Below are 72,089 nucleotides of genomic sequence, written 5' to 3' on the forward strand. Positions count from 1 at the left end.
GAGAGGCGGAGTGGCGGGTGGTTGAGAGGGGGCAAGGAGGACAGCAGTGGTTGACGTGGCTGAAGATGCTGGACCAGGAGGAGGATAGTGGCTTTGAGCTTGTGTGCTGCTTCTACTCGTCATCATGTGTTCATCTCATAGGCGTTTGTGATGTGCCTTCGCAAAGCAATTGTACCTAGGTGGGTGTTGGATTTCCCACGACTCAGTTTCTTGTGCCACAGGTTGCAAATGGCATAACTGTTGTCAGAGGCAGACACACAAAAAAAATGCCACACTGCTGAGCTTTGCAATGACGGCATTTTGGTGGTGGCAACAGCATGCGTTGATTGGCGTGCTGTCTGGCTGACCCCGGGTGCTGATACATGCTGTCTGACTGTGCCACTAGCTCCTTGCGACGACCTCCCCCTGCTTCCAACTCGTCTCCTCCTTCTCTCTGTCTCCACTTCTGAACTTTCCCCCTCTTCTTCTTCTCTTCGAGCAGGCACCCACGTGGCATCCACGGACACATCGTCATCATCAACCGCTTCACTTGTATCTGACACCTCAGCAAAGGAAGCAGCAGCGGGTACAACATCATCATCATCATCACACTGTACGTCCATGTGTGTAATGCTGCCTGACTGACACATATCCCTGTTATCTACATCCCCTGGCAATAATGGTTGTGCATCACTAATTTCATCTAACTGATGTGTAAATAACTCCTCTGAGGAATCAAGTGAAGTGGCTGTGGTGGCTATGGTGGTAGTGGTGGTGGTGGCGGCGGGCGGGAGAGTGGTGACGAAAGCTGAGCTGGAGGAGGATGGTGCGTCAAGGTTCTTAGCGGAAGCTGTTGAAGATTGGGTGTCCTGTGTAAGCCAGTCAACTATTTTCTCCGAATTTTTAGGTTCAGGGTACGTGGCCTCTGAACACTGGGCATTATTCCAGGGCCAGTGGAAATCACAGCACCACGAACACGACGGTCCCTGCAGCGTGGCCTGCCTATGCCTGTCATTTTTTATTAGATAAGTGTTACTATGCGTGCAAGGTACTGTGCCACTCTATATAAGTGGTGGGCAGTGGGCACAGTACAGTCTGTGTGGGCCTGGCTGAAACACACAGGCTTGCAAATGTGATTAGATCACAGCTATTTTTAAAATAGATTATTTTTTTAAAGAAAGGTATTTGGGTGAATGACACCCTGTAACGGTATAAGTGCAGGCCTAGCCACTAGCCAGTGGACAATATACAGTATGTGTGGGGGTCTGACACACACGGGCTTGCTAATGTGATTAGATCACAGTAAAATTTTAAATATAATTTTTTTTTCTGAAAGGTATTTGGGCGAATGACACCCTGTAACGATATGAGTGCAGGCCGAACCAGCCACTAGCCAGTGGACACAATTACAGTATGTGTGGGGGCCTGACACACACGGGCTTGCAAATGTGATTAGATCACAGTTAAATTTTAAATATAATTTTTTTCCTGGAAGGTATTTGGGCGACTGACACCCTGTAATGGTATGAGAGCAGGCCGAACCAGCCACTAGCCAGTGGACACAATATAGTATGTGTGGGGGCCTGACACACACGGGCTTGTTAATATGAATAGATCAAAGTTAAATTTTAAATAGATTTTTTTTTTCTGAAAAGGTATTTAGGCGAATGACACCCTATAACAGTATGAGTGCAGGCCGAACCAGCCACTAGCCAGTGGACACAATACAGTATGTGTGGGGGCCTGACACACACAGGCTTGCAAATGTGATTAGATCACAGTTACATTTTAAATATAATTTTTTTTTTCTGAAAGGTATTTGGGTGAATGACACCCTGTAACGGTATGAGTGCAGGCCGAACCAGCCACTAGCCAGTGGACACAATACAATATGTGTGGGGGCCTGACACACACAGACTTTTCTAATGTGATTAGATCACAGTTAAATTTTAAATAGAATTTTTTTTTCTGAAAGGTATTTGGGCTAATGACACCCTGTAACGGTATGAGTGCAGGCCGAACCAGCCACTAGCCAGTGGACACAATACAATATGTGTGGGCACCTGACACACACGGGCTTGCTAATGTGATTAGATCACAGTTAAATTTTAAATATAATTTTTTTTCCTGAAAGGTATTTGGGCGAATGACACCCTGTAACGGTATGAGTGCAGGCCGAACCAGCCACTAGCCAGTGGACACATTACAGTATGTGTGGGGGCCTGACACACACGGGCTTGCAAATGGTATTAGATCACAGTTAAATTTTAAATAGAATTTTTTTTTCCTGAAAGGTATTTGGGCGAATGACACCCTGTAACGGTATGAGTGCAGGCCGAACCAGCCACTAGCCAGTGGACACAATACAGTATGTGTGGGCGCCTGACACACACAAGCTTGCTAATGTGCTTAGATCACATTAAATTTTAAATATAATATTTTTTTCTGAAAGGTATTTGGGCGACTGACACCCTGTAACGGTATGAGTGCAGGCCTAGCCACTAGCCAGTGGACACAATACAGTATGTGTGGGGGCCTGACACACACGGGCTTGCAAATGTGATTAGATCACAGTTCAATTTTAAATAGAATTTTTTTTCCTGAAAGGTATTTGGGCGAATGACACGCTGCAACGGTATGAGTGCAGGCCGAACCGGCCACTAGCCAGTGGACACAATGCAGTATGTGTGGGCGCCTGACACACACGGGCTTGCTAATGTGATTAGATCACAGTTAAATTTTAAATAGAATTATTTTTTCTGAAAGGTATTTGACTGAATGACACTTTGTAACCATATGAGTGCAGGCCTAGCCAGCCACTAGCCAGTGGCCACAATATAGTAAATATAGTATGTGTGGGCGCCTGACACACACGGGCTTGCAAATGTGATTAATTTTAAATATAATTTTTTTTTATCTGCAAGGTATTTTCTGTCACACCCTACATGAATGGTGTGCACTGTGCACACAGTGCTGTCTATGACTGAGCCTGCAGCTTCTCACACACGGGCAGCCAGGCAATTGAAATATATATATATATTTAAAAATAATAATAATAAAGCACACTGATGTACCAGCCCTGAACAGGGCTTTTTAGGGTGCTGTCTGGATGCTGTCCTTACAGCAGATGAGTCTGTGGACACAGAACAATGCCCTAGCTAACGCTTTCCCTATTGATTCAGCAGCAGCTACACTCTCCCTCCTCTCTATGTGAAAGCAGATTCCGAATGAATCTAAAATGGATGCTGTCCTGGAGGTGAGAGGGTCTGGGAGGGAGGGTCTGCTGCTGATTGGCTGGAATGTGTCTGCTGACTGTGAGGTAGAGGGTCAAAGTTTATTCAATGATGATGTATAGGGGGCGGACCGAACATCGCATATGTTCGCCCGCAGCGGCGAACGTGAACAAGCTATGATCGCCGGGAACTATTCGCCGGCGAATAGTTCAGGACATCACTACATAGGACAATCGCCCCCCAAAAAAAGAAAAATGTCTCTAACTATGGAGACACTAAAACATGATTTTTTTGTTTCAAAAATGCTTTTATTGTGTTAAATGTAAAAAAAAAATAGAAAAAGTATACATATTAGGTATCGCCGCGTCCGTACAAACCTGGTCTATAAAAATACCACATGACCTAACCCCTCAGGTGAACACCGAAAAAAGGGGTAAAAAAGCAATTTTTGGGTCACCGCACATCACAAAAAGTGTAAAGGCAAGTGATCAAAAAGTCATATGCACCCCAAAATTGTACCAATCAAACCGTCATATCATTTAAAAAAAATGAGCTCCTACATAAGACATTTGCCCAAAAAATAAAAATAAAACTACTTTCGGAATATGGAGACACTAAAAAATATTTTTTTACAAAAATGCTTTATTATGTAAAACTGAAACAAACAACCCCAAAAAGTAGTCATATTTGGTATTGTCACGTCCGTAACAACCTATAAAAATAGCTCATGATAAGGGATGAGCGAACCGAATTTTGGGGTGTCCGTGACACGGACCCGAACATTTTCGTAAAAGTCTGGGTTCGGGTTCGGTGTTCGTCGCTTTCTTGGCGCTTTTTGAAAGGCTGCAAAACAGCCAATCAACAAGCGTCATACTACTTGCCCCAAGAGGCCGTCACAGCCATGCCTTCTATTGGCATGGCTGTGATTGGCCAGTGCAGCATGTGACCCAGCCTCTATTTAAGCTGGAGTCACGTAGCGCCGCACGTCACTCTGCTCTGATCAGTGTAGGGAGAGTTTGCAGCTGCGACTGTTAGGCCTCATGCACAAGACCGTTGTGTGCATCCGTGGCCGTTGTGCCGTTTTCCGTTTTTTTTCGCGGACCCATTGACTTTCAATGGGTCCGTGGAAAAATCGAACAATGCTCCGTTTTGCAGCCGAGACCGTGATCCGTGTATCCTGTCTGTCAAAAAAATATGACCTGTCCTATTTTTTTGACGGACAACGGTTCACGGACCCATTCAAGTCAATGGGTCCGTGAAAGAACACGGATGCACACAAGATTGGCATCCGTGTCCGTGATCCGTGGCCGTAGGTTACTTTCATACAGACGGATCCGAAGATCCGTCTGCATAAAAGCTTTTTCTTAGCTGAGTTTTCACTTCGTGAAAACTCAGATCCGACAGTATATTCTAACACAGAGGCGTTCCCATGGTGATGGGGACGCTTCTAGTTAGAATATACAACGAACTGTGTACATGACTGCCCCCTGCTGCCTGGCAGCACCCGATCTCTTACAGGGGGCCGTGATCCATACAATTAACCCCTCAGGTGCTGCACCTGAAGGGGGTAATTGTGCTATCATAGCCCCCTGTAAGAGATCCAGGCAGCAGGGGGCAGACCCCCCTACCTCCCCAGTTTAAATTTCATTGGTGGCCAGTGCGCCCCCCCTCCCTCCCTCTATTGTAATAATAGCATTGGTGGCACAGTGTGCGGCCCCCCTTCCCTCCCTCTATTGCATTAACATTGGTAGCAGTGTGCGCCCCCCCCCCCGCCCCCCCTCCTCCCTCTATTGTTTTAATACATTGGTGGCAGTGTGCGCCCCCCCCCCTTCCTCCCTCTATTCTTTTAATACATTGGTGGCAGTGTGCGGCCTCCCTTCTCTCCCCCCCCCCAGATCATTGGTGGCAGTGGAGTTCCGATCGGAGTCCCAGTTTAATCGCTGGGGCTCCGATCGGTAACCATGGCAACGAGGACGCTACTGCAGTCCTGGTTGCCATGGTTACTTAGCCTTAGCAATAGTAGAAGATTCATACTTACCTGCTGGCTGCTGCGATGTCTGCGTCCGTACGGGAGCTCCTCCTACTGGTAAGTGACAGCAATGCGCCGCACAGACCTGTCACTTACCAGTAGGAGGAGCTCCCGGCCGAACACAGAGATCGCAGCAGCCAGCAGCCAGGTAAGTATGATGCTTCTACTCCGCTGCCACCAATGATCGGGGGGGGGGGGGCGGGGGGGCGCACACTGCCACCAATGCTATTATTACAATAGAGGGAGGGAGGGGGGCGCACACTGCTACCAATGCTATTATTACAATAGAGGGAGGGAGGGGGGGGCGCACACTGCCACCAATGCTATTACAATAGAGGGAGGGAGGGGGGGGGGTGGGAGCGCACACTGCCACCAATGCTATTATTACAATAGAGGGAGGGAGGGGGGGCGGGGGGGCACACACTGCCACCAATGCTATTATTACAATAGAGGGAGAGAGGGGGGGCACACACTGCCACCAATGCTATTACAATAGAGGGAGGGAGGGGGGGCGGGGGCGCACACTGCCACCAATGCTATTATTACAATAGAGGGAGGGAGGGGGGGCGCACACTGCCACCAATGCTATTACAATAGAGGGAGGGAGGGGGGGCGGGGGGGCGCACACTGGCCACCAACGAGTTAACTACAGGGGAGGGAGGGGCACCATATTGTGTCAACGGATCCGGCCCCATTGACTTGCATTGTAATTCAGGACGGATGCGTTTGGCTCAGCACGGCCAGGCGGACACCAAAACGACTTTTTTTTCATGTCCGTGGATCCTCCAAAAATCAAGGATAACCCACGAACGAAAAAACGGTCACGGATCACGGACCTACGGACCCCGTTTTTGCGGACCGTGAAAAAATACTGTCGTGTGCATGAGGCCTTAGGGCGAGATTAGGCAGTGATTAACTCCTCAAAAACACTTAAGTCAGTGATCGATCTACAGCTATGGATCATTGAACTGCTGCCAGAGCGTTTTTCAGTCACTTTTTTCTGGGGTGATCGGCGGCCAGTTCGTGTCTTGTGGTGCGCCAGCACAAGCTGCCACCAAGTCCATTTAACCATCAATAGTGTGGTTATTTTTTTGCTATATCCTACATCAGGGGCAAGCTGCCACCAAGTCCATTTAACCATCAAAAGTGTGGTTATTTTTTTGCTATATCCTACATCAGGGGCTTGGTTGTGCTTGCTATTTTATTGAGGGGTGAAATACAATTGCCAAAATAGCAGTACCCTAAATCTGGTGTTTCAGCTGTGGCCAGCCAATTGTAATACTGTCTGCTGTCTGGCAAAGGATATATTTTTGTTCTAAGTTGAAATACATTTCCCAACTTAGCAATTCCCTAAATCAGTGGTTTCTGCTGTATCAGGCCTACTTTAAATCTATCCTTAAAAGGGTATATTAGATTGAAGGTGCAGATAGTGTCATTCTCAATAACTTCACACACACGCTACTGTGCATTTCCAAGTCTAATTCTGTCCGTAAACATATACCTGTCACCCAGCGCCTAAATAATAGGCCTCAAATTTATATTCAGCTAAATCTGTGGTTATTGCTGTAGCTGGTCAAGTTATTTTGTGTCCGTCAAAGCACACTTTTTGTTCTGGGTAGCAGTGTGCCTGCTACTATTTGTTTATTCACTTATTTTTTAGACTGGGTGAGTCTCTAGCAGCTGCACCTACCCATCTATACTCTCAGATGAGCAACCCAATACATTATTCTTGCTCTATTTAATTTAATAGCTTTGCAAAGTTTTTAAAACTTTTGATAACATTAGGATTTTGGGATAAATGTTTTTTTTTTTTTTATAGACTATATTGTAAGACTTTCATCATGAAGTACAATATGTGACGGGAAAATCTCACAATGGCCTGGATAAATAAAAGCGTTTTAAAGTTATTAGCACATAAAGTGACACATGTCAGATTTGCTAAACATGGACTTGACAGGAGGTTGAAAACTGACATGGTGTAGAAAAGGGTTACTGTTTCTGTATAAGTTCTGGGTACAGATTTGTTTTGCTGTGTACACATATTTACCCTCTTGGCTGTGGGGGGGACTACCTCCTCCTCTTCATCATAATCAACTGGACATGGAGATGGGGGAACCGACGCCTGGGAGGCTTCTGCCTCGACCTCCACAACTTTGCCCACTTCAGGTGGGGGAGGGGCATCCTGCTGCCCAGAGGGTCCGGCCTGCTCTCCGTCCTCCTCTTCCTCCTCCTCAGAGACCTCCACCACCCTCAGATCCTCTTTAGAAGGAAGATGAACACCTGTTATCACACAATGTTCAGAATTTTGACAAACAACTCAGACTCATAACAAATCTGAATTAGATTTAAGTGGGGGATGGATATAATGTAACGATGGACAGGGCCTTTTACTAGAATACAGATAAATGATTGCAGCTTATGTATATACACACACACACATATATATATATTAATATATATATATTTATGTGTGTGAGAAACTTACATAATCAGCCGGTTATATCATACATCTCTACCTTGCTGTATGTATAAATATATACACTCACAGAGAGGTAGAGATGTATGATGTAAACGTAACCGGCTAATTTAGCAATTGCCCGACCAGGTACTACTAAGTAATCATTTGTAAAGGGATGAAATAATTATTTGCATAACTATATATATATATATATATACATTACAGAGTGTTGGGGAAAGATACAAAAGTAATGTAAGCATTGTACCTGGGCATTTTATTTCACGGATCTCTCTGATCCACTCCCCGTGCCTCTTCTTCAGATCAGGCCATTTTTTCACAATGGCCATCTTCTTGTGGCTGGTTTGGAATTCATGCGACAGTTCAAAGCGGATCCCCCTCACAATCCTCAGTTTTTTATCATGATCCCGGGTCCTGTTATACCCCCGCTCCAACATGCACGGCAGGAGAAAGAAGCAAGCATTTTTTACATATAAGAATTGAAAATAATGTCATCAACAACACAGCAAAAACAATTTAAGTATTTAACCCCTTAAGGACCGGGCCATTTTTCACCTTAAGGACCAGACTGATTTTTGCAAATCTGACGTGTGTCACTTTATGTGGTGATAACTCTAAAACGCTTTTACTTATCCAAGCCATTCTGAGCTTGTTTTCTCGTCACATATTGTACTTTATGACAGTGGTAAATTTGATTCAAAATATTTCATAAAAAATAAATAAAAAATTTACCCAAAATTTTGAAAAATTTGCAACTTTCGAAATTTTAATTTCTCTGCTTTTAAAATAGATAGTGATACCTCCTAAATTAGTTATTACTTTACATTCCCCATATGTCTACTTCATGTTTGGATCATTTTGTGAATGCCATTTTATTTTTTGGAAGAAAGGAACATCCCTTGGTGCAAGGAACCAACCAGATGCGAATGGCGTATCTTCAGAAGTATTTATTGCAAACTCACTACGCGTTTCGGGGACAAAAACCCCATTGATCAGGTAAATAGTGTTGCATAACAATTGAACAAACATACTGGGTAAATATATTGTACACACAAATGGTCACATGCGAACAAGGTCAAAGGGGAGGTGGGCATTATCCCAAAACCACCCCAAAAACAATTTTATAAATAGGTATAATGAAACATATATGCATATGTACTGCCACATTGGGCTTGCAAACCATACAATAAATACATCATAAATAGTGACAAACACAATTGCCACTCCTGAATAAAGCACATCACTTCAGAGGAAAAAACAAAAAAGAAAAAAAGAAAATACTTCACCCTGTGTCACATGATCGCTAATCCAATCATATAACCGGTGCGATGTTCGGACCGCCCCCTATACATCATCATTGAATAAACTTTGACCCTGTACCTCACAGTCAGCAGACACATTCCAGCCAATCAGCAGCAGACCCTCCCTCCCAGACCCTCCCACCTCCTGGATAGCATTCATTTTAGATTCATTCGGAAGCTGCATTCTTAGTGAGAGGAGGGACTGTGTAGCTGCTGCTGATTTAATAGGGAAATCGATAGCTAGGCAAGTGTATTCAGTGTCCACTGCAGTCCTGAAGGACTCATCTGATCTCTGCTGTAAGGACAGCACCCCAAAAAGCCCTTTTTAGGGCTAGAACATCAGTCTGTTTTTTTTTTTTCTGTGTAATCAAATTGCAGTTGCCTGCCAGCGTATGTGTCAGGCTCACAGCGTATACTGTGCCCACTTGCCCAGTGCCGCCACTCATATCTGGTGTCACAAAAGCTTGCATTAAAAAAAAAAAACTTTTTTGACTGTAATATAATAGCAGTCAGTTGCACGCCTGCCAGCCGGTGTGTCAGTGTAATGACCGGCGTCACGCACAGGGAGGGAAAAGGAAAAGCCCTGCCCAAGGGAGAGGGAAAGGTGGTGACCTCTGACTCACCTTGCGGCTGGCACCTGACTGCCCTGACATCCCTAGACGGGTTCCTCACCCGTGCGGCGATCACGTACCTAAACCCTGGCTTTCCCTAAACTGAGCCCTAGATAGTGAACGGGCCGGTGGGATCGCTAGTCCGCACCACTGACACTAAGAGGGAAACACCAGGGAGAGGACAGACAATACAGACAAACATATAAACCCAGGTGGGCAACCACAGCAGACCACAAAGGTCCAACAGGGATCCAGAGGGTAACGTTCTGGACCAACAACCAGAGAACGCAGCAACACAGCTCCAGTGGGTCAGTATAGAAGTCCAGGCAGGAAGCTCTATATCTGGCAACCAGAGAAGTGTGAGAGGGGAATATAAGGAGGTTGGGAGTGCTGGACAAGGAACAGCTGAGGAGAAGGAGCTACGGATCCCTGAGTGAGCCAAAAAGGGTTGCAAAGCAAACCCAGAAAGCTACCATAAAGAAACAGCCCTATCTTACATAGAGCGCGCAGCCAACCGCTGCGACTTCCTGACCCCGGGTATAACGGAGTCAGGCGTGGGTCTTGACACCCTCGTGACAGTCAGGCTCACAGCCTTGCAAGTGCATAGTGTCACCAGCGCAACTCATATCTGGTGTCACATTCGATTCCATTTAAAGAAAAAAAAAAAAATTGACTGAATAAATAGCAGTCAGTCACACACGTGTTTGTGTGTTTAAGGCCAGTGCTGCGCATAGTGTCACTTCAGCGCCATTCATATCTGGTGTCACATTCGATTCCATTTAAAGAAAAAAAACAATTTTGACTGAATAAATAGCAGTTACACACGCGTTTGTGGGATAAGGCCCAGTGCAGCGCATAGTGTCATTTCAGCGCCATTCATATCTGGTGTCACATTCGATTCCATTTAAAGAAAAGAAACTATTTTGACTGAATAAATAGCAGTCAGTTACACACGTGTATGTGTGTTTAAGGCCCAGAGCAGCGCATAGTGTCATTTCACCGCCATTCATATTTGGTGTCACGTTCGATTCCATTTAAAGAAAAAAATGTATTTTGACTGAATAAATAGCAGTCAGTTACACACGTGTTTGTGTGTTTAAGGCCCAGTGCAGCGCATAGTGTCATTTCAGCGCCATTCATGTCTGGTGTCACATTCGATTCCATTTAAAGAAAAAAAACTATTTTGACTGAATAAATTGCAGTCAGTTACACACGTGTATGCGTGTTTAAGGCCCAGAGCAGCGCATAGTGTCATTTCAGCGCCATTCATATCTGGTGTCACATTCCATTCCATTTAAAGAAAAAAAACTATTTTGACTGAATAAATAGCAGTCAGTTACACACGTGTATGTGTGTTTAAGGCCCAGTGCAGCGCATAGTGTCACTTCGGCGCCATTCATATCTGGTGTTACATTCGATTCCATTTAAAGAAAAAAAAAACTATTTTGACTGAATAAATAGCAGTCAGTTACACATGTGTTTGTGTGTTTAAGGCCCAGTGCAGCGCAGAGTGTCATTTCAGCGCCATTCATATCTGGTGTCACATTCGATTCCATTTAAAGAAAAAAAGCATGTATCGGCACCCGTATCGGCACCCGTGGTCAGCCAGACAGCACGCCAATCAACGCATGCTGTTATTACCACCAGAATGCCGTCATTGCAAAGCTCAGCAGTGTGGCATTTTCTTTGTGTGTCTGCCTCTGATAACAGCGATGCCAACCTGTGCCAAAAGAAACTGCGCAAAAGGAAGTCATGGTATGTCTGGCACACAATGTTGGGGCAAGGGTCCATCTGACCACTGATACCTGGTCTGCAAAGCACGGTCAGGGCAGGTATATCACCTACACTGCACATTGGGTAAACCTGCTGACGGCTGCCAACCATGGAATGCGTGGCTCTGCAGAGGAGTTGGTGACACCACCACGACTTGCAGGCAGGCCTGCTGCCACCTCCTCTACTCCTCCTACTCCATCCTCTTCCATAACCTCCGCGGCTGAGTCCTCTTCTGCTGCTGCGTCTTGCTCCACATCAACAGCACCCCCCCAGCTCCCCAGGGGCTATTCCACATCCCAGATACGATAGTGTCACGCCGTCTTGGGGTTGACTTGCCTGAAAGCAGAGAGTCACACCGGACCAGCACTCCTGTCCGCCCTGAACGCACAGGTGGATCAGTGGCTGACTCCGCACCAACTGGAGATTGGCAAAGTGGTGTGTGACAAAGGAAGCAATTTGTTGGCGGCATTGAATTTGGGCAAGTTGACACATGTGCCATGCATGGCACATATGTGTAATCTGATCGTACAATGCTTTGTGCATAAGTACCCAGGCTTACAGGACATCCTCAAGCAGGCCAGGAAGGCGTGTGGCCATTTCAGGCGTTCCTACATGGCTATGGCGCACTTTTCAGACATTCAGCGCCGAAACAATATGCCAGTGAGGCGCTTGATTTGCGACAGCCCGACATGTTGGAATTCAACACTCTTAATGTTCGACCGCCTGCTCGAACAAGAAAAAGCCGTCAACGAGTATTTGTTTGACCGGGTGCTAGGACAGCCTCTGCGGAGCTGGGAATTTTTTTGCCACGTTACTGAACGCTCATGGGCAATGCCTGTAGGCTCATGCGTCCTTTTGAGGAGGTGACAAACCTAGTCAGTCGCACCGAAGGCACCATCAGCGACATCATCCCATTTGTTTTCTTCCTGGAACGTGCCCTGTGAAGAGTGCTGGATCAGGCCGTAGATGAGCGTGAAGAGGAAGAGTTGTGGTCACCATCATCACCACCAGAAACAGGCTTATCAGCATCGCTTGCTGGACCTGCGGCAACGCTGGAAGAGGAGTCTGAGGAGCAGGAGTCAGAGGAGGAATGTGGCTTTGAGGAGGAGGAAGACCAACCACAGCAGGCATCCCAGGGTGCTCGTTGTCACCTATCTGGTATTCATGGTGTTGTACGTGGCTGGGGGGGAAGAACAGACCTTCAGTGAGATCAGTGAGGACGAGGAACAGGACATGAGGAGCACGGCATCCAACCTTGTGCAAATGGGGTCTTTCATGCTGTCGTGCCTATTGAGGGACCCTTGTATAAAAAGGCTGAAGGACAACGACCTGTACTGGGTGGCCACGCTACTAGACCCCTGGTATAAGCAAAAAGTGCCTGAAATGTTACCGAATTACCTGAAGTGGGAAAGGATGCAGCAGTTCCAAAATAAATTAAAAAGTATGCTTTACACAGCATATAAGGGTAATGTCACAGCACAACAGGAATCTAACAGGGGAAGAGGTGAAAGTAATCCTCCTCCTACCACGACCACGCCGGCAAGGACCGGACGCTTTACAGACGTGTTGTTGATGGAGGACATGCAGAGCTTTTTAAGTCCTACCCATTGTCACAGCCCTTCGGGGTCCACCCTCAGAGAACGACTGAACTGACAGGTAGCAGACTACCTCGCCTTAACTGCAGATATCGACACTCTGAGGAGCGATGAACCCCTTGACTACTGGGTGTGCAGGCTTGACCTGTGGCCTGAGCTATCCCAATTTGCGATAGAACTTCTGGCCTGCCCCGCTTCAAGTGTCCTTTCAGAAAGGACCTTCAGTGCAGCAGGAGGTATTGTCACTGAGAAGAGAAGTCGCCTAGGTCAAAAAAGTCTAGATTACCTCACCTTTATTAAGATGAATGAGGGATGGATCCCGAAGGGACTGACAGTGGGCGATACATTCGATTAAAAAAGGCCTGATGACTGAGATGAGCTGCCTTGAGCTAAAAATGGTCCACACGCTGCTGTATTTTATCTCTGAATGCCGGATGACTTGCGTGACTTATCCGCCACCAACTAGGGTTCAAGCCGCAATGTTTTAAGGCACTTTCTGCCTGGGAAACATACCTAATTTTTCAGGCATGTGTACATGCCTAATTTTTCTGGCCTCTGGTGCTGCACTGTGGCTTAAAAAAACAAACAAAAAAAAAGGCACATACATGTGTCAATTCCCCTTCGTGATCGTTACCTTGTTGTGGTGAAGGGGCTTGCGTATCACCATGAAGCGACCACCTCTATGAGTGTGTTGGCAATGGCAATGTTGGCACACCCCAGATGATAAGGTCGTTGCTTTATTGTGAACAGACCAAAAGCGATCGGCTGGATAATTTTGCATAGAAAAAACATAAATTTTCTTTGTGATCATCTAAGGTGATCATTAAAGCCTACTAGGCCAACAATGGGCCCACACTTCAGAATCATTGTTTTCTGGGTCACTTAACTGTCACTGAACTACCTCAGCACAACCATAGGCTTTGAAAAAAAAAAACATCGCCTGCAATCTCCCAAATACAATTTATGTCATGAGTGTGTCAACTATTGACAACTCTTTGCGGTTGTCTAAAATTTATTCCATACACGTCCCCTGATAGGGGACGTAACAGGGATTAAACTGATAGGAATAGTACTACTTAACACACCTTATAATAACGCAGAGAGAGGAGTCTGAAGAAGAGGAGTCAGAGGAGGAAGGTGGCTTTGAGGAGGTGGAAGACCAAACACAGCAGGCGTCCCAGGGGGCTTGTTGTCACCTTTCGGGGACCCTTGGTGTTGTACGTGGCTGGGTGGAGGAAGAGACCTTCAATGACATCAGTGAGGACAAGGAACGGGACATGGCTAGCTTGGTATCCAACCTTGTGCAAATGATTGATTGATTGAGAATATGACCAATGGATTGCATATAAATATATATAATAAAATAAATGAATAATGCATATAAAAAATGAATATGATATAAAATATAAAGTAGGGATGAATGAAACCTATGCTTGTAAAAAATATGTACACAAATATTTTCAAATTCTGCAAAAGTGGATAATTAAGAAACAAATAATTGATTAAAAAAAAATTCCCCTTCCCTTTCCTTTTTATTTCTATTTCTTTATTTTTTCTTTCCTTTCTCTCACAATAATAGTCATAAAAGTAATTAAAAAAATCAACTAATTTGTCTCTATATATCAAGCACTATAAGTTTATTTCGAATGCTTCATTCAAGCCGTTCGGATTAAGACAATTAAGCTTAAAAATCCAAAACATTTCACGTTTCCAAAGGATCTGAATGACATTACGGCAGTCTTTATTTGTCTTTTCGATGGGTATGATCTTAAATTCTTTACATTAATCCTTCATGTGGGCCTTTGCACGCTCATCTGAGGACACCTGCATCCGTGGCTGCATACCTACCTATTGGGGATTGATTTTATCTCCGACACGTCTTCAATAGCCTTGTGCCTATATATGCACAACCGTTCAAGGTGAGCCACCTAAATTGGAGTTTATTCAAATTCCCATACATTTTCACCCTATGGTGCGCCCTGTTTTTCTGTCTATACAGCAAACACCACGCTTGTTCATTTAAAGGGATTCTGTCACTAAGTTTTAGGCTATAGAGCTGCAGAGCTGCAGAGATGCACGGCTAGATCGCCGCTAGCATGTCCGCAATATACCTGTCCTATAGGGCTGTGTGCTTATATTTTCTTTAAAAAAGGATTTTAGAGATATGTAAATTAGTCTTGTAAGGTGCCCAAGAATCTGTACGAACCTTCCTGGTGCCCAGCCATGCCCGCCTGTGAAGGAGCCCAGCACCGCCTATGTCCTCCGAATCTCCTCCTTTCGTCACCGATAGATTGCTGTAATCTCGCGATGCACAGTTCCTTCCCTGAGGCTGATGCCAGCACAGGCAAGGAACACTATACCGGCACTAGCCTTGCATGTCCGTATCTCTATAGCCTAAAACTTGGTGACAGAATCCCTTTAATTTTATTTTTTGGGGATGTTAGAAGGCTTAGCTTAGAAGCAAATCTTGAACATTTTCAGAAAATTTCCAAAACCCACTTTTTAAGGATCAGTTCCAAGTCACTATGTGAGGCTTACATAATAGAAACCAACCAAAAATTACCCCATTTTAGAAACTACACCCATCAAGGTATTAAAAACTGATTTTTACAAATGTTGGTAACCCTTTAGGTGTTCCACAAGAATTAATGGAAAATGGCGATGAAATTTCAGAATGTCGCTTTTTTGGCAGGTTTTCCATTTTAATTATTTTGTAAAACAATAAAAAGTTACTCCATTCTGGAAATTACACTCCTGAAGGAATATTTCAAGCTGTGTAGTGAGCACTTTGACCTATCAGGCATTTCACAGAATTTGGAAACGCTTGCCTAATGTCATGAAAAAGTTGTTATCCCCCACATTTTTAAGTAACACAAGGATTAACAGGACTAAATACACCACACATTTAGTTCCCCATTTCCCCCCAAATACACAGATATGTGCCACTCTATGTGCAACTATACAAACTACAGTAATAGAAAAAAAACAACCCTGGACACTAACTAACCAAATAACTAACATTATACACTACTGAACTATCATTAACTAACCAACTGTATTATTGTTATCCTAAATATAGTTAAATAACTGATTCAGATGTCAATCAGCAGTGCTTAACCAAATACTACACAATATGCATTAATTGCCTTTAAATCTGATTTTATTTAATTTTTTTATTTTTTTATTACAGTAATCATTAAAATGAAAAAAAAAAAAAAAAAGATGAAGTAGACTCAGTAAAGAGCCGTGGCAGACATCCGGGTGCAGCTGCGTAGTCTGAACAAAAGGGTGCAGCAGCTGAAGGAGATGCAGCGTACCGATCTGCAGGAATTATGGGACCTCCAGGAGCTACTGACCAAATTGCCATAGAGCTAATTTTTTCTTTATTTAAAAGTTATTAATAAATAGTTGTTTTCCATTGTAACATGTGCTTTCGTTTTTTAATAATGTTATGTTATGGTGTAATTTTAAACAAAAACTTTGCTGTAAGGACCCTTTAATCCAGGGGCAAATTCTTCATGATCAGGACAGAGAGCAGCAGCAGTTAATAGTAATGGTATATTATAAGGTCTACACATAACTTAGTAGGTCAACAGCATCAGGTAATGGTATCGGTGTAGTATAAGGCCTACACATAACTCAGAAGGATTAGAACAACAGCAGCAGCTACATGGAAATGGTCTAGTATAAGGCCTACACATAACTTAGGAGGATAAGGACAACAGCAGCAGCAGGTTTATGGTTAGTTAACTGTGTAGTTTAAGGCCTACATATAGCTCGGCCTAAGTCAGCAGGAACAGACAGCAGCATGTTCTTATTTTGTAGCAGGAAAGTGTTCAAAGGAATGGGCTCCTGCCATACCGGTGAAACAACTAAAATAAATGTATGCAACCCCAACAGCAGTATTTTTGTTCTTCACCTGCATTAGGAATGTCTTTCCATCCATAAAAATAAATCCATGTAATATTTTTTATATATTTTTTTTTTCATAAAGGCCCCAATAAATTAGTCCAATATATTTATATATATATATATATATATATATATATATATATATATATGTATGTATATACAGTACAGACCAAAAGTTTGGAAACACCTTCTCATTCAAAGAGTTTTCTTTATTTTCATGACTATGAAAATTGTAGATTCACACTGAAGGCATCAAAACTATGAATTGACACATGTGGAATTATATACATAACAAAAAGTGTGAAACAACTGAAAATATGTCATATTCTAGGTTCTTCAAAGTAGCCACCTTTTGCTTTGATTACTGCTTTGCAAACTCTTGGCATTCTCTTGATGAGCTTCAAGAGGTAGTGACCTGAAATGGTTTTCACTTCATAGGTGTGCCCTGTCAGGTTTAATAAGTGGGATTTCTTGCCTTATAAATGGGGTTGGGACCATCAGTTGCGTTGTGGAGAAGTCAGGTGGATACACAGCTGATAGTCCTACTGAATAGACTGTTAGACTTTGTATTATGGCAAGAAAAAAGCAGCTAAGTAAAGAAAAACGAGTGGCCATCATTACTTTAAGAAATGAAGGTCAATCAGTCCGAAAAATTGGGAAAACTTTGAAAGTGTCCCCAAGTGCAGTCACAAAAACCATCAAGCGCTACAAAGAAACTGGCTCACATGCGGACTGCCCCAGGAAAGGAAGACCAAGAGTCACCTCTGCTGCGGAGGATAAGTTCATCCGAGTCACCAGCCTCAGAAATCGCAGGTTAACAGCAGCTCAGATTAGAGAGCAGGTCAATGCCACAGAGAGTTCTAGCAGCAGACACATCTCTAGAACAACTGTTAAGAGTAGACTGTGTGAATCAGGCCTTCATGGTAGAATATCTGCTAGGAAACCACTGCTAAGGACAGGCAACAAGAAGAAGAGACTTGTTTGGGCTAAAGAACACAAGGAATGGACATTAGACCATTGGAAATCTGTGCTTTGGTCTGATGAGTCCAAATTTGAGATCTTTGGTTCCAATCACCGTGTCTTTGTGCGACACAAAAAAGGTGAACGGATGGACTCTACATGCCTGGTTCCCACCGTGAAGCATGGAGGAGGAGGTGTGATGGTGTGGGGGTGCTTTGCTGGTGACACTGTTGGGAATTTATTCAAAATTGAAGGCATACTGAACCAGCATGGCTACCACAGCATCTTGCAGCGGCATGCTATTCCATCCGGTTTGCGTTTAGTTGGACATCATTTATTTTTCAACAGGACAATGACCCCAAACACACCTCCAGACTGTGTAAGGGCTATTTGACCATGAAGGAGAGTGATGGGGTGCTGCGCCAGATGACCTGGCCTCCACAGTCACCGGACCTGAACCCAATCGAGATGGTTTGGGGTGAGCTGGACCGCAGAGTGAAGGCAAAAGGGCCAACAAGTGCTAAGCATCTCTGGGAACTCCTTCAAGACTGTTGGAAGACCATTTCAGGTGACTACCTCTTGAAGCTCATGAAGAGAATGCCAAGAGTGTGCAAAGCAGTAATCAAAGCAAAAGGTGGCTACTTTGAAGAACCTAGACTATGACATATTTTCAGTTGTTTCACACTTTTTTTGTTATGTATATAATTCCACATGTGTTAATTCATAGTTTTGATGCCTTCAGTGTGAATCTACAAGATCTATAAAGAAAACTCTTTGAATGAGAAGGTGTGTCCAAACTTTTGGTCTGTACTGTATATATATATATATATATATCTATATACATATATATATATATATATATTTATATCTATATATATATATATTAGAATAAACCACTGGCAGCACCATCCAAAAAGAAAAAGGAAAAATAGGCGGGTGCAATGTACAAGTGTGGCAACAGGTGCTTACCCTCTTGTATAGAATAAAAATCGGACTGCACTCCAGAAGGATCTTCAATAAGACAATGTGTTTTATTCACCCATGAAGTGGCAAAGAGCAAAGTTTCGGCTCATACATGAGCCTTTCTCAAGCTTTGGTACAAAATGAACAACATACATGTAAAGGTGTGTCAATCAGAGTAATCAGTACAAAAACATAATTGATGATTTAAAAAAAAATCAAGTTCAAAATGTATCAAAATACATAAGAAAAAGTCCATAATCATCACAAAAGGTAAAGTGACAAGTGCATATAGTGAATCAAATACATGATATAATAAATAGCATTCAATATCCTCAAATGTGCATAATTGGATCCAACTGTATCCCATCCATCTATAATCAGTGCATATACTTTAATATACATTAATGTGATCATAAGAGGGAGGAGGAGACTAATTAATACCTGGAATAGTGATGCGGCCCACATATACCATTGTGCCGTTCACCGCGTCTGTAGGTTACCTCTGCACATGTTTCGGCTGCATTACGTAATCAGTATCGGGCCGAAAGGAGACGCATGTATATCGCAGGGTTGCCTATTGATGACGCAAGCGGCGCATGCATGAATCACAAACACTGCCCATATACTGACGGCTAGAAAAAGACAGCGCATGCGCAACAGCATCACCTTTATAACTGCCGCCATATTCAAAAAGGGAACAATGCCAGATCTCTTTTTTATAATTTATCATTGTAGCTAAACACCATCACTATTCTTGTAAAATCAGTCACTGTGGATAAATTCCACTGCCAAACAGGCTAGGCGAGTAACTACCTTTTCCAAGATGGGTAACCCAAACCCAATCGGTACCCAAATGGTGCCAACACGTCAATGTTAGCCACATTACGGGTCCCTACCCTGCTCCAACTCGTGACTAAGAGGGTTCTCCTCAATTAAATGTGACAGGATAATAATATACTGGCAACATGGGTACTTGAACTGAACAAAGCATTATCTCATCCAAAAAAGGGAGGAAACCACCTACATGTAGTGTAGGAAGGACACTATCACTAGGATGTTGTAACAGAATTATACTTCATTGGGGGCTCTTCATCCAACGTCCAGGCTTATTACTCTTCCAAAATGCCTTCTCCCAAATGTGCAAATGTGTCTACAATAATAAAAGAAGTATCAATAATACATATAATCAATATATCTTATTATCCCTATGTTACAGAAAAATATACTTTTCTTTTTGTTATTTTTACATTTTTCATTAATTTTTAACCAATAAACCTGTCAACCGCAGGTAGAATACTTCACGTACATTCAGGGTAACCGAGGGAAAACCACCATATTCATACAATACCAGCACATCTGTCATCTATATTCAATCCATTAGGATACAGACTATTTAAAGTCTGGATCCAATATAGCTCTCTTTTTTAAGTAGAGATATACGATCTCCACCCCTCTGTGGCATTTGAATCTGGTCTACGATCCAGCATCTGAGATCCTTTTCATTTTGTTTTTGGTAACACAAAATGTCTGGGGACCGGTAAATCTGAACTCCCCTTTCTAATCGTGTAGCGATTATTATTGAGCCTGGTCTTTAAATCTGTAGATGTTTCGCCTACATAGAGCAACTGACAAGGACAAGATAAAATACAGTATATACTGCAGAAGAAGAATCGCATGTCAAATGGAACTTAATTGGATATACGCAACCCTTATTAGAGTGTACAAATGTCCTAGGCCTACAGACATAACGACAGTTGACACAATGCATGCACGGAAAACAACCAGTGCCCGATGGTGCCAACGTCGTCTGTCTGATGGTTGTTTTCGGGCCCACGTCTGCTCTCACTAGCTGATCTCTGATATTTTTACATCTACGATATGGTAACCACACAAAGGTAATGCCCTAAATTCAGGTACCGCTTTCAAACAACTGCTCACTACAGGCCAATGTCTCTTCAAGATTTTATTAATTGCACCACTACATTCAGAATAAGTAGATACAAATGTAATTCTCTTTTGAACATTCCTTTATGTTCCAAAACTATTGTGAGAAGTGAAATGATAAAGGAGCAAGCTTCAGGTGTCATTGATGATACATCCAACATACTTTTCATAGCCTCAATACCTTTATGATTGTCAATTGAGGTATATAGGGATGTGACGTCAAATGAGACTAAAATGACTGATTCAACCCCATCCAGACTCACCTTACTTAATTTAAGAAAATAAATCGGATGCATCTCTAATATAAAACTGGCCTCCTGTGGAGAAGTCACGTAATACCTTGTCCAGGAAAATATGGCCAAAAACAGAATCTGTAATGATGGCCATTCGTTTTTCTTTACTTAGCTGCTTTTTTCTTGCCATAATACAAATTCTAACAGTCTATTCAGTAGGACTATCAGCTGTGTATCCACCTGACTCCTCTACAACGCAACTGATGGTCCCAACCCCATTTATAAGGCAAGAAATCCCACTTATTAAACCTGACAGGGCACACCTGTGAAGTGAAAAACATTTCAGGTGACTACCTCTTGAAGCTCATCAAGAGAATGCCAACAGTGTGCAAAGCAGTAATCAAAGCAAAAGGTGGCTACTTTGAAGAACCTAGAATATGACATATTTTCAGTTGTTTCACACTTTTTTGTTATGTATATAATTCCACATGTGTTAATTCATAGTATTGATGCCTTCAGTGTGAATCTACAATTTTCATAGTCATAAAAATAAAGAAAACTCTTTGAATGAGGTGTGTCCAAACTTTTGGTCTGTGCTGTATATATAGAGAGCGAGAGAGAGAAAGAAAACCAAATCCCACGTCAGTTCCTCAAGAAATTGTGTGTTTACTAAACAAAAAGCAACTTTTTGGTCCACACAATGGGACCTTTCTCAAGCAGTGACAAAAGTGAATAGTGCCAAGTACAAAGCTAAATACCCAATCAGCTGATTTTGTAAAAAATATATTATTACGTGCATCCCAAAAAATTTGCCTGATTCGTAATATGTCTATAAATAAAGTATACTTTAAAAAATAAGGTACATAATATACAAGTATCCATACAGTGAACGAATAATAACCACTAACACTATATTGCTTAATTAATATGTGTTTAATTAATCATAGTGACAAGTTAAAAAAAATTGTCAAAAAAAAACTATGGAGTCTTAAACAATTCTGCTGTTCCGATTAAAAACATAATGGAATGGGCGAAGAACTAACCAGCATGGATCTGAGATAGTGTCTCGTTTTGTTAACTCTGCATGTTGTAGCATAGCTTCTGCTTTAGGCCTCATGCACACGACCGTTTTTTTTTAAGGTCCGCAAAAACGGGGTCCGTAGGTCCGTGATCCGTGACCGTTTTTTCGTCCGTGGGTCTTCCTTGTTTTTTGGAGGATCCACGGACATGAAAAATGAAAAAAGAATCTAAGTCAAGTTTGCCATTGAAATGATAGGAAAAAACGGACACGGATCACGGACACGGATGACAATCTTGTGTGCATCCGTGATTTTTCACGGACCCATTGACTTGAATGGGTCCGTGAACCGTTGGCCGTGAAAAAAATAGGACAGGTCCTATTTTTTTCACGGCCAGGAAAAACGGATCACGGATGCGGCTGCCAAACGGTGCATTTTCCGATTTTTCCACGGACCCATTGAAAGTCAATGGGTCCGTGAAAAAAAACGGAAAACGGCACAACGGCCACGGATGCACACAACGGTCGTGTGCATGAGGCCTTACAGAAAGAAACATGAAATGCAATCATATGTTTTCATCGACTGAGGAACGCACACAGGCTGCGAGCGTCCATACACAGTGCATCCACATGATAAAAGATCACGTGTTCGCACCTGAAATAGAACGCAAGCTGTGCCACAAACGCATCATATCTAAGCAGTCACATAATCGCAACCATAGAAAGGAGTATAATTCCTCGCAAAATGGTGACATGGCTTAAAGAATATTATATATTCCACAGTTTATACTGCAAAGTTTAAAATTGTGTTTAGATAAAATTAGCATGTGCAAATTATCATTACATATTTGTCAAGAAGTAACATAAAATATAAATGTATATGTATATATATATTTGTGGTAGGGGCTGAGGTGTACATTGGCGTGGAGTCAGGAGGGATGCCTATCACCCTCCAAGAACTATCTGGCTGAACTGTGCCTGGAGCCAGTGCGGGGTAGGCCTGGATAAGTGGGCCACCCAAGAGAGTGGAATGAAAGAAAGAAGGGTCGGGAGGGTGGGGCATGAAGCAGACGTCCTCCAGGTGAGGACGCGTGGGGAACATATAGTCAGCAGCCCCTCCCACAAATGCAGGCTGTAACCAGCCTTAATACTTGTGGTAGGGGCTGAGGTGTACATTGGCGTGGAGTCAGGAGGGATGCCTATCACCCTCCAAGAACTATCTGGCTGAACTGTGCCTGGAGCCAGTGCGGGGTAGGCCTGGATAAGTGGGCAAGAAGACTACCCCCGCTGTAGGAGGGAAATAGTTAATTGAACCGACCGCCATGGGAGGTAACAAGGGCACGAGTGATTCAGGCCGGAGCTGGGTTGTTAAATGACCTGAGCGAACCGGGAAGGCAGTGGGTAGTTAGTGACGTGACGGTCCAGGTGACGGCAGAAGAGTAAGCTGGGCGATCCAGGATGTGAGAGGCAACATGGGCCTGGGCGACCCAGGAAGACCGAGGTAGAGCGGGCCTGGGTGATCCAGAATGACAGAGACAGAGCGAGCCTGGGCGATCCAGCATGACCGAGGTAGGGCGAGCCTGGGGGAGCAGAGCGAGCCTGGGCGATCCAGGACGACAGGAGCGGAGCGAGCCTGGGCGATCCAGGACGACAGGAGCGGAGCGAGCCTGGGCGATCCAGGATGACAGGAGCGGAGCGAGCCTGGGCGATCCAGGATGACAGGAGCAGAGCGAGCCTGGGCGATCCAGGACGACAGGAGCAGAGCGAGCCTGGGCGACCCAGGACGACAGGAGCAGAGCGAGCCTGGGCGACCCAGGACGACAGGAGCAGAGCGAGCCTGGGCGATCCAGGACGACAGGAGCGGAGCGAGCCTGGGCGATCCAGGACGACAGGAGCGGAGCGAGCCTGGGCGATCCAGGATGACAGGAGCGGAGCGAGCCTGGGCGATCCAGGATGACAGGAGCGGAGCGAGCCTGGGCGATCCAGGATGACAGGAGCAGAGCGAGCCTGGGCGATCCAGGACGACAGGAGCAGAGCGAGCCTGGGCGATCCAGGAGGACAGGAGCAGAGCGAGCCTGGGCGATCCAGGACGACAGGAGCAGAGCGAGCCTGGGCGATCCAGGACGACGGGAGCAGAGCGAGCCTGGGCGATCCAGGACGACGGGAGCAGAGCGAGCCTGGGCGATCCAGGACGACGGGAGCAGAGCGAGCCTGGGCGATCCAGGACGACGGGAGCAGAGCGAGCCTGGGCGATCCAGGACGACAGGAGCAGAGCGAGCCTGGGCGATCCAGGACGACAGGAGCAGAGCGAGCCTGGGCGATCCAGGACGACAGGAGCAGAGCGAGCCTGGGCGATCCAGGATGACAGGAGCAGAGAGAGCCTGGGTGATCCAGGACGACAGAGAAGACAGACAAAAGGCGTATACCTGATACCTGAAGAATTCGGGAAGCTGATGAGCCGCTACTTCTGATCGGGAGGGCTGAATAAACGACAGCACCGCAGCCCTGTTTGTTATAGAAAAGATTGCCCAAAATGGTACATTAGGAAACCGGAAAAATGGCACAGTAACAGAAACCCCACGACTAAAACGACGTCCATGGAGTTAGCTACCCCGGAGGGGATAACCTGTGTTACATCTGGTAGCCGCAGTGGAAGGTGCAGTTTCTGGTTCCAGTCGAGGAGGCAGAGAGCGATTGTGCAGCGATTAAGGGGCAGTTGTGGGAATAGGGGTCCACTGGAGGTTCGAACTTACTTAACCTGGGCCAGCGGTAGCCTAGACGATGGGAACCAGAATCGCAGTTCCAGAGCCCTGCAGCAGCGTCCGCAAGGCAGCACCTTAATGATCACACCGGCGTCTGGTCTCTCCGCTGCGTTCCTGAAGCTTCTTTTCTCTTTTTTTTTTTTTTTTTTTATCGAAATGGAGAAACAGGCCGGCCAGCCCCGTGCCTGCTAACCACGGCTTCTCGGCTGGGATGTACTGCAAAATAAATGAAAAAATAGAAACAATACATGCAATTATACCTGATTATATTTGTAGATACCCCCAGGTCCGTTGTACTAAAGAAGAACTTGTACCAGTTGGCTTTGATATTATCATTATTCTTAGACATCGCTTTGGAGAGCAGGGAAGAGAGAGAGGATGCGGGACCGGAGAACCGGATGGGGAGCAAGGAAGGATGGCAGAGGCAGTGTGGGCCTGGGTGATCCAGGATGACAGGGACAGGAACGAGTCTGGGCGATCCAGGATGACAAAGACAGGAACGAGCCCGGGCGAACCAGGATGACAGAGGCAGGAACGGGCCTGGGCGATCCAGGAAGACTACGGATGATGTGTGCGAGCGAGATAAGAAGCAAGGAAAACAGACCCAGGGATAGACAACAAGCAATAATCAGCACCTAGGTGTAACATGGCGGAGCCACACGCATGCGCCCAGGAGGGCCGCACGGGACAGCCGTGCCAAACCTGAGCATGCGAGGACGGCACTACAATGGTGCCCGACGCATGCGCCCAGGAGGGCGGCAGACACGGCACTAGATACGCACAGGACTCGCACGCTGCCCTAGCTGTGATCACAGGAGAGGATACGTGGCATTGCAGGCTCCGCTAGAATTGTCTGTAAAGGACCGGCAATCGGCTGCTAGAAGCAACATCACATGTGATCGGTGCTGTTCAGGTGGTAAACGTCCAGCCGACAAGTCAATGCTCACCTAGAATAAAAATAAAAATAAACTAAAACAAATAAATGCCAAATTCATAATATACCAAAGGCTTAGAATTAAATGTGACACTGGGAGCTGGGAATCTCTATGCAAACAGCACAGTGATTAAAGTCGGTGGAGACAGCAACAGAAAATGAAATCTGCAGTCACGGCCCATCTGCTGCATCCGACTGAGGACTTCTTTATTAATTCTCCTTAGAGTTTAGGTAAGGTGCTTGCGTTTCCCCCCTTTTTAACTTTCACTCCTATTGGGAAACCAAAACGCAGAAAGCTTCGTTCCTGAGGCACAGTTATTATACTTAGTTTAAGTAATCCATGATGTTGCTGTGACAGAAGGTCTCCGATATGACTGGAGCACAGAGAAAAGAGGCCTCATGGCCTGTGACGTCACCAGTTACTGCTTAGAAGAAACACAGCATGAAATGGAACCACTTTAGCCCTCCGCTTGCTTACTGGACACGGGGGCTTACCAGACTCTAGAGAAAAGCCAGGTCTGCACAATGGCGCACGAAGTAGGATAGGAACCAGTTATCCTGTACACAAAGCATCACATCTATTTACAAATAAAGGAGTCAATGGCTCAATAGATAAACCCGCACTATGGGAAAAAAGGAGCTTTGTAAGAATAAGGACTGTTTGTGTTAAACCAATGCGAAGTACATCAGCTGCAAAACGCGGCAGCGCCGTCTCCTAGTCACCAACTGATGGCGTCCACGTCCAAAAGCAAAAGAGCAATTTCATGCTTTGTTATCCTACAAATGAGCTCCGCACAGAAATAACATACTCAATCCTCTGGGATAATCAAACAAGATCCACAACAAATGAATGAATCAAGGGGCAATGGTAGGTTAGGCCCAGTTCACAACGAGGGCCCGGGCCCGGCCGGATTCCGGCGTGCGCTCCAAGCTGGAACGCACGCCGATCACGTGACCGGAAGCCCAGGCCCGGCCGGGAAGCTCCGGCGCGCGCCCCCCGCCGGAGCGCACGCCGGCCTGGGACGGCGCCCAAGCCAGAGGATGGGAGACCCGGAGGAGGGGGTAGCCCGCAGGCCGGACCCTACCCATCCCGCCGATGCGTGGGGGACGAAGCGCTTGGGTCCAGAGCGCAAGGAGGACGTGACCGCCGCTCGGAGGAGCCCCGGAAGTGACGCGCTGCGACCGGAAGTGACGGGACGGATCGAGGAAGCAGCATGAAGCAGACGTCCTCCAGGTGAGGACGCGTGGGGAACATATAGTCAGCAGCCCCTCCCACAAATGCAGGCTGTAACCAGCCTTAATACATATATATATATATATATATATATAAAAGCAGAGAATCGGACAGCACTCCAAGACTTGAAAAAAGTAGAAATCTTTATTCACCCATGTGAAAAATAATTTGCGACGTTTCAGCTCACAATCGAGCCTTTCTCAAGCAATGAAACACAAGACTGTGCATGTCTTATACAGCTTTTTCAAAAATCAGACAACCAATGAATTTTACAAATCAAGACATGTGACTGGCAAACATGTGAAAATAGTTCACCTCATTAGATCATGTGAACAATTACTTATGCAAAGTACCATACTGCTGGATACACAGGGACGTGTCCATTAGTGTTGCATCCAAGCTTGTAACATTTAAATAATGTATACTACAAAGTGCATATGTGCATAAATAAAGTGCATGAAGATACAAAAGAATCAAATCATGTATTAATGTTTAAAATCATACACCACAGAGGCTGAGGGAAAACAGTGAAGGTCTGATCATGTTCGACAAAACCGCATGTTCATGTGAATACTGGCCAAAAAAGCCCTGTTTACTAATACTGTCAAAACCACAGCATGTCAAAGACAAACCTCAACCCACAGTGTGCGCTCGCAACTGCGCTCCAATATATCCTAGGCAGCCAGATATCAAACTACTGCCGTGTGGGGACTATTGCATACGCACAATGTGACATTATTAAAGGCATCGTCTTTGTAGCAAGGCGCTTGGCACTGTATATGCTTCACTGTCAGGACCAATCGGAGAGGGATCCAACCTCCCGGGTAGATCAACCCCTCCAAAATTATGGTCAGGTAAGGGGGACACCACATGCAAATGCAGTGCACCCCAAACCGTCCCATTATAACGGTCCATAGACAGTGTAATGGGGATCTCCCATATAGATCACTTGATAGCAGGAAATTGATTTTGACACATCGTGGATACAGTAACAGAAAAAATTCTATCCAGTTAAATTAATACACATAGAACATCGCGAGCTGTCGCATGTGTCCAGACTTCTATGTTCACTGTTTCCGCATCAGTCTGTGTGGTGTCTAAAAAACAAATAAGAGAAAATTACTCATATGCTTGTGAATCTTATCTAAATTCCATCATCACAACAGGGATCATGCCAGAAAGCATAAAGGGTGGGGTATCAGGCAAACAGTAATCTAGAGACATCCAGGATAGTACTCCACATTTAACCCTTTAGGTTTTAGGCTGTCTAAAGTGTATATCCACCACATTTCTTTGTTTTTCAATATTTTTATTCGATTACCCCCTCTCCTGGGGGGAGGTACATGATCCACAATCCAGCATGTTAATTCACGTTCTGAATGTTTCTGCTCAGAAAAATGCTTCGGTACTGGTAAATCATGTCGTTTTTGGCGAATTGAAAATCTATGGTTATTCAACCTGGTTTTCAAATCAGTGGAGGTTTCTCCCACATACAGAATTTTACATGGGCAGGTTAACACATAGATTACAAAATTAGAATTGCACGTCAAATGAAAATTAATAGGATAAGTTTTACCAGTGGCAGGATGTATAAAGCTGCGTCCCTTGCCTATGTATTTGCAATTTACGCAGCTTAAACATGGAAAGCTGCCCAATCCATATTTTGACAATTTCATTTGACGTGCTCGCTGCTTTGAGCCACAATCTGCTCTAACCAATTGGTCTTTCAGACTGCTGGCTCTCCGGTATGAAAACAGGGGAGGCAGTCTGAATTCTTGGATATCACTGAAAGTATTACCCAGTATACTCCAGTGTTTTCTAATAATCTTGCTAATAGCTGCACTTTCCTCCGTATGAGTAGAGATAAAAGGAATCCGACCTTGGGGATTTTCCTTATCTTTCCTCACTAAGGTCAACTCTCTGTCCATCTCCAGAGCCTTATTTTTATGTGTCTGTAGCAACTTTGGCGGATAACCCCTGTTTTCAAACTTCCTTGACATATCCTCAAGGGCCTCCGTCAAATTGCTCTCCTCTGATGTTATTCTACGCACCCGCAAAAATTGCGAGTACGGTAAATGCCTAACCATATTTTTCGGGTGATTACTATCATATCTTAATATGGTGTTCTTGTCAGTAGGTTTAGTGTATAGTTTAGTAAGGAACTTTTTCCCAGACCAGACAACCGTGGTATCAAGGAACTGTACCTCAGTGTGTGAAAAAATCAAAGTGAATTGGAGATCACTATCAATGCTATTCAAATACATATGGAAGTCAATTAATTCCTTCTCAGTGCCAGTCCAAATGAGGAAGACGTCATCGATATAACGCCACCACCGCAGAACATGTCTGAAGTGGTGTGAAACATAGATGACGTCTTCCTCAAATTTTCGCATAAAAATATTTGCGAACGTTGGGGCCACATTCGACCCCATCGCCACTCCCCTTAATTGCTTATAAAAGGAATCTTGAAACAGAAAATAGTTCCAATGTAGAACAATGCGCAAAAGAGATAAAATGAAATGTATAGCTGATTCAGTCATTGAGGAGAGTGTCAACATACATTCAACAGCCGTTATGCCCAACGTGTGGTCAATTGAGGTGTAGAGAGAGACTACATCGAAAGATGCAAGAATATATGTCTGCTCTCTATCCACCTCAATTGCGTTGAGTTTACACAAAAAATCGGTCGTGTCTTGAATGTATGAGACCGCCCCTGTCGCAAAATTGCGAAGAATCTTGTCCAAAAAAATGGCAATGTTGCTGAATATTGACTCAGAGCCAGATACTATCGGCCGGCCAGGGGGATCAACCAGAGATTTGTGGACCTTGGGAAGCACATACATCACTGGTGTGACTGGATGTGTCACCACAAGGTACTCACAAAGATCCCGGTCGATCACCCCTGCCGCCAATGCATCAGTAAGACACTGTCCAATAATCCTGGCAATCTCAAATTTTGGGTCATAATTAATCAACAAATACACATTTGTGTCACCAAGCTGACGTTCTATTTCCGCAATATATTTATGTTTATCCAGGATGACTACCCCCCCACCCTTATCGGCAGGTTTAATTACCAAATGGGGATCATTCCTTAATTGATCTAAGGCGGCTATTTCAAATTTCGTCATGTTAGGACGGGTAAATCTATGAGTAACAGATGATTTCAAAGTGGACAAATCCTTTTTAACCACGTTCATAAAGGCCTCCAACGCAGGGTTATCAACCACTGGTGTGAAGGTACTTTTACCTGGTAGACTGAGTCTCCTCATGCAAAACTCGCTCGCAGGAGGGGAGTCAGTCTGCACTTTATTGTGAAACCATATTTTTAATTTTATAGATCTAAAAAAACCACACATATCCGTCTCAAGATTAAACCAATTAACATGTGCATTTGGACAATATGATAATCCCTTAGAAAGTACACTCACTTGAAACGGTGTGAGTAACTTAGAAGATAAATTAATGACAGTCATTGTGAGTACCTTGTGGTGACACATCCAGTCACACCAGTGATGTATGTGCTTCCCAAGGTCCACAAATCTCTGGTTGATCCCCCTGGCCGGCCGATAGTATCTGGCTCTGAGTCAATATTCAGCAACATTGCCATTTTTTTGGACAAGATTCTTCGCAATTTTGCGACAGGGGCGGTCTCATACATTCAAGACACGACCGATTTTTTGTGTAAACTCAACGCAATTGAGGTGGATAGAGAGCAGACATATATTCTTGCATCTTTCGATGTAGTCTCTCTCTACACCTCAATTGACCACACGTTGGGCATAACGGCTGTTGAATGTATGTTGACACTCTCCTCAATGACTGAATCAGCTATACATTTCATTTTATCTCTTTTGCGCATTGTTCTACATTGGAACTATTTTCTGTTTCAAGATTCCTTTTATAAGCAATTAAGGGGAGTGGCGATGGGGTCGAATGTGGCCCCAACGTTCGCAAATATTTTTATGCGAAAATTTGAGGAAGACGTCATCTATGTTTCACACCACTTCAGACATGTTCTGCGGTGGTGGCGTTATATCGATGACGTCTTCCTCATTTGGACTGGCACTGAGAAGGAATTAATTGACTTCCATATGTATTTGAATAGCATTGATAGTGATCTCCAATTCACTTTGATTTTTTCACACACTGAGGTACAGTTCCTTGATACCACGGTTGTCTGGTCTGGGAAAAAGTTCCTTACTAAACTATACACTAAACCTACTGACAAGAACACCATATTAAGATATGATAGTAATCACCCGAAAAATATGGTTAGGCATTTACCGTACTCGCAATTTTTGCGGGTGCGTAGAATAACATCAGAGGAGAGCAATTTGACGGAGGCCCTTGAGGATATGTCAAGGAAGTTTGAAAACAGGGGTTATCCGCCAAAGTTGCTACAGACACATAAAAATAAGGCTCTGGAGATGGACAGAGAGTTGACCTTAGTGAGGAAAGATAAGGAAAATCCCCAAGGTCGGATTCCTTTTATCTCTACTCATACGGAGGAAAGTGCAGCTATTAGCAAGATTATTAGAAAACACTGGAGTATACTGGGTAATACTTTCAGTGATATCCAAGAATTCAGACTGCCTCCCCTGTTTTCATACCGGAGAGCCAGCAGTCTGAAAGACCAATTGGTTAGAGCAGATTGTGGCTCAAAGCAGCGAACACGTCAAATGAAATTGTCAAAATATGGATTGGGCAGCTTTCCATGTTTAAGCTGCGTAAATTGCAAATACATAGGCAAGGGACGCAGCTTTATCCTGCCACTGGTAAAACTTATCCTATTAATTTTCATTTGACGTGCAATTCTAATTTTGTAATCTATGTGTTAACCTGCCCATGTAAAATTCTGTATGTGGGAGAAACCTCCACTGATTTGAAAACCAGGTTGAATAACCATAGATTTTCAATTCGCCAAAAACGACATGATTTACCAGTACCGAAGCATTTTTCTGAGCAGAAACATTCAGAACGTGAATTAACATGCTGGATTGTGGATCATGTACCTCCCCCCAGGAGAGGGGGTAATCGAATAAAAATATTGAAAAACAAAGAAATGTGGTGGATATACACTTTAGACAGCCTAAAACCTAAAGGGTTAAATGTGGAGTACTATCCTGGATGTCTCTAGATTACTGTTTGCCTGATACCCCACCCTTTATGCTTTCTGGCATGATCCCTGTTGTGATGATGGAATTTAGATAAGATTCACAAGCATATGAGTAATTTTCTCTTATTTGTTTTTTAGACACCACACAGACTGATGCGGAAACAGTGAACATAGAAGTCTGGACACATGCGACAGCTCGCGATGTTCTATGTGTATTAATTTAACTGGATAGAATTTTTTCTGTTACTGTATCCACGATGTGTCAAAATCAATTTCCTGCTATCAAGTGATCTATATGGGAGATCCCCATTACACTGTCTATGGACCGTTATAATGGGACGGTTCGGGGTGCACTGCATTTGCATGTGGTGTCCCCCTTACCTGACCATAATTTTGGAGGGGTTGATCTACCTGGGAGGTTGGATCCCTCTCCGATTGGTCCTGACAGTGAAGCATATACAGTGCCAAGCGCCTTGCTACAAAGACGATGCCTTTAATAATGTCACATTGTGCGTATGCAATAGTCCCCACACGGCAGTAGTTTGATATCTGGCTGCCTAGGATATATTGGAGCGCAGTTGCGAGCGCACACTGTGGGTTGAGGTTTGTCTTTGACATGCTGTGGTTTTGACAGTATTAGTAAACAGGGCTTTTTTGGCCAGTATTCACATGAACATGCGGTTTTGTCGAACATGATCAGACCTTCACTGTTTTCCCTCAGCCTCTGTGGTGTATGATTTTAAACATTAATACATGATTTGATTCTTTTGTATCTTCATGCACTTTATTTATGCACATATGCACTTTGTAGTATACATTATTTAAATGTTACAAGCTTGGATGCAACACTAATGGACACGTCCCTGTGTATCCAGCAGTATGGTACTTTGCATAAGTAATTGTTCACATGATCTAATGAGGTGAACTATTTTCACATGTTTGCCAGTCACATGTCTTGATTTGTAAAATTCATTGGTTGTCTGATTTTTGAAAAAGCTGTATAAGACATGCACAGTCTTGTGTTTCATTGCTTGAGAAAGGCTCGATTGTGAGCTGAAACGTCGCAAATTATTTTTCACATGGGTGAATAAAGATTTCTACTTTTTTCAAGTCTTGGAGTGCTGTCCGATTCTCTGCTTATATTAGAAGGTGGAAAGCTCATTCCTTTGGACCCAGCACCTGAGCCAATAGCTGGTGCCGCCAAATCTCCTTTTCTGCTATGTAGTTAAGGCTGACATGTCAGCCTGCATTTGTGGGAGGGGCGGAGGTGCCTTTAAATAGCCAGGGCACGCGTACCTCCTTGCCCGTGAGCTATCTGCGCAAGGAGGAGTTACTGCTGTTTTCCCGCCTAAGCTCACGTCGCCAACACACACGTGTATCCAGCCACCGGTAAGTATGCTGGGGCCGCTGCTCCCTTCAACCGACAGGCTGCTCCGGTGCGCTGCAGCTGAACGCACAGGTAACATGGCTGCTCCCCCCCCCTTTTTTTCCTTGGTTCAGGCATGCCGGTCCCCAATGCCGGAGGCGGACCAAGTGGGTCTATCCCCTCCTGCGTTCCAAACTCTGATTTTGGATTAAAATCGTTCATTGATTCAGCAAAAAGTCTTGTGAGAAATTCTTTATCGGTCAACACGTCCAGGAACTATAGAACAGGCTGGAATGTGTTCCACAAATTCATGCTCCTGCACCCAAGACATGATACCGGCAAGACTGCATACATCATGGCTTTCTTGGCATACTGCCATTTGGAGCTCAAACTGTCCTACAACTCCATAAAGCTATACCTGGCCGGGGTACAGCATTTCCTCTCATTAGAAGATCCGGACTGTAGGTCGATTTTCCTGTCACAACCGATAAAAGCCACCCTTAGGGGCATTCAAAAAGGTAGCAGGGGTCCTAGCTCTCTCAGACAGCCGGTGTCAGGAGAACTCTTTAGGAAGTTATCCACCTCCCTAGATGGTAATCCTTTTGGGCTCCTTGCTAGTACCGTGATCAAAGCGGCCATGTACCTCAGCTTTTATGGTTTCTTGCGGCCAGGGGAATTCACCAGCTCCTCTGCCAAAGCCAAAGGCTTAACTAGGGGCCAGCTGGTCCAGCAGGGCGATCAGTTCATCCTGTACCTCGCTTCGTCCAAGACATCCCAAGTCGGTCCACCAGTGGGGATCAGGTACTTCCCCACTTTCAACGAATGGTGCCCGGTCCGGGTCCTCCAGCAGCTCCTGGCAGTGTTGGGCGATCCGGCCAGAGACAGCCCGTTGCTTCCCTTCAAAGTCAGATCCATCACGTCATCCCAGTTCATTTCGCACATCCGTTCCCTAGTGGCGGGTTTAGGTCATGATCCAAAAACCATTTCGGGGCATTCCTTCCGCATTGGGGCTGCATCCGCAGCATCAAAGCATAATGTCCCAGCTCACATCATCCAAAAAATGGGTCGCTGGCACTCTGCATGCTACGGGCGGTACATTCCGAATCCACACCGAGAGATATCCAAGGCCTTCTGTAGTCTGGTTTTATGATGTTTTGCATGAACAATAAACTCCCTTTTCCACACTACCTGGCTTGTTCTTTGCCCCCTTATAGGCCTACCCGCGTTCATGGCTAAGGGCACACCACCAGCCATTAAGTCCAGGTATGAGGTAAGTAAACAGGGCAGGCCGTCCCCCTCTTCTACACAAGGTCTTCGCAGCCGCAGCCGTGACCACAAGTAGTTAAGGCTGACATGTCAGCCTGCATTTGTGGGAGGGGCGGAGGTGCCTTTAAATAGCCAGGGCACGCGTACCTCCTTGCCCGTGAGCTATCTGCGCCCCTCCCACCCTCCCTCATTTTTCTACTTCTACCAGGGTATGCCCCCTTATAGGCCTACCCGCGTTCATGGCTAAGGGCACACCACCAGCCATTAAGTCCAGGTATGAGGTAAGTAAACAGGGCAGGCCGTCCCCCTCTTCTACACAAGGTCTTCGCAGCCGCAGCCGTGACCACAAATATATATATATATATATATATCTACAGCAATGACACTCCATTTTCAAAAACGGATTACCACACAGAGTATAACACCAGTCACACCCAACCATGTTGAGAGGTCAACACGGAAGTCAGGCATCTTGTTCAGGACATTAGACAACAGCTGTAATGACCGGCAACACGCACAGGGAGGAAAAAGGGAAAGTCCTGCCCAAGGGAGAGGGAAAGGTGGTGACCCCTAACTATCCTTGCGGCTGGCACCTGCCTGCCCTGACGTCCCTAGACGGGTTCCTCACCCGTGCAGCAATCACGTGCCTAAACCCTGGCTTTCCCTGAAATAAACCCTAGATAATGAACGGGCCGGTGGGATCGCTAGTCCTCACCACTGCACTAAGAGGGAAACACCAGGGAGAGGACAGACAAACACAGACAAACACAAACACCCAGGTGGACGACAACAACTGTCCACAAAGGTCCAACAGGGATCCGGAGGGTAGCGTTCTAAAGCAACAATCAGAGAACGCAGCAACACAGCTCCAGTGGGTCAGAATAGATGTCCAGGCAGGAAGCTCTATATCTGGCAACCAGAGAAGTGTGAGAGGGGAATATAAGGAGGATTGGGAGTGCTGGACAAGGAACAGCTGAGAGAAGGAGCTACGGATCCCTGAGTGAGCCAAAAGGGTTTGCAAAGCAAACCCAGAAAGCTACAATAAGGAAACATCCCTATCTTACATAGAGCTTGCAGCCAACCGCTGCGACCTCCTGACCCCAGGTACAACGGAGTCAGGCGTGGCTCTTGACACCCTCGTGACAACAGAGTGTTCGAACCTAAATCCATATTTAAATTTTTAAATACAGGTATATGATTTTTTTTTCGAATATTCATGCTTAACACGAATTTAAACAAACAATAACAAAATAATAATAGTACAACTTCATTAGGTTCATCAATCAGTCCTGTGCAATGTTAATTTCACAAGACCATTTGAGATGGGAAGGCCACATGCTTTTCCCACCTTGCTACAATAAGAACTACAACAGGACCCCCCAAAACCCAATTTAAGCAAAATAATAAAATATAAACTAAAATAAAGTAAAACAAAATTATTTTGTGAATGAAGCGTAACACTGCATGATTATATATATATATATTTTTTTAATATATATATTAAAATTTAAATATTGACAATATATGATGAACAGAGAACATGGGCAAATATGAAACATGCACACCAGTTTAAGAGAATTATTATACTCATTAGTTGACAAAGTCCTAGGGCGAATAAGTGGTCCATGCTGGTTTTCATCCGCAGGATCAGGACAGACAGCATCAACAGGTAATTTTTAAAATTGTACTATAATGCCGACACATAACTTGGCAGGATAAGGGCAGACAGTAGCAGGTAAATAGTAACGCAACAGTATAAGGCCTACCCATCGATGGTCCAAACTCAGCAGGATCATGACAGACAGCAGCATGTAAATGATAACTTTGTAGTATCAGGGCTACACAATGCTTGACTCAATTCTGTTGGATCAGGACAGACAGAAGCAGGTAAATGGCAACGCTATAGTATGCCTACGCATAGCTGGGACTAACTCTGCTGATTCAGCAGCAGCACCAGTTACATGGTAGTATAAGGCCTACTCATAGCTCAGCCTGATTCTGCAGGACAGAAATGAAGAAATCCCAGCTGCTGTGTCTTTGTGAATAAGCCTCTTTTTATTTTCTCAAAGTAGAATGTCCTACAACCAGGACCGGTTTCGGCATACAAGCCTTTCTCAACAAATACATCCAAAACAGAAAAAATCAAGCTATATATAACATATAGTACCGCCTATCTAGGGACGTCTCCACCCATTCTAATGTGTGGTATTCAATTATTGATCAATCAAACTAATTAAACAAGGTGAAACAAAGTAACATCTTGAAACAAAGTAACATATAACTAAAATTTATATTCTACCTTATTGCAGAATCTAAACATTCATATTTATTCATATTTCCATCATAAGGCTGAGGTCTAGAAAAAAATGCATAAAAGTGTATATCAATCATCTATAATGTAAAAAAAATATATTAAATCTGTTCACAACAATCTTATAAATGTATAACCTCATAGTCTCTGTTTAGACCCCTTGGATGCAGCGTATCTAAGGTGTGTATCCAAAAGGCCTCTCTTCTAAGGAGAAGTCTTTTGATATCACCTCCTCTTCTAGGTCTCTTTATTTGTTCCAACACTTGATTCTGCAGGACAGGCAGCAGCTAAAGGTAATGGTGTAGTATAAGGCCTACACAGGAATCAGCATGATCAGGACAGACAGCAACAGCACCAGGTAGATTTTAATGGTCGAGTATAAGGCCTACACATAGCTCAGCCTAACTCTTCAGAACAGACAAGTGTATGTTCTTAATTTGCGGCAGGAATGTGTTTCCAGGAATGGGCCCCCACCAGAGCAGGGCAAAACCAAAAATAAACTAAGACATATCTGACAGCAGCAGGTTCTAAGTTTGCAGCAGGAATGTGTTCACAGGAATGGGCCCCCAGCAGACAAGGGAAACACCAAAAATATATTAAGACACCTCTGACAGCAGCATGTTCTTTGTCTACATCAGTAATGGGGTAATATGAATACAAAATGCTATATTTTCTATTGACAATTTTTTGTCAAAGGTATTTTATTTTTTGAAAGCACACTATAAATTAATACAAAATTAGCTATACACACCGACCTGCACCGGTCTGCTCAAAGTTTCCATATCGGGCACATCAAGTCTGGAGCAGAACACTGCGGTAACGCAGCCTGCCTCACCGTGTGCTGATTCCTCCAAGCCAGAGGGCAGTAGGAGTGGCATGGATTAGCAGCGGCTCACTCATCCTCATTTTGTCTGTAAGGAATCATGGGTACCACCGCTCTCCCCACCCATACACGATCGGCGCAGCACAACCGCTGGGCTCCGGCCATCCCCGTCTCTGCCCCTGGGATCATTTCCCCTTCCCATCGGTGATGACTCAGCCACGGTCCCCGGTTGCTGGCCGGGTGCTTGGTGGCTTCCTCCAGTGCGCAGCCTGAATCATCAATTGCAGGTCAGGCTGCTGAATAAGCCTTTAGCTGTAAGACTTGACTACACACGGGGGGTAGGGTCACAGATCCCGGGCCAGACATCACTAGGAAGGGGCTGACAGGCATCGTGGAGCACCGACATTGTCATTCAGCAGAGCAGAGTTCGTAAGATAAACTTAATTCACAATACGAATGCAGCTCTGCTACATCTCTGTCGACTTGACTTAGAAAATGAGATCCGATAGGTTCATGAAAAACGTACAGCAATCTGGTCCAATACTATTTTTAGGTCTGGAGGGGGAGAAGAATGAAGGGCTTCCAGGGAGATATAGGGTAGATAGATATATACATGTGGCTCATCCATTCGAATTTACCTATCTACCCCATCTCTCTCTTGAACCGATGCATTCTTCTCCCCCTCCAGACCTAAAAACAGTATCCTAACGGATTGCTGTACTTTTTTTCATGAACCTACTGTATCTCATTTTCTATGTCAATTCAACAGAGATGAAGCAGACCTGCATTCGTTTTGTGGATTAAGTTTATCTGCAGTTCTAGATATTGGTGAACACATGGTGGCTTCAGAACAAACTACTAACTCTGCTCTGCTGGATGACAGTGTCAGCCCCTTCCTAGTAATGCAGTGTTCTGCTCCAGACTCAAAGTGCCTGATATGGAAACTGAGAGCAGACTGGAGCAGGCAGCGTGCGTAGCGCTGTGTGCCAATATAGCGCCAGTTAATGTATAAATACATTATGTAAGCAATTAAAAGATATAGAAATATATAAAAAAATGTATTATGGAATCTGGTTCACAAAAAATATATATATATATATAAAACCCCACCAAAATAGTTTGGAAACAGCATTAGTGTCATGGTCTTACCTCCTTGCTGTTCTCCTTCGTTTGACATGTGCTGGCGGCCATCTTGGTTTCTGGGTTTCTTGTAGCCTCCCACCCTGCGGCTCCTCCTTCCCACTGGGAGGAGCTGGATGCCTAGCTCATATATATAGGAGGTCTGTGGCTTCAGTTCCCTGCTTGGTCCTCCTGTGCTCACATGCTTCTAAGACTGCTGCTGCTTCTGGTTCCTGATCCTGGCTTCGTCTGACTACCCTGCTGATTCCTGATCCTGGCTTCGTCTGACTACCCTGTTGGTTCCTGATCCTGGCTTCGTCTGACTACCCTTCTGGTTCCTGATCTCTGGTTTCGCAAGACCCTGCTTCGGTTTAGCCATCCGTTTGGACTTTTGCCTTACAGCTTTATTTTCAATAAAGCCTTCTTATTTCCACTCATCTCTTGTTGTACGTCTGGTTCATGGTTCCATGACAATTAGGAGGATGTCTGGATGTATCTTGGACTCCCATTACCTATGACATACAATAGACAACCACACAAATGCTATATGCCAAAAGCCAGGTATGTGCAAGCCAACAATCTATCCATGAGACAGATAACAGTCAGCATAGCTTACAATGGCAGCCTTGTGCACTATGAGACATTCCAAACCAGCTTTTTTTTCCCTCAGGAATATTTATGATCTATCACTCATAAACGTTCCATTCCATCATCATCAGACTTTATTGCATACTTTCTTATCAAATTCTATAACTCCTAAGCGTTACAACCCATCTGAGGCATTTCAAACCAGCACTCATCTGACTGAGAGCCAGTAAGCTTCAAAGTTGCTTCTTATCTGTTGGATGGCTTGGGTTGACCTGCGCACCCAGATCAATATCATTAGAGCGTCATAAAGTTTTCTGATTGTCCTAACATAATATTCAATTACCTTTCTATACAGTTTTGTCATGTAAACATATTTGCATAAATATGGGCATATGGTAAAGACATGCAAATGAGCAGAATCTGCCTTGTTTTTCAGCTGAAAAACCATTTGCATGGAAAATTTGGGATTAGAATAGTCACGATCTACACTACTCATGAACAGCGCCATCTATTGGATTCATAGTCTTGTCATAAGACTATGAAACCAATAGATGGCTCTGTTTATGAGTAGTGTAGATCACAAATATTCTAATCGCTAATTTTTATTGCGAATTTTCCCTGTAAATGGTTTTTCGGCTAAAAAACAAGGCAGATTATGCTCATTTGAGTGTCTTTCCCATATACCCATATAACTTTTGGGTTTACTGGTTCTCAGTCAGATGAGAGCTGGTTTGGAATATCTCATCGTGCACAAGGATGCCATTGTAAGGTAAGCTGACTTTGTGTTGTTGTCTATTGTATGTCATAGGTAATGGGAGTCCAAGATACATCCAGACATTCTCCCAATGCTGTTTCTAACCTATTTTGGTGGGGTTTCCATACATTTTTAACTTTTTTTTGTGAACCAGACACTCTCCTCCGATCAGGGGGTGCCTGGGGTTCTCCCAGTGACTTCCATTGAGCTCTGGTGCTCGGCCATAGCACACGAGTAGAGTTGAGCGAACTTGAACTGTAAAGTTCGGGTTCGTACCAAACTTTAGGTTTTTCGGCACCTGGACGCGAACATTTACGTAAAAGTTTGGGTTCGGTGTTTGGCGCTTTCTTGACACTTTTTGAAAGGCTGCCCAGCAGCCAATCAACAAGCGTCATACTACTTGCCCCAATAGGCCATCACAGCCATGCCTACTATTGGCATGGCTGTGATTGGCCAACTGCAGCATGTGACCCACCCTCTATTTAAGCTGGAGTCACGTAGCGCCGCCCATCACTCTGCTTGGATTAGTGTAGGGAGAGGCTGCAGCTGCCGTGAGGGAGAGATCAGGGAGAAATCTTATGAATCACTGCTTTTTTACGATTTGCGATCTACAGCAAATGTGTTTTGTGGGTGCAGTGCACACATTTTTAAGCCTGTCCTGAGTCAACTACGGCTGAAAACGAACTTTTTTTACTTCAGTTTGTCAATATCAATACATAATAGGCACCCATTTTATGCAATGATAGTGCACCAGCACAGGATATCTACATGTCTGCAAGTACAGAAATACAGCTTTTTGGTTACTGGGGTTAAAAAAACAACAACATCTGTTTCATAGAAACATAGAAACATAGAATGTGTCGGCAGATAAGAACCATTTGGCCCATCTAATCTGCCCAATATACTAAATACTATGGATAGCCCCTGGCCCTATCTTATGTGAAGGATGGCCTTATGCCTATCTCATGCATGCTTAAACTCCTTCACTGTATTTGCAGCTACCACTTCTGCAGGAAGGCTATTCCATGCATCCACTACTCTCTCAGTAAAGTAATACTTCCTGATATTACCTTTGCCCCTCTAATTTAAAACTATGTCCTCTTGTAGCAGTTTTTCTTCTTTTAAATATTCTCTCCTCTTTTACCTTGTTGATTCCCTTTATGTATTTAAAAGTTTCTATCATATCCCCTCTGTCTCGTCTTTCTTCCAAGCTATACATGTTAAGGTCCTTTAATCTTTCCTGGTAAGTTTTATCCTGCAATCCATGCACCTGTTTAGTAGCTCTTCTCTGAACTCTCTCCAAAGTATCAATATCCTTCTGGAGATATGGTCTCCAGTACTGAGCATAATACGCCAAATGAGGTCTCACTAGTGCTCTGTAGAGCGGCATGAGCACCTCTTTCTACTGGTAATTCCTCTCCCTATACACCCAAGCATTCTGCTAGCATTTCCTGCTGCTCTATGACATTGTCTGCCTACCTTTAAGTCTTCTGAAATAATGATCCCTAAATCCCTTTCCTCAGATACTGAGGTTAGGACTGTATCACTGATTTTATATTCTGCTCTTGGGTTTTTACCCAAGAGCAGAATATGTTTCATATAGTGCACATCTAGGATTAGACATGCATAAGTGAGTGTCACATTTAGGCCAGAAATACAGCTTTTTGGTTACTGGGGTGAAAAAACCCTCTGATATACTGCACATCTGGGATTAGACATGCATAAGTGACTGTGAAATTTAGGCCACCAATACGGCTTTCTCATACTGGGGCATACTGGGGTGAAAAAAAAAAACATCTGTTTCATATAGTGCACATCTAGGATTAGACATGCATAAGTGAGTGTCACATTTAGGCCAGAAATACAGCTTTTTGCTTACTGGGGTGAAAAATCCCTCTGATATACTGCACATCTGGGATTAGACAAGCATAAGTGACTGTGAAATTTAGGCCACAAATACGGCTTTTTTCTTACTGGGGTGAAAAACCCCTCTGATATACTACACATCTAGGATTAGACATGCATAAGTGAGTGTCACATTTAGGCCAGAAATACAGTATTTTGCTTACTGGGGTGAAAAAACCCTCTGATATACTGCACATCTGGGATTGGACATGCATAAGTGACTGTCACATTTAGGCCAGAAATACAGCTTTTTGCTTACTGAGGTGAAAAAAAAATCATCTGTTTCATATAGTGCACATCTGGAATTAGATATGCATAAGTGAGTGTCACATTTAGGCCAGAAATACAGCTTTTTGCTTACTGGGGTGAAGAAAAACCATCTGTTTCATTTAGTGCACATCTAGGATTAGACATGCATAAGTGAGTGTCACATTTAGGCCAGAAAAACAGCTTTTTGCTTACTGGGGTGAAAAAACCCTCTGATATACTGCACATCTGTGATTAGACTTGCATAAGTGACTGTGAAATTTAGGCCACAAATACTGCTTTTTGCTTACTGGGGTGAAAAAACCTTCTGATATACTGCACATTTAGGATTAGACATGCATAAGTGAGTGTCACATTTAGGCCAGAAATACAGCATTTTGCTTACTGGGGTAAAAAAAAACCTCTGATATACTGCACATCTGGGATTAGACTTGCATAAGTGACTGTGAAATGTAGGCCACAAATACGGCAATTTGCTTACTGGGGTGAAAAAACCCTCTGATATACTTCATATCTAGGATTAGACATGCATAAGTGAGTGTCACATTTAGGCCAGAAATACAGCATTTTGCTTACTGGGGTGAAAAAACCCTTCTGATATACTGCACATCTGGGATTAGACATGCATAAGTGACTGTAAATTGTAGGCCACAAATACGGCTTTTTGCTTACTGAGGTGAAAAAACCCTCTGATATAACATCTGAGATTAGACATGCATAAGTGAGTGTCACATTTTGGCCAGAAATACGGCTTTTTGGTTACTGGGGTGAAAAAACCCTCTGATATACTGCACATCTGGGATTAGACATGCATAAGTGAGTGTCACATTTTGGCCAGAAATACGGATGTCATAAAGAGTAAAAAAAAAAATTTGAGTGCAATACCCTACATCAGGGTTTTTATTGGCGGTTAATTATTTTAACAGACTTAACCACTTTTTACTTTGCTTGGTGAACGCTAACTGTGAGGCAAACATATAATAAGGGGCGCGGTCATGGTCGTAGTGGTTTTGTTGGTGGAGCCTCTGGTGCAGGGAGAGGACGTGGCCGTTCTGCCACAGCTACACATCCTACTGAACCTACTACCTCAGGTCCCAGTAGCCGCCAGAATCTACAGCGAAATTTGGTTGGGCCTAATGCCGTTCTAAGGATGGTAAGGCCTGAGCAAGTACAGGAGCTAGTCAGTTGGGTGTCCGACAGTGGATCCAGCACGTTCACATTATCTTCCACACAGTCTTCTGCAGAAAGCGCACAGGTGGCGCCTGAAACCCATGCCCATCAGTCTGTCACATCACCCCCGTGCATATCGGGAAACCTGTCTGAGCCTCAAGTCATGCAGAAGTCTCTTATGCTGTTTAAAGACTCTGCTGGCAGGATTTCACAAGGGAATCCACCAAGCCCTTCCCCAGTGGTGGAAGACATAGAATGCACTGACGCACAACCACTTATGTTTCCTGATGAGGACATGGGAATACCACCTCAGCACGTCTCTGATGATGATGATGAAACACAGGTGCCAACTGGTGCGTCTTTCTGCAGTGTGCAGACCGAAAAGGAGGTCAGGGAGGAAGACTGGGTGTAAGACGATGCAGGGGATGATGAGGTCCTAGACCCCACATGGAATGAAGGTCGTGCCACTGACTTTCAGAGTTCGGAGGGAGAGGCAGAGGCAGTGGAGAGACCGATCCAATATCTAGCAAAATAGGGAGCAGGGTGCAAGAGCAGAGCAGCCGTCGCCAAAACAGTTCTCCTGCTACTGGCCACCGTCACCAGGGACCGAGTACACCAAAGGCAGCTTCAAGGAGTTCCCTGGCATGGCACTTCTTCACACAATGTGCTGACGACAAGACCGGAGTGGTTTGCACGCTGCGCCGTCAGAGCCTGAAGCGAGGCATTAAAGTTCTGAACCTTAGCACAACCTGCATAACCAGGCATCTAGGCATCTACATCCGAGACACGGGCTGCAGTGGAGTAAGCACCTTAAAAACCAAGAAAGGGCTCAGGCCCCTCCTGCTCCCTCTTCTGCTGCTGCCTCGGCCTCTTCCTCCACCTCTGGAGGAACGTTGGCACCTGCCACCCAGCAAAGAGAGGATGTGCCACCAACAACACCACCTCCGTCACCAAGCATCTCCACCATGTCACACGGAAGCGTTCAGCTCTCCATCTCACAAACCTTTGAGAGAAAGCGTAAATTCCCACCTAGCCACCCTCAATCCCTGGCCCTGAATGCCAGCATTTCTAAACTACTGGCCTTTGAAATGCTGTCATTCAGGCTGGTGGAGACGGACAGCTTCAAACAGCTCATGTCGCTTGCTGTCCCACAGTACGTCGTTCCCAGCCGCCACTACTTCTCCAGGAGAGCCGTGCCCTCCCTGCACAACCAAGTATCGGATAAAATCAAGTGTGCACTGTGCAACGCCATCTGTGGCAAAGTCCACCTAACCACAGATACGTGGACCAGTAAGCACGGCCAGGGATGTTATATCTCCCTAACTGCACACTGGATAAATGTAGTGGCGGCAGGGCCCCAGGTGGAGAGCTGTTTGGCGCACGTCCTTCTGCCGCCAAGGATCGCAGGGCATCATTCTTTGCCTCCAGTTGCCTCCTCTTCCTACTCGGCTTCCTTCTCCTCTTCTACCAGCTCTTCATTCGGTCAGCGACAGAGCTTCACCACCAACTTCAGCACAGCCAGGGGTAAACGTCAGCAGGCCGCTCTGAAACTGATGTATTTGGGTAACAAGCCCCACACCGCGCAGGAGCTGTGGCGGGGTATAGGACAACAGACCGACGAGTGGTTGCTGCCAGTGAGCCTCAAGCCCGGCCTGGTGGTGTGCGATAATGGGCGAAATCTCGTTGCAGCTCTGGGACTAGCCAGTATGACGCACATTTCTTGCCTGGCGCATGTGCTGAATTTGGTGGTGCAAAAATTCATTCACAACTACCCCGTCAGAGCTGCTGCATAAAGTGCGGGCCGTCTGTGCACTTCCAGCGTTCTCATCTTGCCGCTGCTCGGCTGTCTGCTCTACAGCGTAACTTCGGCCTTCCCGCTCACCGCCTAATATGCGGAAGAGGGGTAATCTCTAACACTTTAACACTTTCAGGCCAGTCTTTTAGAAGTGGCTCAGAAAGAGGATTTTTGCAATGGCAGAGGCCAGGTACAAATTTAGCCAACCAGGGCCCACTACTGGAGGATGAGGAGGAGGAGGATGGGGATGAAGCATGTTTACAGCGGGGTGGCATCCAACGCAGCTCGGGCCCATCACTGGTGCGTGGCGAGGGAGATACAGAGGACGCAGACGATACGCCTCCCACAGAGGACAGCTTATCCTTTCCTCTGGGCAGCCTGGCACACATGGGCGACTACATTCTGCAGTGCCTCTGCAACAACAGCAAAGTTGCCCACATTTTAACGTGTGCTGACTATTTGGTGGCCACCCTGCTGGATCCCCGTTACAAAGACAGTGTGCCGTCCTTAATTCCCTCACTGGAGCGTGATCCTGCGACTGCAGGAGCACACTGGTACACGCGCTCCTAGAGCATTCCCGACTGACATGGGGGGACAAGTGGAAGCACAAGGCGAAGGCAGGGGAGGAGGAAGAGGTCGCCAACGCAGCTGTGTCAGCGACAGCACCTCAGAAGGCAGTGTTAGCATGGCCGACATGTGGAAAAGCTTTGTCACCTCACCGCAACAACCGGTCCCAACTGCTGATATGGAGCGTGTTATCAGCAGGCAGCATTTGAACAACATGGTTGAACAGTACCTGTGCACACGCCTACACGTACTGACTGATGGTTTTGCCCCATTCAACTTCTGGGTCTCCAAATTGTCCACATGGCCAGAGCTTGCCCTGTATACCTTGGAGGTGCTGGCCTGCCCTGCAGCCAGTGTACTCTCTGAACGTGTATTTAGCACGGCAGGATGAATCATTACAGACAGACGCAGCAGCCTGTCCACAGCCAACGTGGACAAGCTCACGTTCATTAAAATGAACCAGGCTTGGATCCCTCAGGACTTGTCTGTACCTTGTGCAGAATAGACAGTTCTAACAGCCTCAACCATCCATCTTTGTACTCAGGTGCACTTATTCCTTTTTTTTTTATATGTCCCAATAATTTGGGGGATACCCCTATGTAAAAATGCAAAATAACACACATCTGTGTTGGCTACCTATTCCTTCTTTGCCACCGCTTCCACCTAGACCGCCACGTGAGCCTACATGGCCACATCCACCCAATCACTGCTTCCTCAACCTCTTCCTCCTACATCATTCCTAATTTTTTGTTTTTTAAGGTCTTTTATGTTTTTTTAATTCATTTCCCTATCCACATTTGTTTGCAGAGCATTTGCCATGTTCTTAAGTACATTTTGCTGCCTTTTGCAGACCTCTAGCTGTTTCCAGGGCTATTTTAGAGCCATTTTAGTGGCCAAAAGTTCGGGTCCCCATTGACTTTAATGGGGTTTGAGTTCGGGGTCAAGATCGGGTCCCAAACCCGAATTTCTTTTGTTTAAGTTCGGCCGAACCTGCCGAACCCAAACATCCAGGTTTCTGCTCAACTCTACACACGAGCACTTTGGCGCTTGATCAACACTACTAATAACTAAATTCAAAAATAAAAATATTAATAAATAAGTCAAGCTCAAAATACATGATTAAACTAATTTGTCAATGCAAAAATATGACAATAAATAAATATATTTTTAAAATTAGCAAATCGATAAATTAATAAATTAATTTACAAAGACATTATTAGAATAATCCATTAAAATATAAATATATTAATAAATAAATATATGAAATAATCAAAGGATTAATAAATAAAATAATATAGAAATACATGATTAAAAAAGGTAATCAATATATAAATATATCAATAAAGTAGTAAATAAAAAAATAAATAAAAAATTTGTCCATAAATAAATAATTAAATATGTACATGATTAAATACATAAAAAAAAGATCAAAAGACAACGTCGTTTTGGAGGGAGAGACAAGGAGAGGGATGGACAAGGGAACCTTCAGCTCCCTGAACAGACTGCGGAGGCCATGAAGCCACCGCGGATCCAGGACTCATTCATTTTAGTGGACAGACGGGTCCGCTTGTCGGTGACCACCCCACCTGCCGCGCTGAATGTCTGCTCAGATAGTACGCTGGAGGGGGGGGGGCAAGACAGCAACTGCAGCGCATACTAAGCTAGCTCACGGCAGTTGTCCAGCCTGGCAACCCAGTACTCCATGGGGTCGTCGGTGCTTATGCTGACGGACCCCATGTAGTCTGCTACCATGCCAGCCATTCGTGGTGACTGCTGCTGCTACTGGGTCGTGCAGACTGGTAGAACAACCTCATCTCACCCATAAGGTCACCTGGTGGGTGAGAAGGGCGGGGAGAAATGGAGCGTGAGGCAGAGGGTTTGCCTGCTCCAGCCGGAGGATCAGACAGGCCCGCAGGTTTTGCCTATATATATCCAAGTCAGGCCTAGTGAGACAGATCAGTTCTGGTTAGTAGAGTTCAGTTGAGACAACAGGTCAGTGTGAAGATCAGTGAGTATATTGACACAGAGAGTGAAAAGGGGCAGATCCAGCACTTCAGCTCTGAAGAAAAGTTCTAGTCCAGAAAGGGACAAGAGAAAAGGACAGATTCAAATTCATCCAAAGGATTAAAGCCGTAAACCAGGCATAAAGGACCTTTGGGATATTTTAGGTAAAGGATACCCTAGCCTCCGGCAACCTCACCAAGATTCCACTGACATTGGAGTAACCCACTGCTCCAAAACCCAGAAACCTAAACAGCCTAAAACTGTGGATTTGCAGAATTAACTCTGTACCATCTAGAGACTGCATAATTGGACTGCTGCAACTAAAAGACATCCAAAGTAAAAGTTGTGAGTTGCATCTTACCACTGTCTACCTCATTATTACTACCTATGGTTGTACCACCATTAACGGTACTGGCGTCACAACAAAATCCATCAAGGGACTTAGCCGCAACAAGCACCCTAAGCACCCCTAACATCAAGTGCACCTCAACCACCATCTTGGCTGATGCTTCCTACCACAAAGCGTGCCCTGGAGGATTTCGTGCTGTCCACCTCAACACTGTACTGCCAGCCCAGGGAGGCTATCTGCTAAACTGATGAACTGTGTGGTATATTATTTGGCCCCTCATCGGTCCACCGTGCACCTCACATGTTGTCCCTGCGACTGGCTGGCTGCATACAGCACCTCAACCAGCCTATGTTCATCTAAAAAACTTGTTAGATTATTTATTATATTTGAATGTATCCGTATGGTGGGCCCCCAAAATGAATTTTACTGGTGGGCCCTAGGTACCCCAGTCCAACACTGCTGATAATCCCTCTCCGGCGCCTCGGAGGGACACACAATGGGCAGTAAAACTGATGTATTGTCCCTGCCCATGTCTGCTGGTCCAGGCATCCATTGTCAGATCCACCCTGTTGCTGACAGTGTGATCCAGCGACAGGGATACATTCTGAACAATGTGCTGGTGTAGGGTAGGGACGCCGGTCCTGGCAAAGAAATGGCGGCTGGGGACACGCCATCTGGTTTGGGCCTGCTTCAACATCTGCTGGAATGGATTGCTGTCCACAATATTGAAGGGCAGCAGATGTTGGGCAATAACCCTTGCCAGGAGCCAATTGAATAAATGCACTCGTCGGTCCCTGGGGGCGTAGGGCGCGGTGCATTCAGATGCGTCGGCAAACGATGGCTGGGGCCAGAGGGCAGTGGAGGCGTTAGGGGAGGATGCAGTGGAGGAAGAGGTCTGGCTGCCGGTACCAGTACCTCTAAGAGTGGGAGTGGGAGTGGGTATGCATTGTTGGAAGGGATTGGGGTTGCTGCAGTACAGTGGCAGTAGCTGCTATCCGCTGCACACTGCTGGTGGCGCTGCTATGACCACCCTGCATCTGTTACCACCCCCTCCAGTGGTTTACTATCATGTGCTGGGTAAGGGCAGTGGTACCCAGCCAAGAAACAGACCTCCCTCTCCTCACCCTGGCATGGCTCAGCTGACAGATGGCAATTGTTACATCATCTGCTAGCAGGGTGAAGTAAGCCCAAACAGGCGACTTACGCACTGACCTCCTGTCAGATGGGGTGGTGTTGACTTCCGCCTGTTTGGGCTCAGTGCGCACAGGTGGAGCTGGCTGCGGCTGCTGCTGCCTCCTCCTGCTGCCATTACCAGTGGGCTCACTAGTGACATGGCGCACCATTTGCCTCAGGTGCCTACCTTCCTCATCAATGCTGCTGTCACCTGACAAGGGAGATGGCACCCATTTTGGGTCACCCTCCTCTTCTCCCCCTGATATGTCAGACTTAAGGCCAACCTCTGGTGGACTGAGGGGAACTGCAGATGTGGAGCCCCTGACCTGGCTCCGCTGTCCTCTCGCTGACGCCTGGGTCTGACTAGGTGTGGGGGTTCTGTGGCTGAAACCACCCGCAAGAGTTGAAAGGGATGTCACTGGGGTACTGACAGGCCGTACCCCCTCCTCCATCCCTTCCAAAAGGTCCTGACCATGAGGAGAACTGAACTGCAATTCACTCTCCTGCATTACCGCCCCCAAGATTTCCCTCTCACTGTCACTGTCAAACAGGAGCAGGGTAGATTCTTGGGGGCTGGGGGTTGGTCCTGCAGGAGGCAGAGTGCTGCTGCTACTCAGAGCCAGGGCAGAGGACTCTGGATTGTGCCACGATAGCCACTACTGCCTTGGCGTCTTGAGCAGAAATGGGGTGGCTGCCAAGCCCAAAAAAATCACGAATGAGGCAAAGGACACCTGTGCCCCACCCCCCCTCCGTGAGTAGAGGAGCGGCCCCGTGCTGGCAGCGGACCAGCAGTGGAACCAACTCCCCTACTACGGCTGCCTGATCGCCCATGTGCACTCATACTGTATTGTTTATATTATATATGCAGAACAAAAAATAAAGAAAATAATGAGGGAAATTGGGGAAAAAACTTTATTGGGATGGGGACAATGGGGCAAAAATGAAATGAAATATACTAGAAACACACTAGCAGTAAAAAACTTTTTTTTCTCCAAAGAATAAAGACGCAGACACTAATGCAGAAAATAAACACAACACCAACTGAACCCTAATACACAAAAAATCTAAAAAGTTTTTTTTTTTAAACAAATGAAAAACACAGAAACAAAACCCTACACAAACTAAACATTAACAATAAAGGACTTTTTTTCCCTCTTTTTTTCAAAGAACAAAGACGCAGACGCTAACACAGACAATAATCACTACACCAAATGAACCCTAATACACTAACAATCTAAGACACAGAAACTAAACCCTACACAAACTAAACACTAAAACGCTAATAAAATACTTTTTTTATTTTTAAAGATGCAAGACACAGAAACTAATCCCTACACAAACTAAACACTTAAACTCTAACAATAAAGAACTTTTTATTTTCAAAGAAAAAAGACGCAGACACTAACACAGACAATAATCACTGCACCAAATGAACCCTAATACACTAACAATCTAATACTTTTTTTTTTTTAACAGATGCAAAACACAGAAACTAAACCCTACACAAACTAAAAACTAACAATAAACAATAAAATACTTTTTATTTTTCACAGATGCAAGACACAGAAACTAATCCCTACACAAACTAAACACAAACACTAACAATAAAGGACTTTTTTTTCAAAGAAAAAAGACGCAGACAATAATCACTACACCAAATGAACCCTAATACACTAGCAATCTAAGACTTTTTTTGTGTGCTTTTTTTTTTTCACAAACAAAAGACAGGCAGTAATCACAAAAAAATGTATCCTAAAACACTAGGACTAAAAATACTTTATTTTTTTTTCACTGACAAAAGACGAAACAGACAGCTAAGCCCTACACTATCCTATATCCCTAGCTAACCTAAAGTACACCCTGCCTAAAGTACACTAACCATCTGGATTATATATTTCAGCTAACTCTATAACCTACACTACACCACAATCTGCACTGGAATCTATCAGCTACACTATGCCCTAACAACTAACCTATACTATATAACACTAACTATATGGATTATATATTCCAGCTATGTCTATAACCTACATTACGCCCTGCACTGGACCCTATCAGCTATTCAGCTAAACAATTCCCTATTACTATCTAACACTAACTATCAGGATTATGTACAGTCCTGATCAAAAGTTTAAGACCACTTGAAAAATAGCAAAAAATAATATTTAGCATGGCTGGATCTTAACAAGGTTCCAAGTAGAGCTCCAACATGCAACAAGACGAAATAGGAGTGAGACAAAACATTTTTTGAGCATTCAATTTATTGAAAACAATTAATAAACTGAAACAGGCTGTTTTTCAGCTGATCAAAAGTTTAGGACTAGAGTTGAGCGAACACCTGGATGTTCGGGTTCGAGAAGTTCGGCCGAACATCCCGGAAATGTTCGGGTTCGGGATCCGAACCCGATCCGAACTTCGTCCCGAACCCGAACCCCATTGAAGTCAATGGGGACCCGAACTTTTCGGCACTAAAAAGGCTGTAAAACAGCCCAGGAAAGAGCTAGAGGGCTGCAAAAGGCAGCAACATGTAGGTAAATCCCCTGCAAACAAATGTGGATAGGGAAATGAATTAAAATAAAAATTAAATAAATAAAAATTAACCAAAATCAATTGGAGAGAGGTTCCATAGCAGAGAATCTGGCTTCCCGTCACCCACCACTGGAACAGTCCATTCTCAGATATTTAGGCCCCGACACCCAGGCAGAGGAGAGAGGTCCCGTAACAGAGAATCTGTCTTCATGTCAGCAGAGAATTAGTCTGCATGTCATAGCAGAGAATGAGGCTTCACGTCAGCCACCACTGCAACAGTCCATTGGCATATATTTAGGCCCAGCACACACACAGGCAGAGGAGAGAGGTCCCGTAACAGACAATCTGGCTTCATGTCAGCAGAGAATCAGTCTGCATGTCATAGCAGAGAATCAGGCTTCACGTCAGCCACCACTGCAACAGTCCATTGGCATATATTTAGGCCCAGCACACACACAGGCAGAGGAGAGAGGTCCCGTAACAGAGAATCTGGCTTCATGTCAGCAGAGAATCAGTCTGCATGTCATAGCAGAGAATGAGGCTTCACGTCACCCACCACTGCAACAGTCCATTGGCATATATTTAGGCCTAGCACACAGGCAGAGCAGAGAGGTCCCGTAACAGACAATCTGGCTTCATGTCAGCAGAGAATCAGTCTGCATGTCATAGCAGAGAATGAGGCTTCACGTCAGCCACCACTGCAACAGTCCATTGGCATATATTTAGGCCTAGCACACAGGCAGAGCAGAGAGGTCCCGTAACAGACAATCTGGCTTCATGTCAGCAGAGAATCAGTCTGCATGTCATAGCAGAGAATCAGGCTTCACGTCAGCCACCACTGCAACAGTCCATTGTCATAAATTTAGGCCCAGCACCCAGGCAGAGGAGAGAGGTCCCGTAACAGACAATCTGGCTTCATGTCAGCAGAGAATTAGTCTGCATGTCATAGCAGAGAATCAGGCTTCATGTCAGCCACCACTGCAACAGTCCATTGGCATATATTTAGGCCCCGGCACCCAGGCAGAGGAGGGAGGTCCCGTAACAGAGAATCTGGCTTCATGTCAGCAGAGAATCAGTCTGCATGTCATAGCAGAGAATGAGGCTTCACGTCACCCACCACTGCAACAGTCCATTGGCATATATTTAGGCCTAGCACACAGGCAGAGCAGAGAGGTCCCGTAACAGACAATCTGGCTTCATGTCAGCAGAGAATCAGTCTGCATGTCATAGCAGAGAATCAGGCTTCACGTCAGCCACCACTGCAACAGTCCATTGGCATATATTTAGGCCTAGCACACAGGCAGAGCAGAGAGGTCCCGTAACAGACAATCTGGCTTCATGTCAGCAGAGAATCAGTCTGCATGTCATAGCAGAGAATGAGGCTTCACGTCAGCCACCACTGCAACAGTCCATTGGCATATATTTAGGCCTAGCACACAGGCAGAGCAGAGAGGTCCCGTAACAGACAATCTGGCTTCATGTCAGCAGAGAATCAGTCTGCATGTCATAGCAGAGAATCAGGCTTCACGTCAGCCACCACTGCAACAGTCCATTGTCATAAATTTAGGCCCAGCACCCAGGCAGAGGAGAGAGGTCCCGTAACAGACAATCTGGCTTCATGTCAGCAGAGAATTAGTCTGCATGTCATAGCAGAGAATCAGGCTTCATGTCAGCCACCACTGCAACAGTCCATTGGCATATATTTAGGCCTAGCACACAGGCAGAGGAGAGGTTCATTCAACTTTGGGTAGCCTCGCAATATAATGGTAAAATGAAAATAAAAATAGGATTGAATGAGGAAGTGCCCTGGAGTCCAATAATATATGGTTATGGGGAGGTAGTTAATGTCTAATCTGGACAAGGGACGGACAGGTCCGGTGGGATCCATGCCTGGTTCATTTTTATGAACGTCAGCTTGTCCACATTGGCTGTAGACAGGCGGCTGCGTTTGTCTGTAATGACGCCCCCTGCCGTGCTGAATACACGTTCAGACAAAACGCTGGCTGCCGGGCAGGCCAGCACCTCCAAGGCATAAAAGGCTAGCTCTGGCCACGTGGACAATTTAGAGACCCAGAAGTTGAATGGGGCCGAACCATCAGTCAGTACGTGGAGGGGTGTGCACACGTACTGTTCCACCATGTTAGTGAAATGTTGCCTCCTGCTAACACGTTGCGTATCAGGTGGTGGTGCAGTTAGCTGTGGCGTGTTGACAAAAGTTTTCCACATCTCTGCCATGCTAACCCTGCCCTCAGAGGAGCTGGCCGTGACACAGCTGCCTTGGCGACCTCTTGCTCCTCCTCTGCCTTGGCCTTGGGCTTCCACTTGTTCCCCTGTGACATTTGGGAATGCTCTCAGTAGCGCGTCTACCAACGTGCGCTTGTACTCGCGCATCTTCCTATCACGCTCCAGTGCAGGAAGTAAGGTGGGCACATTGTCTTTGTAGCGTGGATCCAGCAGGGTGGCAACCCAGTAGTCCGCACAGGTTAAAATGTGGGCAACTCTGCTGTCGTTGCGCAGGCACTGCAGCATGTAGTCGCTCATGTGTGCCAGGCTGCCCAGGGGTAAGGACAAGCTGTCCTCTGTGGGAGGCGTATCGTCTTCGTCCTGCCTTTCCCCCCAGCCACGCACCAGTGATGGACCCGAGCTGCGTTGGGTGCCACCCCGCTGTGACCATGCTTCATCCTCATCCTCCTCCACCTCCTCCTCATCCTCGTCCTCCTCGTCCTCCAGTAGTGGGCCCTGGCTGGCCACATTTGTACCTGGCCTCTGCTGTTGCCAAAAACCTCCCTCTGAGTCACTTCGAAGAGACTGGCCTGAAAGTGCTAAAAATGACCCCTCTTCCTCCTCCTCCTCCTCCTGGGCCACCTCCTCTTCCATCATCGCCCTAAGTGTTTTCTCAAGGAGACATAGAAGTGGTATTGTAACGCTGATAACGGTGTCATCGCCACTGGCCATGTTGGTGGAGTACTCGAAACAGCGCAACAGGGCACACAGGTCTCGCATGGAGGCCCAGTCATTGGTGGTGAAGTGGTGCTGTTCTGTAGTGCGACTGACCCGTGCGTGCTGCAGCTGAAACTCCACTATGGCCTGCTGCTGCTCGCACAGTCTGTCCAGCATGTGCAAGGTGGAGTTCCACCTGGTGGGCACGTCGCATATGAGGCGGTGAGCGGGAAGGCCGAAGTTACGCTGTAGCGCAGACAGGCGAGCAGCAGCAGGATGTGAACGCCGGAAGCGCGAACAGACGGCCCGCACTTTATGCAGCAGCTCTGACATGTCGGGGTAGTTGTGAATGAACTTCTGCACCACCAAATTCAGCACATGCGCCAAGCAAGGGATGTGCGTCAAATTGGCTAGTCCCAGAGCTGCAACGAGATTTCGCCCATTATCACACACCACCAGGCCGGGCTTGAGGCTCACCGGCAGCAACCACTCGTCGGTCTGTTGTTCTATACCCCGCCACAACTCCTGTGCGGTGTGGGGCCTGTCCCCCAAACATATGAGTTTCAGAATGGCCTGCTGACGTTTACCCCGGGCTGTGCTGAAGTTGGTGGTGAAGGTGTGTGGCTGACTGGATGAGCAGGTGGAAGAAGAGGAGGAGGAAGCCGAGAAGGAGGAGGTGGCAACAGGAGGCAAAGAATGTTGCCCTGCGATCCTTGGCGGCGGAAGGACGTGCGCCAAACAGCTCTCCGCCTGGGGCCCAGCTGCCACTACATTTACCCAGTGTGCAGTTAGGGAGATATAGCGTCCCTGGCCGTGCTTACTGGTCCACGTATCTGTGGTTAGGTGGACCTTGCCACAGATGGCGTTGCGCAGTGCACACTTGATTTTATCGGATACTTGGTTGTGCAGGGAAGGCACGGCTCTCTTGGAGAAGTAGTGCCGGCTGGGAACAACATACTGTGGGACAGCAAGCGACATGAGCTGTTTGAAGCTGTCTGTGTCCACCAGCCTAAATGACAGCATTTCATAGGCCAGTAGTTTAGAAATGCTGGCATTCAGGGCCAGGGATCGAGGGTGGCTAGGTGGGAATTTACGCTTTCTATCAAATGTTTGTGAGATGGAGAGCTGAACGCTGGCGTGTGACATGGTTGAGACGCTTGGTGACGGAGGTGGTGGTGGTGGTGTTGGTGGTACATCCCCTGTTTGCTGGGCGGCAGGTGCCAACGTTCCTCCAGAGGCGGAGGAAGAGGCCGAGGCGGCAGCAGCAGAATAGGCCGAGGCGGCAGCAGCAGAAGAGGTAGCAGGGGGAGCCTGAGTGACTTCCTTGGTTTTAAGGTGTTTACTCCACTGCAGTTCATGCTTTGCATGCAGGTGCCTGGTCATGCAGGTTGTGCTCAGGTTCAGAACGTTAATGCCTCGCTTCAGGCTCTGATGGCACAGCGTGCAAACCACTCGGGTCTTGTCGTCAGCACATTGTTTGAAGAAGTGCCATGCCAGGGAACTCCTTGAAGCTGCCTTTGGGGTGCTCGGTCCCAGATGGCGGCGGTCAGTAGCAGGCGGAGTCTCTTGGCGGCGGGTGTTCTGCTTTTGCCCACTGCTCCCTCTTTTGCTACGCTGTTGGCTCGGTCTCACCACTGCCTCTTCCTCCGAACTGTGAAAGTCAGTGGCACGACCTTCATTCCATGTGGGGTCTAGGACCTCATCGTCCCCTGCATCGTCTTCCACCCAGTCTTGATCCCTGACCTCCTGTTCAGTCTGCACACTGCAGAAAGACGCAGCAGTTGGCACCTGTGTTTCGTCATCATCAGAGACATGCTGAGGTGGTATTCCCATGTCCTCATCATCAGGAAACATAAGTGGTTGTGCGTCAGTGCATTCTATGTCTTTCACCGCTGGGGAAGGGCTAGGTGGATGCCCTTGGGAAACCCTGCCAGCGGAGTCTTCAAACAGCATAAGAGACTGCTGCATAACTTGAGGCTGAGACAGTTTCCCTGGTATGCATGGGGGTGATGTGACAGACTGATGGGGTTGGTTTTCAGGCGCCATCTGTGCGCTTTCTGCAGAAGACTGGGTGGGAGATAATGTGAACGTGCTGGATCCACTGTCGGCCACCCAATTGACTAATGCCTGTACCTGCTCAGGCCTTACCATCCTTAGAACGGCATTGGGCCCCACCATATATCGCTGTAAATTCTGGCGGCTACTGGGACCTGAGGTAGTTGGTACACTAGGACGTGTGGATGTGGCAGAACGGCCACGTCCTCTCCCAGCACCAGAGGGTCCACTAACACCACCACGACCATGTCCACGTCCGCGTCCCTTACTAGATGTTTTTCTCATTGTTATGGTTCACCACAACAACAAATATATTATTTGGCCCAATGTATTGTATTCAAATTCAGCGGGATATAAATTTGAGGCCTAGTATTTAGGCGCTGGGTGACCGGTATGGATTTAGTGACAGAATTAGACTTGGAAATGCACAGAAGCGTGTGTGTGAAGTTATTCTGAATGACCCTATGTGCACCTTCAATATGATCTACCCTTTTAGGGATAGATTTCAAATAGCTCTGATATAGCAGAAACGACTAAATTATGAAATTGCTAAATTGGGAATTGTATTTCAACCCAGAACAAAAAATGTGCTTTGACGGACACTAAATAACTTTCCCAGCCACAACAGGACAGCGGTAACGAGAGATTTAGCGGGATATAAATTTGAGGCCTAGTATTTAGGCGCTGGGTGACAGGTATGGGTTTAGTGACAGAATTAGATTTGGAAATGCACAGTAGCGGGTGTGTGAAGTTATTCTGAATGACCCTATGTGCACCTTGAATATTATATACCCTTTTAGGGATAGATTTCAAATAGCTCTGATATAGCAGAAACCACTAAATTATGAAATTGCTAAATTGGGAATTGTATTTCAACCCAGAACAAGAAATGTGCTTGAACGGACACTAAATAACTCGCCCAGCTACAGCACTAGGGACAGATTTAGCGGGATATAAATTTGAGGCCTAGTATTTAGGCGCTGGGTGACAGGTATGGGTTTAGTGCCAGAATTAGACTTGGAAATACACAGTAGCGGGTGTGTGTGAAGTTATTCTGAATGACCCAATGTGCACCTTGAATATTATATACCCTTTTAGGGATAGATTTCAAATAGCTCTGATATAGCAGAAACCACTAAATTATGAAATTGCTAAATTGGGAATTGTATTTCAACCCAGAACAAGAAATGTGCTTGAACGGACACTAAATAACTCGCCCAGCTACAGCACTAAGGACAGATTTAGCGGGATATAAATTTGAGGCCTAGTATTTAGGCGCTGGGTGACAGGTATGGGTTTAGTGCCAGAATTAGACTTGGAAATACACAGTAGCGGGTGTGTGTGAAGTTATTCTGAATGACCCAATGTGCACCTTGAATATTATATACCCTTTTAGGGATAGATTTCAAATAGCTCTGATATAGCAGAAACCACTAAATTATGAAATTGCTAAATTGGGAATTGTATTTCAACCCAGAACAAGAAATGTGCTTGAACGGACACTAAATAACTCGCCCAGCTACAGCACTAAGGACAGATTTAGCGGGATATAAATTTGAGGCCTAGTATTTAGGCGCTGGGTGACAGGTATGGGTTTAGTGCCAGAATTAGACTTGGAAATACACAGTAGCGGGTGTGTGTGAAGTTATTCTGAATGACCCAATGTGCACCTTGAATATTATATACCCTTTTAGGGATAGATTTCAAATAGCTCTGATATAGCAGAAACCACTAAATTATGAAATTGCTAAATTGGGAATTGTATTTCAACCCAGAACAAGAAATGTGCTTGAACGGACACTAAATAACTCGCCCAGCTACAGCACTAGGGACAGATTTAGCTGGATATAAATTTGAGGCCTAGTATTTAGGCGCTGGGTGACAGGTATGGGTTTAGTGCCAGAATTAGACTTGGAAATACACAGTAGCGGGTGTGTGTGAAGTTATTCTGAATGACCCAATGTGCACCTTGAATATTATATACCCTTTTAGGGATAGATTTCAAATAGCTCTGATATAGCAGAAACCACTAAATTATGAAATTGCTAAATTGGGAATTGTATTTCAACCCAGAACAAGAAATGTGCTTGAACGGACACTAAATAACTCGCCCAGCTACAGCACTAAGGACAGATTTAGCGGGATATAAATTTGAGGCCTAGTATTTAGGCGCTGGGTGACCGGTATGGATTTAGTGACAGAATTAGACTGGGATATGGCCAAAAAATAAACAGACTATTGCTGGTTAAATGCACTTGGTGTGACAGCTTCACCCTGATGTAGGCTTTAGCCAAAAAACAACCACACCATTGAGGGTTAAATGCACTTGGTCGCAGCTTGTGCTGGCGCACCACAAGACACAAAATGGCCGCCGATCACCCCAGAAAAATGTGACTGACAAACGGTCTGGGCAGCCTAAAAACAGTGAGCAATTGAGGATCAGCAGCTCAATGATCCACAGCTGCAGATCGATCAGTTAATCAAGTCCTTTGGAGGAGTTAATCTGCCTAATCTCGCCCTACTGTCGCAGCCGCAACCTCTCCCTACGCTAATCAGAGCAGAGTGATGGGCGGCGCTATGTGACTCCAGCTTAAATAGAGGCTGGGTCACATGGTGCTCTGGCCAATCACAGCCATGCCAATAGTAGGCATGGCTGTGATGGCCTCTTGGGGCAAGTAGTATGACGCTTGTTGATTGGCTGCTTTGCAGCCTTTCAAAAAGCGCCAAGAAAGCGTCACAAAAGCGCGAAGAAAGCGACGAACACCGAACCCGAACCCGGACTTTTACGAAAATGTCCGGGTTCGGGTCCGTGTCACGGACACCCCAAAATTCGGTACGAACCCGAACTATACAGTTCGAGTTCGCTCATCCCTATTTAGGACCAGACCTCCCAAAAAAAAATAAAAAAATCCCCCCCAAAACAGAAATCCAACTTCCAAACATGAATTCAGTAATGAGTAGCTCCGCCGTTATTGTTTATCACTTCAAAAATTAGTTTCGGCATGCTCGATGCAAGCGTTTCCATGAGGTGAGTGGGAACATTTCTCCAAGTGATGAAGACGGCCGCACGAAGGCCATCTACTGTCTGGAACTGTTGTCCATTTTTGTAACCTTCCCTTGCCATCCATCCCCAAAGGTTCTCAATTGGATTTAGATCAGGGGAACACGCAGGATGGGCCAAAAGAGTGATGTTATTCTCCTGGAAGAAGTCCCTTGTCCTGCGGGCATTGTGTACTGTATAGCATTGTCCTGTTGAAAAACCCAGTCGTTACCACACAGACAAAGGCCCTCAGTCATGAGGAATGCTCTCTGCAACATCTGGACATAGCCAGTGGCCGTTTGACGCCCCTGCACTTACTGAAGCTCCATTGTTCCACTGAAGGAAAAAGCACCCCAGACCATTATGGTGCCCCTTCCACTGTGGCGCGTAGAAAACATCTCAGGTGGGATCTGCTTGTCATGCCAGTAACGTTGGAAACCATCAGGACCATCAAGGTTAAATCTTTTCTCATCAGAGAATAAAACTTTCTTCCACCTTTGAATGTCCCATGTCTGGTGCTCTCTTGCAAAGTCCAAACGAGCAGTTCTGTGGCGTTCAAGGAGACAAGGCCTTTGAAGACGTTTTTTGTTTTTAAAGGCCTTCATTATCAGATGCCGTCTGATGGTTATGGGGCTGCAGTCAGCACCAGTAAGGGCCTTAATTTGGGTCGAGGATCGTCCAGTGTCTTGACGGACAGCCATTTGGATCCTCCGGCTCAGTGCTGATGAATTTTTTTTGGGTTTTTCCACTTGACTTTTTTTTTCCATAACCCTCAGGATCCTTTAAGAAATTCCAAATGATTGTCTTACTGCGTCCCACCTCAGCAGCGATGGCGCACTGTGAGAGACCCTGCTTATGCAGTTCAACAATCACGTTTGAAAAGGTAGAGTTTTTTGCCTTTACCATCACAACGTGTGACTACCTGACAGAAAATGACAATGAATCCACATCTTTGCACAGATTTGGCCTTTTAAAGGCATGTGGTCCAAGGGTCCAAAAATTTGGATCAGCTGAAAAACAGCCTGTTTTAGTTTAATCATTATTTTCAATTAATTAAATGCTCAAAAAAGGTTTTGTCTCACTCTCATTTCTTCTTGTTGCATGTTGAAGCTCTACTTGGAACCTTGTTAAGATCCAACAATGTAAAATATGATTTTTTGCCATTTTTTTTGTTTCAATAATTTTTATTGAATTTTATAAAAAGAACAATCACTTTGTATAATCTGGCATCAGAAAGAAATAAAAGTAGGCAGTTAATATCATTAATGATACTTGTCACAAGTTACAAGACAGGTACATATAGGCAATGCAACTGTGTATACGATTCCAATATTGTAAGAGGTAGTGTGGATATACAAGTGTATAAATAAACAAAACCTTAACTAAATAAACTACAATAACAACACTACTGGTCTTGTGTGTCATCTTGGTCTATTGTGATATTATCTATTGTGGTATATCCTGGAGGGGCGACCGGCCTAAAGTCCAGCCATGCCTGCCAGTGGGAGTAAAACCTTCCCAATCTCTGGTCTCTATAAGCGATCATTTTTTCGTAGATACAGTTATGATGCACCTGGTTAATGATTTCAGATAGGGACGGGATCTCTGTAGATTTCCAGTGTCTTGTAATATTTAGCTTGGTGACTATGAATAGATGAGCTATAGGAATCCTGTGGGAGTTAGGTATAACATGCATGTCTATAAACATGAGGGCCCAATAAGGTGAGGGAACAATGCGTAGTCCGCTAAATTTAGATGCCAAATCAAATACGTTATTCCATAAAGTCTTGAGCCTAGGGCATGACCACAGACGGTGCAAGAGTGTACCTTTGGCCCCACAGTAGCGCCAACATAAATTGGAGGTGCCCGGATATATTTTGCTTAGTATGTCAGGGGTCAGGTACCACCTCAGACATGTTTTCATGGCCGCCTCATATAAGTTAGTGCTTATGAAAGTAGCCAAAATGAATTTTAGGGCTGGGATCCAGGTGGGGACTGGACTTGATTATTAACCCTTTCATGACCAAAGGTCATTGATGCCCCAGTGTCCAGGTCAAAATTTACAAATCTGACATGCGTCACTTTAAGTGGTAATAGCTTTGGAACACTTTTACTTATCCACGCCATTCTGAGATTGTTTTCTCGTGACACATTGTACTTCATGACAGTCATAAATTTGAGTCAATTTATATCTCCTTTTTTTTAATTTTTTTATTTACATTTAAATTTCTCTGCTTCTAAAACAGAAAGTGATACCTCATAAAAAATTTATTACATAACATTCCCCACATGTCTACTTTATGTTGGCATCATTTTGGAAATGTTATTTTAATTTTTTAGGACATTACAAGGCTTAGAAGTTTAGAAGCAATTCTTAAAATGTTTAAGAAAATTTCCAAAACCCACTTTTTAAGGACCAGTGCAGGTCTGAAGTCCCTTTGTGGGGCTTACATAGTGGAAACCCCCCATAAATGACCCCATTGTAGAAACTACACCCCTCAAGTTACTTAAAACCAATTTTACAAACGTTATTAACCCTTTAGGTGTTCCAAAAGAATTAAAGGAAAGTGGAGATGAAATTTCTAAATTTCACTTTTTTAGCAGATTTTCTATTTTATTACATTTTTTTCTTTAACACCTTAAGGGTTAACAGCCAAACAAAACGCAATATTTATTACTCTGATTCTGCGGTTTACAGAAACACCCCACATGTGGTCGTAAACTGATGTAAGGGCGCACGGCAGGGCGCAGAAGGAAAGGAGCACCGTATGGTTTTTGGAAGGCAGATTTTGCTGGATTGGTTTTCTGAACGCCATATGTTTTTTATTTTTCTACCGATCGTCTTGTGCAGGGGCTCATTTTTTTGCAGAAAGAGTTGAGGTTTTTATTGGTACCATTTTTGGGTACATAGGATTTTTTATTACACTTTATGGGACAAAATTTGGAACAGTTTTTAATTTTTATTTTTTACAGCGTTCATCTGAGGGGTTAGGTCATGTGACAGTTTTATAGAGCAGATCATTACGGACGTGGCAATACCCAATATGTATACTTTTTCTTATTTATTTAAGTTTTACACAATAATAGCATTTCTGAAACCCAAAAAAATGTTGTTTTAGTGTCTCCATAGTCTGAGAGCCATAGCTTTTTTATTTTTTGGGCGATTGTCTTAAATATGCGCCCGATGCCAGGGGTTCAATAGCTAAAACAAAGATAAGTGGAGACAACGGGAAATTTCGGCGGGTTCCGTTAGTGATTGGGAAACTAGATGACACCGCTCCATTTACAAAAACTTTCACTGATGGGACCGACTGTAATGCTCCAATGGCTGTGATCAGGGTCTCCCCCAGGCCTAGCTTCCTAAAGACCGAGAAGGCGTACATCCAATTAAGGCGGTCAAACAACTTTTCCGCGATTAAACGTGATCATAAACGCAGGGGTTTTGTGTCGTACAATGTGGTCTAAAATGTTCAGAGCCCTCCTTGTGTTATATGTAAGTTGTCTCCCCTTAACAAATCCCACTTGGTCTATATTCACTAGTGATGGAAGTATTTTTGAGAGCCTGTTGGCAAGTGCTTTGGCATATATTTTAACGTCTGAGTTCAGGAGAGATATGGGTCTAAAGTTTTGGGGTTTGTCTTGTGATTTACCAGGTTTCGGCAGGGTTACAATGGTGGCAGCTAACATCTCTGGGGAAAAGGATCCCTCAGTAAACGCTTGTGAGAGCAATGCCATCAACTGGGGCATAAGACCGGGGATAAAGGTTTTATAGTAAGCGTTGGAATGGCCGTCAGGGCCCGGGGACTTGTGCAGGGGTAGAGAGGAGATATTTTGAGATATTTCAGTTGTCGTAAATGGAATAGCTAGGGCTTATTGTTGCTGTGCATTTAATGTTGGGAGGTGAAGGGAGGTTAGAAAGGTGTTAATTTCCTCCGGCACCATTAAGGAGTCGATTCAGTCAGTGTTTGGTCCCTCGGCGGGCGCCAATGGTGCGCCATTCCGATTCTAGATGCTGTATTGGATGCTTGCTTGAAATGGGTGGATCCGCAGCCGCGATGTTCCAGGACTTCAGAAGCTTGTTTACCTTCCTCTACTCTACTGATGGTATAGTGTTTCCCTTCTTGCTGCAGCAGAATTTTCACCAGGAAGCCCCATTTGTACGCCATTTTGTGCTCTCTCAGAGCTATAGTAATTGAGGCTAGCATCCGGCGTTGTCGCAGAGTTGCCGCCGACAGGTCTGTGTACAGTTTCACCGTCTGATAAGGTGCCAGTAATTCTGGAAGCTCTCTCGCCGCTGCTAGAGCAGCCTCCTTGACGTGATAAAAATGTATGCGTGCTAGAGCGTCTGTAGGTGTAGAGTCGGGCAACTGGCGGGGCTTCAGAATTCTGTGAGCCCTATCAATTGTAACGTCCATAGTGGAACAGGAGGGGAGAAGTTGTTTAAAAAGGGCTTGTAATTATGGAGTCAGCGCAGATGGGCTGATGTCTTCTGGTATCCCTCTGAACTTTATATAGTTCTGCCTTGAGCGGTCTTCCAGATCAATAAGCTTAGCCTTGATACAGTCTGTTTTTATCTCTTCATGGGAATCTATGAGCTGATTGTGCGACGAGGCGAATTCGCCCATTTTGGTTTCAATATGGGCCACACGTGACTCCGTCTCCGCAATAGAGGATTTCAGCGGGGTGAGTAAAGATATAAAATCCTTATGCAGGGCAGAGCTGAATGCCATCAGCATATTTTTCATAAGGTTCCCTGAAGCAGGTTGATTTGAGTAGAACGGTGTTGGAGGACACTGGCCAGGTGGTCAGGGCAGCCTAATTCTCAGTCTGGGCCTACCTCAGGTGGGTCTTCCCCCTGGAACTGCGGTTTCTGCTTAACAGGACTCCCGGTGTACGGAGTGTGCGATGCCACGGGCAAATTGCGGACCCCGTCAGCCGGTGGGGTGTCCGCTAGTGTCCTCCGCGGCACTGGAGGGGAGCCAGCCTGCAGGGATGCTGGATGCAGCGGAGAGCTGTTGTCTCCATGCGGCCGGAGCGATGGCGCAGGAGTGTGCTGGGGAGATGGCGGAGGGGCTCTGGAGTTCGCGCCCAATAGAATAGAATTCGAGCTTCCCCTGCCTCTGAGGCGCTCTTTTCCCTCGGGGCATCTCACCGTCGATCAGGGACCCAAGCGGAGGTGAGCAGGGTACTGTAGGTCGAGGGACCTCGCTCTGTCGCGCTGTATAGGTGCTGGAGCTCGAGGTTCAAGGGGCCATTCCCGTCGGCAGCCAAGCCACGCCCCCTTTTGGCCATTTTTTAAGTGGTCTTAAACTTTTGATCAGGACTGCATATGCGATTTGGAATGTAATTTGAAAAAGCACAGCACAGTATTCAAGCTCCTCTCTCTCTCACAGGAAACTCCACAAAATGGCTGCTGGGGAATGTCGTAATTTATATAGTGAAGGGGTAGGTAACTTTACTATTGGTTGTCTGAGATGTTGCTAAGGGCTCTTTCACACTTGCGTTCTTTTCTTCCGGCATAGAGTTCCGTCGTCGGGGCTCTGTGCCGGAAGAATCCTGATCAGGATTATCCCCATGCATTCTGAATGGAGAGAAATCCGTTCAGGATGCATCAGGATTAGGGATGAGCGAACTCGAACTGTATAGTTCGGGTTCGTACCGAATTTTGGGGTGTCCGTGACACGGACCCGAACCCGGACATTTTCGTAAAAGTCCGGGTTCGGGTTCGGTGTTCGTCGCTTTCTTGGCGCTTTTGTGACGCTTTCTTGGCGCTTTTTGAAAGGCTGCAAAGCAGCCAATCAACAAGCGTCATACTACTTGCCCCAAGAGGCCATCACAGCCATGCCTACTATTGGCATGGCTGTGATTGGCCAGAGCACCATGTGACCCAGCCTCTATTTAAGCTGGAGTCACATAGCGCCGCCCGTCACTCTGCTCTGATTAGCGTAGGGAGAGGTTGCGGCTGCGACAGTAGGGCGAGATTAGGCAGATTAACTCCTCCAAAGGACTTGATTAACTGATCGATCTGCAGCTGTGGATCATTGAGCTGCTGATCCTCAATTGCTCACTGTTTTTAGGCTGCCCAGACCGTTTGTCAGTCACATTTTTCTGGGGTGATCGGCGGCCATTTTGTGTCTTGTGGTGCGCCAGCACAAGCTGCGACCAAGTGCATTTAACCCTCAATGGTGTGGTTGTTTTTTGGCTAAAGCCTACATCAGGGTGAAGCTGTCACACCAAGTGCATTTAACCAGCAATAGTCTGTTCATTTTTTGGCCATATACAAAATCAGGGGCAAGCTGCGCCTGTCACCAAGTGCATTTAACCCTCAATGGTGTGGTTGTTTTTTGGCTAAAGCCTACATCAGGGTGAAGCTGTCACACCAAGTGCATTTAACCAGCAATAGTCTGTTCATTTTTTGGCCATATACAAAATCAGGGGCAAGCTGCGCCTGTCACCAAGTGCATTTAACCCTCAATGGTGTGGTTGTTTTTTGGCTAAAGCCTACATCAGGGTGAAGCTGTCACACCAAGTGCATTTAACCAGCAATAGTCTGTTCATTTTTTGGCCATATACAAAATCAGGGGCAAGCTGCGCCTGTCACCAAGTGCATTTAACCCTCAATGGTGTGGTTGTTTTTTGGCTAAAGCCTACATCAGGGTGAAGCTGTCACACCAAGTGCATATAACCAGCAATAGTCTGTTCATTTTTTGGCCATATACAAAATCAGGGGCAAGCTGCGCCTGTCACCAAGTGCATTTAACCCTCAATGGTGTGGTTGTTTTCTGGCTAAAGCCTACATCAGGGTGAAGCTGTCACACCAAGTGCATTTAACCAGCAATAGTCTGTTTATTTTTTGGCCATATACTACATCAGGGGCAAGCTGCGCCCGTCACCAAGTGCATTTAACCCTCAGTAGTGTGGTTGGTCAAGCTGTGACACCAAGTGCATTTAACCAGCAATAGTCTGTTCATTTTTTGGCCATATACTACATCAGGGGCAAGCTGCGCCCGTCACCAAGTGCATTTAACCAGCAATAGTGTGGTTATTTTTTGGCCATATCCCAGTCTAATTCTGTCACTAAATCCATACCGGTCACCCAGCGCCTAAATACTAGGCCTCAAATTTATATCCCGCTAAATCTCTCGTTACCGCTGTCCTGTTGTAGCTGGGAAAGTTATTTAGTGTCCGTCAAAGCACATTTTTTGTTCTGGGTTGAAGTACAATTCCCAATTTAGCAATTTCATAATTTAGTGGTTTCTGCTATATCAGAGCTATTTGAAATCTATCCCTAAAAGGGTATATAATATTCAAGGTGCACATTGGGTCATTCAGAATAACTTCACACACACCCGCTACTGTGTATTTTCAAGTCTAATTCTGTCACTAAACCCATACCTGTCACCCAGCGCCTAAATACTAGGCCTCAAATTTATATCCTGCTAAATCTCTCGTTACCGCTGTCCTGTTGTAGCTGGGAAAGTTATTTAGTGTCCGTCAAAGCACATTTTTTGTTCTGGGTTGAAGTACAATTCCCAATTTAGCAATTTCATAATTTAGTGGTTTCTGCTATATCAGAGCTATTTGAAATCTATCCCTAAAAGGGTATATAATATTCAAGGTGCACATTGGGTCATTCAGAATAACTTCACACACACCCGCTACTGTGTATTTTCAAGTCTAATTCTGTCACTAAACCCATACCTGTCACCCAGCGCCTAAATACTAGGCCTCAAATTTATATCCTGCTAAATCTCTCGTTACCGCTGTCCTGTTGTAGCTGGGAAAGTTATTTAGTGTCCGTCAAAGCACATTTTTTGTTCTGGGTTGAAATACAATTCCCAATTTAGCAATTTCATAATTTAGTGGTTTCTGCTATATCAGAGCTATTTGAAATCTATCCCTAAAAGGGTAGATCATATTGAAGGTGCACATAGGGTCATTCAGAATAACTTCACACACACCCGCTACTGTGTATTTCCAAGTCTAATTCTGTCACTAAACCCATACCTGTCACCCAGCGCCTAAATACTAGGCCTCAAATTTATATCCCGCTAAATCTCTCGTTACCGCTGTCCTGTTGTAGCTGGGAAAGTTATTTAGTGTCCGTCAAAGCACATTTTTTGTTCTGGGTTGAAGTACAATTCCCAATTTAGCAATTTCATAATTTAGTGGTTTCTGCTATATCAGAGCTATTTGAAATCTATCCCTAAAAGGGTATATAATATTCAAGGTGCACATTGGGTCATTCAGAATAACTTCACACACACCCGCTACTGTGTATTTCCAAGTCTAATTCTGTCACTAAACCCATACCTGTCACCCAGCGCCTAAATACTAGGCCTCAAATTTATATCCTGCTAAATCTCTCGTTACCGCTGTACTGTTGTTGCTTGGAAAGATATTTAGTGTCCGTCAAAGCACATTTTTTGTTCTGGGTTGAAGTACAATTCCCAATTTAGCAATTTCATAATTTAGTGGTTTCTGCTATATCAGAGCTATTTGAAATCTATCCCTAAAAGGGTATATAATATTCAAGGTGCACATTGGGTCATTCAGAATAACTTCACACACACCCGCTACTGTGTATTTCCAAGTCTAATTCTGTCACTAAACCCATACCTGTCACCCAGCGCCTAAATACTAGGCCTCAAATTTATATCCTGCTAAATCTCTCGTTACCGCTGTACTGTTGTTGCTTGGAAAGATATTTAGTGTCCGTCAAAGCACATTTTTTGTTCTGGGTTGAAGTACAATTCCCAATTTAGCAATTTCATAATTTAGTGGTTTCTGCTATATCAGAGCTATTTGAAATCTATCCCTAAAAGGGTATATAATATTCAAGGTGCACATTGGGTCATTCAGAATAACTTCACACACACCCGCTACTGTGTATTTTCAAGTCTAATTCTGTCACTAAACCCATACCTGTCACCCAGCGCCTAAATACTAGGCCTCAAATTTATATCCTGCTAAATCTCTCGTTACCGCTGTCCTGTTGTAGCTGGGAAAGTTATTTAGTGTCCGTCAAAGCACATTTTTTCTTCTGGGTTGAAATACAATTCCCAATTTAGCAATTTCATAATTTAGTGGTTTCTGCTATATCAGAGCTATTTGAAATCTATCCCTAAAAGGGTAGATCATATTGAAGGTGCACATAGGGTCATTCAGAATAACTTCACACACACCCGCTACTGTGTATTTCCAAGTCTAATTCTGTCACTAAACCCATACCTGTCACCCAGCGCCTAAATACTAGGCCTCAAATTTATATCCTGCTAAATCTCTCGTTACCGCTGTACTGTTGTTGCTGGGCAAGATATTTAGTGTCCGTCAAAGCACATTTTTTGTTCTGGGTTGAAATACAATTCCCAATTTAGCAATTTCATAATTTAGTGGTTCCTGCTATATCAGAGCTATTTGAAATCTATCCCAAAAAGGGTATATAATATTCAAGGTGCACATAGGGTCATTCAGAATAACTTCACACACACGCTTCTGTGCATTTCCAAGTCTAATTCTGTCACTAAATCCATACCGGTCACCCAGCGCCTAAATACTAGGCCTCAAATTTATATCCCGCTGAATTTGAATACAATACATTGGGCCAAATAATATATTTGTTGTTGTGGTGAACCATAACAATGAGAAAAACATCTAGAAAGGGACGCGGACGTGGACATGGTCGTGGTGGTGTTAGTGGACCCTCTGGTGCTGGGAGAGGACGTGGCCGTTCTGCCACATCCACACGTCCTAGTGTACCAACTACCTCAGGTCCCAGTAGCCGCCAGAATTTACAGCGATATATGGTGGGGCCCAATGCCGTTCTAAGGATGGTAAGGCCTGAGCAGGTACAGGCATTAGTCAATTGGGTGGCCGACAGTGGATCCAGCACGTTCACATTATCTCCCACCCAGTCTTCTGCAGAAAGCGCACAGATGGCGCCTGAAAACCAACCCCATCAGTCTGTCACATCACCCCCATGCATACCAGGGAAACTGTCTCAGCCTCAAGTTATGCAGCAGTCTCTTATGCTGTTTGAAGACTCCGCTGGCAGGGTTTCCCAAGGGCATCCACCTAGCCCTTCCCCAGCGGTGAAAGACATAGAATGCACTGACGCACAACCACTTATGTTTCCTGATGATGAGGACATGGGAATACCACCTCAGCATGTCTCTGATGATGACGAAACACAGGTGCCAACTGCTGCGTCTTTCTGCAGTGTGCAGACTGAACAGGAGGTCAGGGATCAAGACTGGGTGGAAGACGATGCAGGGGACGATGAGGTCCTAGACCCCACATGGAATGAAGGTCGTGCCACTGACTTTCACAGTTCGGAGGAAGAGGCAGTGGTGAGACCGAGCCAACAGCGTAGCAAAAGAGGGAGCAGTGGGCAAAAGCAGAACACCCGCCGCCAAGAGACTCCGCCTGCTACTGACCGCCGCCATCTGGGACCGAGCACCCCAAAGGCAGCTTCAAGGAGTTCCCTGGCATGGCACTTCTTCAAACAATGTGCTGACGACAAGACCCGAGTGGTTTGCACGCTGTGCCATCAGAGCCTGAAGCGAGGCATTAACGTTCTGAACCTGAGCACAACCTGCATGACCAGGCACCTGCATGCAAAGCATGAACTGCAGTGGAGTAAACACCTTAAAACCAAGGAAGTCACTCAGGCTCCCCCTGCTACCTCTTCTGCTGCTGCCGCCTCGGCCTATTCTGCTGCTGCCGCCTCGGCCTCTTCCTCCGCCTCTGGAGGAACGTTGGCACCTGCCGCCCAGCAAACAGGGGATGTACCACCAACACCACCACCACCACCTCCGTCACCAAGCGTCTCAACCATGTCACACGCCAGCGTTCAGCTCTCCATCTCACAAACATTTGATAGAAAGCGTAAATTCCCACCTAGCCACCCTCGATCCCTGGCCCTGAATGCCAGCATTTCTAAACTACTGGCCTATGAAATGCTGTCATTTAGGCTGGTGGACACAGACAGCTTCAAACAGCTCATGTCGCTTGCTGTCCCACAGTATGTTGTTCCCAGCCGGCACTACTTCTCCAAGAGAGCCGTGCCTTCCCTGCACAACCAAGTATCCGATAAAATCAAGTGTGCACTGCGCAACGCCATCTGTAGCAAGGTCCACCTAACCACAGATACGTGGACCAGTAAGCACGGCCAGGGACGCTATATCTCCCTAACTGCACACTGGGTAAATGTAGTGGCAGCTGGGCCCCAGGCGGAGAGCTGTTTGGCGCACGTCCTTCCGCCGCCAAGGATCGCAGGGCAACATTCTTTGCCTCCTGTTGCCACCTCCTCCTTCTCGGCTTCCTCCTCCTCTTCTTCCACCTGCTCATCCAGTCAGCCACACACCTTCACCACCAACTTCAGCACAGCCCGGGGTAAACGTCAGCAGGCCATTCTGAAACTCATATGTTTGGGGGACAGGCCCCACACCGCACAGGAGTTGTGGCGGGGTATTGAACAACAGACCGATGAGTGGTTGCTGCCGGTGAGCCTCAAGCCCGGCCTGGTGGTGTGTGATAATGGGCGAAATCTCGTTGCAGCTCTGGGACTAGCCAATTTGACGCACATCCCTTGCTTGGCGCATGTGCTGAATTTGGTGGTGCAGAAGTTCATTCACAACTACCCCGACATGTCAGAGCTGCTGCATAAAGTGCGGGCCGTCTGTTCGCGCTTCCGGCGTTCACATCCTGCCGCTGCTCGCCTGTCTGCGCTACAGCGTAACTTCGGCCTTCCCGCTCACCGCCTCATATGCGACGTGCCCACCAGGTGGAACTCCACCTTGCACATGCTGGACAGACTGTGCGAGCAGCAGCAGGCCATAGTGGAGTTTCAGCTGCAGCACGCACGGGTCAGTCGCACTACAGAACAGCACCACTTCACCACCAATGACTGGGCCTCCATGCGAGACCTGTGTGCCCTGTTGCGCTGTTTCGAGTACTCCACCAACATGGCCAGTGGCGATGACACCGTTAT

Source organism: Bufo gargarizans, chromosome 6, assembly GCF_014858855.1.
Source record: "Bufo gargarizans isolate SCDJY-AF-19 chromosome 6, ASM1485885v1, whole genome shotgun sequence".
NCBI classification, from domain to species: domain Eukaryota; kingdom Metazoa; phylum Chordata; class Amphibia; order Anura; family Bufonidae; genus Bufo; species Bufo gargarizans.